A 72,089-nucleotide genomic window follows, 5' to 3' on the forward strand; every position below is an offset into this window, starting at 1 on the left:
GATTGTACGCACTTATTATTTTTAATTGCTTTGGTTAAAGTCGGTTTAATAAAGGGATATTTTTTTAAATCCCCAATTTAAATTCAGTCATTACTTAGCTTTGATTATTGCTGTTTGTAAGGAGAGTTTTAAGCCTTTGTAACCTCCAATTTAGTGACTGAATTAGGAGGCTTTAGAGCTTGTAACTGCCAGTTTTGAAGGCTCTTAATTAGCCGTTTAAAGCTCTTGTAGCTGTTGGTTTTTGGCTATTTATAGCCAGCTTCTTGATTGGAATAAACAACCAACTGAATGATTAAAACACTTGTTTGTTACATTTCGAATTATAGTTTATAATTCAGCCTTTTTCTTTGTTTTGGACGCGTTTCCTATTCAAAGAACTGATTGTGAGTCAATAGGTCTTGTCTTGCATTCACGATCAACGAGTTAAAGGTCTAGCTTGTTAATCAACTATTCTTGTTTATACAACGAGTTTTTAAACTCGTATCATTAGTGGTATCAGAGCTGCTGTTTGTGTGATCCGCCCAAAAAAAAAAAAAAGGAAAAAAAAAAAAAAAGAGCTGCTGTTCGTAATTCTTACAAACTGAAATATGGATTTTGATGATCCTGACTTTCTACAACATCTCCAAGAAGCCTTGAAGAACGTTAGAGATGGGGGGTATCGTAGGCCTCCTAGGCGTGATCTACGGGCTATGGATGAATTCAAAGTCACCGAACTTCCTGAATTTGTTGGTGGAACAGATCCGGAAGCCTATTTGGAGTGGGAGCGCAAAATAGAGAGAATGTTCGATTTCAAGGACATTGATGATGAGAAGCATTGCAAATATGCCATATTGAAGCTAGGACGAGGGGCTTCATTGTGGTTCGAGGGACTGAAATCCAAGAGAATACGTGAAGGGAAGGAGAAAATTACCTCTTGGGAGTCTTTGAAACGTAAGCTACGTAAAAGGTATGTGCCAACAACTCATAGAATAACAACTTATCGTAAAATTGCCGAATTGAGGCAAGGAAAAATGAGTGTGGCTGAATATATTGATGAGTTTGAAAAGTTGTCCTTAATGGGAGAAATTGAGGAAATTGAGGAACATAAACTGTCCAGAATTTTAAGGGGTCTAAATTATAATATTGCCAATACCGTAGACCTTTATCCATATTCTGATTTTGACACTCTTTGTGGACTTTGTTTAAAATTGGAAAATGCAAAATATGGGGGAGGGTCTAGTATGGATGGTAAAGCCAAGTCTTGGGCTAAATCCGAACCTAGCTTGAAACCAAACACATCACCTAGTACCGTAGATTCAAGTAATTCTACAGCTGCCCCTAAACTATCTAACCCAGCCAAAGAAACAAGTCTGTCCAAGGTGCGTTGTTTTAAGTGTCAAGGGTTTGGGCATTATCAAAACGCGTGTCCAAATAAACGAGTAGTGACCTTGAGAAAAGCTGTTGAATGTTGTGAGGAGTTGTTTGAAGAGGAAAAGAGGTTGGGGGACGTATTTGTGTTTGATGAGAGTGGTGATGAGGAGGAAGAGGAAGGGTATGAGGCTCCAATTTATGACACAAATCTGGTTCTTAGAGCGCTATAAACTCAAATTTCACCTACTGATCTAGACCAACGAGATCAGTTGTTTCATACTAAATGTCTAGTGAAAGATAAGTGGTGTAGTGTAATTGTTGATGGGGGGAGTTGTACCAATGCTGCTTCTAGTGAAATGGTGTCAAAATTAGGCTTAATCACTACTGCCCATCCTAGGCCATACGCACTCCATTGGCTTGATGATGGTAATAGTGTAAAAGTGTCGAAGCAAGTAAGGGTTGGTTTGACTATGGGTTCGTATGTGGATGAAGTTCTTTGTGATGTTATTCCTATGGATGCTTGTCATATTTTGTTGGGTCATCCTTGGCAGTTTGATAGGGACGTGATTCATAAAGGGAGAAGCAATGAGTATGAATTGAGAGACAAAGGCAAGAAAATTGTGCTAAAGCCTATGTCATCTCAAGCGGTTCGATCCATGAGTGTGAAACAAAAGAAAAAGCCGAATCTCACCATGTTGGCTAGTGAACGAGAAATTGAGCAAGCTCTTGATCATGGAGAGTTGGTGTATTTGCTCGTGGCTAAGGAGAGTCCAAGTGAAGGCCAAAATTGGAAAGAAGGCAGTCCCATTGCCGAATTGCTGTTTGAGTTCAAGGATGATTTCCGGATGAATTACCACCAGGTTTGCCCCCTATTCGTGGTATTGAACATCAAATTGATCTTATTCCAGGAACTTCTTTGCCTAATAAGGCTGCCTATCGTTACAATCCGGAAAAAACAAAGGAATTACAAAAGCAAATTGATGAACTTGTGAATCGAGGCTATGTTAGAGAAAGCTTGAGTCCATGTGCTGTTCCGGTGTTGCTTGTGCCTAAGAAAGATGGAACATGGCGAATGTGTGTTGATAGTAGGGCTATGAATAACATTACCATCAAGTATCGTTTTCCAATTCCGAGACTTGATGATATGTTAGATGAGCTCCATGGTTCGAAGTTGTTCTCAAAAATTGATTTGCGAAGTGGTTATCATCAGATTAGGATGCGTGAAGGAGATGAGTGGAAAACGGCTTTCAAGACAAAACATGGTTTGTATGAGTGGACCGTCATGCCATTTGATCTCACTAATGCTCCTAGTACGTTTATGAGGCTAATGAACGAAGTGCTTAAATCATTTTTGGGCAGATTCGTTGTGGTATATCTTGATGACATCTTGGTGTATAGTAGGAACGAAGAGGAGCATCTGATTCATTTGAGGGATGTTTTTGAAACACTTAGAGCTCAAAGACTCTATGGGAAGCTAGAGAAGTGTTCATTCCTTGTTGACAATGTTGTATTCTTGGGCTATGTGGTTTCGAAAGATGGAGTGTCCGTGGATCAGTCCAAGATCGAGGCTATCAAATCGTGGCCTAATCCTAAAACTATAAGTGAGGTGCGTTCATTTCATGGTCTTGCTTCATTTTATAGACGTTTCATTCGTGATTTCAGTACTATTACTAGTCCTATCACTAGTTGCTTGAAGAAAGGTGCTTTTGTATGGGGAGAGGACGCTCAAAAGGCGTTTGATGTGATTAAAGAGCGTTTGTGTGCTGCTCCTATTTTGGCGCTGCCAGATTTCTCTCAACCTTTTGAGGTCGAGTGTGATGCTAGTGGAGTGGGGATTGGTGCTGTTTTGATCCAAGGTAAGCGTCCCATAGCTTATTTTTCGGAAAAGTTAGGGGGTGCTCGTTTGAATTATTGCACTTATGATAAAGAGTTCTATGCCATTGTTAGAGCTTTGGATCATTGGAGTCATTATTTGGGTTCTAGCCACTTTGTTCTGCATTCTGATCATGAATCTTTGAAGTATATTAATGGGCAACAAAAATTGAGCCCAAGGCATGCTAAATGGGTTGAGTTCTTGCAATCCTTTCATTTTTCTTCGAAATACAAAGATGGTAAAAGCAATGTGGTGGCTGATGCATTATCACGAAGGTACACTTTGCTTGCTACACTTGATGTTCGTTTGTTGGGGTTTGAAACCTTAAAAGATTATTATCATGATGATGGTGATTTTGGAGTTGCATTCGAGAAATGTGCAGTTGGTGCTTATGGGGAGTACATGTTGCAAGATGGGTTTCTTTTCAAAGGTAATCGCCTTTGTATTCCTAAACATTCAATTCGTGAGTTACTAGTGCGTGAGGCTCATGGTGGAGGATTGGCTGGTCACTTTGGCATAGCCAAGACCTTGGAAATCTTGAGAGAACATTTCTTTTGGCCTAAAATGTTAGGTGATGTAACGAACATTGTGAATAAATGTGTGACTTGTCATATGGCCAAGAGTTCTTTCAAACCCGGTTTATACTCACCTTTGCCGGTTCCAGTTCGCCCTTGGGAAGATGTATCCATGGATTTTATAGTGGCTTTGCCTCGTACTCAAAGAGGTAAGGATGCTATTATGGTCGTGGTGGATTGATTTTCAAAAATGGCTCACTTCGTTGCTTGTCACAAAACGGATGATGCTTGTAATGTGGCTGATTTGTATTATAAGGAGATTGTTCGTTTGCATTGAATTCCAAAGACTATTGTTTCTGATCGAGATTCCAAGTTCTTGAGTTACTTTTGGAATACATTGTGGAGAAAGGTGGGAACCAAGTTGTTGTTTAGCACTTCACATCATCCTCAAACTGATGGGCAAACAGAGGTGACAAATCGAACCTTGGGAACGCTATTGAGAGGGTTGGTAAGTAAAACGCAAAAGGATTGGGATGTCAAGCTTGCTCACGCTGAATTTGCTTATAATCGGTCTCCTACTTATGCTACTGGTCATTCTCCATTTGAGGTAGTATATGGGATTAATCCATACTTGCCCTTGGATTTAATTCCATTACCAAAAGATGAGTTGGTTCACAAGGATGCCGATGCTAAGTTAAAGTCTATGATGAAACTGCACCAACAAGTTCGTGAGCGAATTGAAGCTATTAATGCCTCTTATAAACAGAAATCAAATAAGAATCGCAAACCGAGGTTGTTTGAAGAAGGTGATTTGGTTTGGGTTTATTTAAGGAAAGAGCGTTTTCCAAGCAAACGCAAGAACAAGCTTATGCCTAGGGCTGAAGGTCCTTACAAGCTGGTTGCACGTGTGAATGATAATGCTTACAAGATTGAGCTTCCGGGAGACTATGGTGTCCATGCTACTTTCAATGTAGGTGATCTTTCACCTTATCTTGATGATGATGGCCTTGCTGAATTGAGGTCAATTCCTTTTAAAGGGGGAGGGGATGATACGGTTATGGATGAAAGTGATAGTCTTATGCTAGCAATTGGAACAAAAACTGATTTGGGATCAATGGCTCATTTTGTGTGCATGGTGACTTGGATTGAGTGAGCTCGGTATATGGTCCTTATTATCAAGGTGGTACGTTAATCAAACCGGTCCATTTAATCACATTGGTCCGCTTGTTTAAACAGATTGTACGCACTTATTATTTTTAATTGCTTTGGTTAAAGTCGGTTTGATAAAGGGATATTTGTTTAAATCCCCAATTTAAATTCAGTCATTACTTAGCTTTGATTATTGCTGTTTGTAAGGAGAGTTTTAAGCCTTTGTAACCTCCAATTTAGTGACTGAATTAGGAGGCTTTAGAGCTTGTAACTGCCAGTTTTGAAGGCTCTTAAATGGCTCTTAATTAGCCGTTTAAAGCTCTTGTAGCTGTTGGTTTATGGCTATTTATAGTCAGCTTCTTGATTGGAATAAACAACCAACTGAATGATTAAAACACTTGTTTGTTACATTTCGAATTATAGTTTATAATTCAGCCTTTTTCTTTGTTTTGGACGCGTTTCCTATTCAAAGAACTGATTGTGAGTCAATAGGTCTTGCATTCACGATCAACGAGTTAAAGGTATAGCTTGTTAATCAACTATCCTTGTTTATACAACGAGTTTTTAAACTCGTATCAGAAACTTTGCATAACGAGGTACTTGTTTAATTGCATCAAGAAGGGGATATTGACTTCAATTTTCCTAAAAGTTTCTAGCATTTCATTGTCAAGACTCTCTTTCTTAGCTTTGGAAAATCGAGAAGGGAAAGGAGGCAATTCTTTAAAACGAGAAACAACAGAATCAGATTCAGTTTTACTCTTCCCTTCATTTTCTTTTTCATTGTCCTTCACAATACCCTCAGTTTCCACTCTTTCCCCTGATCCAACTTCAGGATTGACTTCTATCTCTTTTTCAACTTCACGACTTTTCATTTTAGGTTCAGTTAACACTTTACCACTCCTAAGTGTGATAGCTTTAACATGACCATTGGGATTAGGGATTGTTTGTGATGGAAGTTTACCTGATAATTGAGTTTCAAGATTACATAAAGAAGTGCAAATCTGACCTATTTGAGTGTCTATGTGATGAAGGCGCGTGTCAGTTTTCTTTTGATACTCAATACGCTGATTATGGACTTGCCCTATTTGATTAGTTAGTTGCTTAACTAAGTCTTCTAGTGAAGGATCAGATTGGGATGGGTGATTTGGTTGACCATATTGCCTTGGTTGATTAGATTGTGGAAGTTGTGGTCTATTTCCATACCTTATATTAGGGTGGTCTTTCCAACCTTCATTATAAGTTTGTGAGTAAGGATCATATTTTCTTTGACCAGAATAACCATCTATAGCATTCACATCTTCAGATTGCAAGTCAGGACATTTATCAGTAGGATGAGACTCATTATAGCAAATTCCACAAACTCTAGCTTTAGACTCGTTACTAGCAACAATTTTAGACACGAGAGTAGTTAAGGTAGAAATTTGTTGAGCATTTTCTTGTAATTGATTCTGAATACCACTTAAATCAACTCCATTTACTCTTTTAACATCATTTCTAGTACCATGTTGTTGGGTGTTTTGAGCCATATTAGAAATTAAAGCCCTAGCTTGGGTTGGTGTTTTGTCTAGTAATGCCCCCCCACTCGAAGCATCTATCATACCCCTATCATTAGGCAATAGGTCTTCATAAAAGTACTGAATTAATAGTTGGTCACTAATCTGATGTTGGGGACATGAGGAACACAATCTCTTAAAACGTTCCTTATACTCATACAAGGACTCATTATCATGCTTCCTAATGCCACATATCTCCGTCCTGATGGATCCAATTAGACTTGCTGGAAAGTACTGTCCTAGAAAAGTTGATGCCATAACATTCCAAGTCGTAATTGATCCAGCAGGAAGATCATACAACCAATCTTTAGCCAAATCTTGCAAAGAAAAAGGAAAAGCATGCAATCTAATATGATCCTGTTCGACTCCTTCAAGATTCATAGAAGAACAAACAACCTTAAACTCTTTTAAATGTCGATGAGGATTCTCACCTGATTTCCCATAATATTTGGGAAGAAGATTAAGGAAACCTGAATTCAGTTTGAGGGGTTTGTCCAGCTCTGGAAACACAATGTACAGAGGATCATCTCTCGTATTTGGGGCTGCCATCTCCTTCAAGGTTCTTTCACCCATTTTTTGCTCCTTTTAGACTATCTTCTGTTGGTTTAACTTCCTCTGGTTTTATCTCTTCTGGTTGATCTATTTGAAACGCGTAGATTAATCTCTCTTGACTTATGCTGTTCACAAAATCGATATACTTTCTGATTCGCTTGAGTTTAGGATTAGGTGTGCCACCACTCATTCACCTGAAAAGTAAAAACTTAAAAAGTTAGTCACTATTCTCAAGAATGAATTGAATCCCTTTTACCTAGGGATCTATCCACGCTTGAGTTAGTCACTATCCACGCTTGAGTTTAGGATTAGGTGGGAATGAATTGAATCCCTTTTGCCTAGGGATCTGCACTATTTATAGTGCTAGGGTTTCTCGGGAACTGGTCCTGCATGATTGGGTGTTATGCTATGCAAGATCAAGACACGTGTCCTGCTACGTTTTTGGAGGCTTGGTTTGGACCAAGTGGGCCTCTTAATCATTTGGGCCTTGGCCCTGTGAAGTTGAGAAAAGCCCGCAGGCAAGCTTTTGGGTCTTTTTTCTGGGCTTTGATAGTACAGTCAGGTGGCATTCTTTTAGGCCACATCACTCGCCCCTCAAGGAGGATGCCCCTTGTCCCTATGGGGTAGGCTGCTTGATCGGAGGGAGCGCCACGTGTGAGGGCTTTTCAGAGCTTAGATTTTCCTTTAAAAGCTTCAGTTCCTCTTTCGTTTTTCTTTTGTTACTTCAGAGCAATTTTTTTAGAGAGAGAAAGCAAATTTCGTCCTGCCAATGATCTGCTTGTGCTTGTGCTTGCGCTTGAGTGTTCTTGGATTCGTTGTCCAGTGTTCTTGAGGGTTAAGAGGATTTGTCAAGACTTCTCATTGGTTTGATCATTTTCTGGTAAGTTCTCTATCAAAACTTTGTTTTTTGTATGCTTGTGGGACCTCTCTTGTTTATTGTTTATAGTGTTCTGTGGAGGCGTCTTGGGGGTTATGACGCCCATCTCTTTCATTCTTTTGCTAAAGTCAGACGTCCTGTCCCTTATGCAGGACGGCATGGCTCGAATTAGACAAACAGCCAACGTGCGTGCATGGGCTGCACCGCGAGAGGGGGATGATAGGGTTCCTTTTTCGAACCGTCCCAAGGAAGTAGGAGTGGAGTCCGTTCCTCCCGTAATACAGGAGACGGGGCCATAAGAACGGCACATTCTCCTAGAAGAAGGAAGAATGTGGCTTGCCGTCCCCGCGTTCCACGCGAGGATTTTGAAGATGACTCCTCTAGCTCTTCAGACGAGGAGTTTGCAAAAAACCTTCCTCCTATGGTCCGGGGGAAGGAGGACGTCAATCTATTTCCGTCAAATATCTTTCCCAGCATGAAATGGCTGAGGTACTTGAGGGAGCAGGGACGTGACTTTGAGCGTTTTCTGCTTCTGCCCCCAAGTTTTTGTAACACCCCCAATTTCCATACCTATTTAAGACTTATAGCGGAAGCATAAAATAATGAATTAAGGGTATTACCGCCACATTTAGGCTACAACCCAAATGTAAGGCTATGTTATCTATCAATAATCCAACCTTTATAATTAAACCAACATTGTCACAATTAGATAACTTAAACCAACTACCCAAAAATGTCGTTACAAACTGAATTAAATAAAACCCAACTGATTGTCTTTAGTTGATCTACGTTACTAATAACTTGCTACTAATGTGGTGAAACGGTCGCTCATGATGTGCCATGCATACCTGTAAATTGAAAATAACATATACAGAAAAGAAACCACAAATCAGTGGAAATTGAGTAAGTACTACTTCACCCTGTAAAACAATTTTCGAAAACCTTTTTCTTACTTTGGAAAACATTTTATCTTAAAACATTTCATGCACAACTAGCACGTAACAAGCACACGCACTCAGTCCATAATTAACAGTTAATTAATTACTTAGAGGTAAGAGAACAAGATAATTCCACCATAATTGTAGTTCGAGACTACCACCCTAATGGGTGTAACCACCAAAATAGGTCTTAGTCCTTAAGTGTGCACACCCCCCGGTGAGTGTTTTTAACTCAAAGGAGTAGAATAAGCCTAGGTCGTGCTAGTTAGCTCCGACTAAAATATTAAGACACGTTGTGTCGTACCACCAATATGTTCATCACCTTAGGAGATCCTGCCTAAGATGTCTTACCAACCAAGTGTATTCCACTTTACGTAGTTACTTTTTAATTAGTCCCGGCGTGATCAGACACCCATACACACATACCCATATCATATATATATGTATATATATATATATAAGCAGCTCATTTACGTATTTATTTCGACATTTATGCGAAACTATTTTCATCAGACTTCCCTTACATTATTAGAGCCAAAGGAATTTTGCTATTAACCAACTGTCAACTCCACCAACTATCTCATCATCATGATTTATATCGAATAAGCCCATAAACACGAGTAAACCATATATACTAGTTATCTTGGTTACTTCCATTGTTTATCCAACTAAAACCAACAAAATTAAACATGGCTATGATTCATGGAAGGACATATATACGAAGTGTAAAGAATCTAAATAAGGCATGGTCAAAGTTACTTTCCAAAACATGTCGTACAATCATAACACACGTAAGGCACATCAAAACCATATTTTCTTACACGGTTTAACGAAACGGTGAACATAGTAACTTACCTTATTAAGCTTAGCTTCACAAATCAAACACACGAACACTATTAGAGATCTTCCCGCTCTACGGACTCTACAAACATGTATACATCGTATATTAGTAACTATCTATCTAGGATTTCTAGTGCACTAAACTTTCGTATATTATCAATATTAGCGTCACATACCGTATAGTATGTATCTGCTAACATAATAATTCATACTGTGTATATTATAGTAATTGTTCTCTAGGTTTAAAGAGGATTTTTAAGAAGAAAACGACACAAGCAATAGTGTCAATACTAATACTCATATTTATTTTAAGAGATATGTTTACCAAAATATTAGTGCTTTTAAAAGAACAATAATAGGATAAGAGAGATCATTGTATTTTGTTTCCCATATATACACGTGGAATTTGTTCATGGCTAAGAAAATGGTAATGCCGCCAAATTATAAACATCTAGTTAAGTCAGACTATGAAATGCGACATACATATATATATATATGAACGATAGGTCAACTTTGGTTGATTACCGTACCTCTGTTTATCAACGGTTATTAGAGGGGAAAGGCCGGTTACGAAGAGAGTCGTGGGGACTATGAACCGGTGTTTTTCGTGGTGGTTTTTGATATAGTTTGATGGTGATTCGGTTGTGCCGAAAGTTGATGAGAGTTACTTCGACGTTCGACTCTTGGTTTTGTTTTCTTTGTACGGTGGTCTCAAATGGAACTTGAATAAGTATTTAGGGTTGCAAAGCTTGTAGGTGGGAAATAGAGGGTGTATTTATAAGTAGTGAAATCCAAGGGTTTACAAAGGATGAGCTGCTATTATTTAGCTTGAAATTTATGAAGTGATAACCCTTATCTTTTATTGGTTTGAATAAGTCTGCAATGGAAAATGATAAGGTGAGTTTAGTTTGATACGATTCTTTTGGTTGAGGGTAGAGGTGATAAGATCATAAGAAGCTGATCGTATTTGATTGTGCAATCTTGAGGGTTAGTTATGTAAACAACACAAGATAAGGGTGGGATAAGCTTGAGCCTAGATCAACTATAATTAGTTGGAGATTTTTCCGTAATAAGCTAGATAGTGGGGTAAGGATATTTCCAATCTAATTTAAATCCTCATAAGTTTATCAAATAGTTTATCAAAATAACCAAATCATAACTACTTATTATTATCTTTAGTAAAACACGTTTTATAAATATTAAAATAATCAAATGATAACTACTTATTGTTATCTATAGTAAAACACATTTTATAAATATTTTAGTTGACAAAGTAGGATATTATTGTAAGGTACTACTTAGTGGTAATGATAATAAATACGGGTTATTACAATCTACCCTCCTTAAGGAAAGATTCGTCCTCGAATCTTGAATCTTATTGAACTTAAACTAATATCATTATATGCCAGATAAAATAGTGCATTATTTATTTAAAAGGGTGAGAAACTAGAGTATTAAAATCCACTCTCCTTAAAGGAAGTTACGTCCCCGTAACTCTAATAAATACCTGGTCAAACAATTCAGGGTATTTCTGTCTCATGGTATCTTCTGCTTCTCAAGTAGCTTCTTCGGTTTGATGGTTCGACCATAAGACCTTTACTATTTTCACCTCCTTGTTTCTTGTTTTTCTCACTTTCTCATCTAATATTTTTATGGGTTTCTCCTCATAAGTCAAAGTCTCGTCCAATTCTACTATTTCTGGCTCAATCACATGCGACGGGTCATGGATATACTTTTTGAGTTGTGAAATGTGAAAAACGTCATGCACCTTAGACAACTCGATTGGCATGACGAGTCTATAAGCAACTTCTCCAACTCTTTCTAACACTTCATAGGGGCCAATATACCTCGGGCTAAGTTTTCCCTTTTTACCAAATCTCATAACACCTTTGGTTGGTGAAACTTTCAACAACACCTTTTCTCCTACTTCAAAGACAGCTTGGCGACGATCCTGATCAGCATATGATTTCTGTCTATCTTGTGCCGCTTTCATCCTCTCTTGAATAATTCGTACTTTCTCAACTGTGTCATGCAAATACTCAGGGCCTAGCACCACTTGGTCAGTCATATCACTCCAACATAACGGGCTTTTACATTTTCTTCCATAGAGAGCTTCATAAGGAGCCATTCCTATACTTGCATGGTGGCTATTATTATAGGAAAATTCTACTAAGTCCAATTGCTCTTCCCACGAACCTTTAAAATCGATGGCGCAGGCTCTAAGCATGTCTTCTAAGGTCTGAATGGTTCTCTCAGTCTGACCGTCTGTTGCTGGGTGAAATGCAGTACTATACTTCAATTGCGTTCCAAATGCCAAATGTACTTTCTCCCAAAAATTCGAAAGAAATCTTGCATCTCTATCAGAAACAATGCTTTCAGGTACACCATGGTGCTTCACAATATTCTTTACATACGCAGCTGCCATTTGCTCCATCGACCATGTATCTTTCATTGGAATGAACCTAGCAGTCTTGGTCAAACGATCTACTACGACCCAAATAGTGTTCTTTCCGGTTTTAGTCAGAGGTAAGGCAGTCACAAAATCCATAGATATCGAATCCCACTTCCATTTTGGAACATCTAATGGCTGAAGTAATCCCTTAGGTTTGCTTCTCTCAGCTTTTACCTTCTGGCATGTCATACATCTAGAGACAAATTCAGCGACTTCCCTCTTCATTCCAGGCCACCAGAAGTGTTGCTTGAGATCCTTATAAAGCTTGTCGCCTCCGGGGTGTACCGAATAGGGCGTGAAGTGTCCTTCTTTCATCAACTGGTTCTTTATTTCGTCACACTTCATTGGAACACACCACCGACCCTCATAGCGAATGCTACCATCATCATGCATCTTAAAAGGTCCTATTTCACCGTTCTCCATTTTAGATATCACCCTTTTTAGCTTGACATCATCAGGTTGACCACTTCTAATCTTCTCAAATATGGTAGGGGTAATAGTCATAGAATAAAGTTTTATTTCAGATTCCACCTCTCCATACTCCTTAACCTCCAAGTTCAACCTCTAGAATTCTTCACACAACTTATCCGGGAGTACCCACATAGAATTGAATGAATGACTGGATTTCCTGCTCAACGCATCCGCCACTACATTGGCTTTTCCCTCATGGTATTGTATCTCAAGGTCATAATCTTTGATAAGTTCTAGCCATCTCCTTTGCCTCATATTCAGCTCCTTCTGTGTGAAAATATACTTAAGGCTTTTATGGTCTGTGAATATCTTGCAGGTTACCCCATACAAATAGTGTCTCCATATCTTGAGTGCAAAAACGACTGCAGCTAACTCCAGGTCATGAGTAGGGTAATTTTCCTCAAACGGTTTCAATTGTCTAGAAGCATAAGCCACAACTTTACCATTTTGCATAAGAACACACCCTAAACCTTTCTTTGAAGCATCACTATAAACATCAAATCCTTCATCTCCAGATGGCAATGTCAGCACCGGGGCTGTGGTTAACCTTGTTTTCAACTCTTGAAAAGATTCTTCACATTTATCATCCCATTGAAACTTCACAGTTTTCTTCATAAGGTTGGTAAGGGGTCTCGCAATTCTCGAAAAGTCTTTCACAAACCTACGGTAATAACCAGCTAAACCCAAAAAGCTACGAATCTCAGTCACATTGGTAGGTTTAGGCCAACTCATTACAGCTTGAACCTTTGAGGGGTCTACAGAAACTCCTTCTTTTGATATGATATGACCTAAGAAAGCTACTTCCTTCTTCCAGAATTCACACTTAGATAGTTTTCCGTACAATCTTCTCTCTCTCAAAGTCTCCAAAATCACACGCAGGTGTTGTTCATGATCCTCAGGGGTCTTAGAGTATATCAAAATATCATCAATGAATACTACCACAAATTGATCAAGGTAGGGTCTAAATACACGATTCATGAGGTCCATAAAAACGGCTGGGGCATTGGTTAACCCAAATGGCATAACTGTGAACTCGTAATGGCCATACCTTGTTCTAAAAGCAGTCTTTGCTACGTCTTTTTCCGCAATTTTTAACTGATGGTATCCAGATCTCAAGTCAATCTTAGAGAAGGTTCCAGCACCCTTCAACTGGTCAAAAAGGTCATCTATACGAGGCAATGGATACTTGTTTTTGATTGTGACTTGATTTAGCTCCCTATAATCTATACATAACCTCAGGCTTCCATCCTTCTTCTTCACGAAGAGCACAGGGGCTCCCCATGGTGACACGCTTGGCCTAATATATCCCTTATTCAATAAATCTTCTATCTGATCCTTCAATTCCTTCATCTCAGCAGGGGCCATACGATAAGGTGCTTTAGAAATTGGTGCAGTTCCTGGAATCAACTCTATGGTGAACTCAACCTCTCTATCCGGGGGCATATCTGGGATATCTTCAGGAAATACATCAGGAAACTCCTTAACAACAAGAATATCACTTAATTCACTATCTTCTCTCCCCAAATCTTGAATCTGACACAGGTAGGCTTCTTGTCCTTTTCTAAGGTACTTATGCATAGCTAAGGCTGATATGATCTTCACCCCAGGTTTGGTTACAATGCCCTGGTAGGATATTCTATTCCCATTTGGACCTTTCAGAACAACCTTTTGATCATGACACTCTATCCGGGCCCTATATTTTCCCAACCAATCCATTCCCAATATGACATCCAAATCATCAAGATTGAACTCTATAAGGTCTCCTGGTAGTATAGTCCCGCTAATGTTTATTGAAACATCCTTGTAAAGTTTTCTACATGACACTACCTCCCCAGTTGGAATAGAAATTTGAGCAGAAATATGAGAAGAAGGTTCTAGACCTAACTTCTTAACTAGGGAAGATGATATGAATGAATGTGAAGCTCCAGAATCAAAAAGTACATATGCAGGAATAGAGTTTATAAGAAAAGTACCAGTCACCACATTAGCCTCTCCATTAGCCTGAGTTTGGTTCATCACAAATATCCTCCCCTTGTTACCACCATTCACATTCCCATTGCTGCTATTCGGGGTAGACAAGGTCTTGTTAGGGCCATTTTGAGCAGATTGGCTCCCTGAAGGGTTCCCTTGGTTGTTGTTGTTCCTGAAATTGTTCTGCCTCCCTTGTTGGTGCTGACCACCATTTTGCTTAGCATAACACTCGAACTCACGATGTCCCATCTTCTTGCAACCAAAGCACTGCACAGCATTTCCCTTACAATCAACTCCTGGGTGGTCCTTACTACACTGCTTGCAATAGTAGTGTCTCTCATTTCTTTTTCCGTTCCCATTCCCATACTTCTGGTTCTGCCCTTGGTTTTGGGGTTTCCCTCCATTGTTTCCTCGATAATTGTTGTTATTTCCATGGTATCCTCTACCCGAACCCTGATCACCATTGTTATACCTAGCCCTTTTATCCCCATAGCCTCCAGAATTTCCCCCATTCTGATTGTTGTTCCTCGAATCTCCCTCCTTTCTCTTACCCCTAGACTTGATTTCCTCCTCTAGCTTCTCAACTCTGTAGTGACTCGCTGCGCTAACATAAGCTTCTTGCAAGGTTTGGCATCTCAAAACAATCACAACCTTCTGGGTGTCAAAGTTCAAACCTCGAATGAATTTGTTTGCCTTAGCTCTCTCATCAGGGACCATGGTAGGTGCAAACCTAGCTAGCTCTAGGAACTTGGAATGATATTCCTGGACAGACATGTTTCTCTGCCTAAGGTTAGCAAACTCATCGAATTTCTGCATTTTGACATGTTCAGGGTAAAACCTATCCCTCATAGCATCCTTAAACGCCTCCCAGTTAAATCCATGTCCAGCAACTAGGTCATCTCGGGAGGTGGACCACCAAATATCAGCTTCTGCCTTAAGATAATAGGTTGCAGAAGGGATTCTCTCTTCCTCAGGGCACCCTATAGCCTCAAACAGTTTATCAAATTCACGGATCCAGTTTTCTAGGATACTAGGGTCCTCTTCACCTTGGAAGTAAGGTGGGTTTCTACTGGCAACTTTCTTAGCATAGTCAGGATTGTTGTTTCCATTGTTGTTGTTGTTGTTGTTCAACAAAGCAGCTCCTAAGGTTTGGGTCAGTTCTGTGAGTTGCTGAAGTCGTGCAGCCAACTCAGCATTAGTGGGAGGACAATTGTTTCTTCCTGACATGGTTATCTGCATCAAAGGATTGATGTATTCCTCAATTAATTACTTTTCTCTTCTAGTTTACGTGTACATTCAGACAATTTAATCACAGACAATTTCCACCAGACAAAATTTACAAAGATTTCCACCTCATGTAATTCAAGAAAATATCCAACACATAAAACTAATAATAATTCTCTTTATCATTTCAATAATATAATCAATTGACATTGAATATCCCAATAGGGTTTGTCCATTAATGAAAGAAAACTTAACTAAACAAGCAACAAAAAAAAAAAAAAAAAAAAAAAAAAAAAACTAATAAATTAAAATGTACCCTTGGTCAAAATAAACTATTCCTATGACTACTTCTATTCCATGAGTGGCCACATAGCCCCACTACTAAGTCTTTTCAAAATTTCACTCATCAAACTCTTCTTCGGGATCTTCTTCCTCGGGGTCTTCTTCTTCAGGGTCTTCTTCTTCAGGGTCTTCTTCTATTGGGTCTTCTTCTATTGGGAGGTTCACTCGCATATCATCTTCCACTTCATCTCTCTCACCTCCCATTCCTTCATTCTCTAACGCGAGTGGTTCCGCATCGATTACCTCCCCCATCTCATCTTCAGGTTCCCATTTTGACCAAGCCTCCATCAACCTCGTTGAGACATACTCAATGGTAAGGAACCATTGACCCTCATATCTGTATTTGGTTGGGTGAATCTCCCCTTCTTCTGTGAGAACATCATCATACATTTCCATAATTGGGATCCAAGGCTCATAACGTGGTATGGTTTTGAGTAGGACGTCTATTATTCTAGCGTGTGTGTCATAGTTGTTCAGGTCTCCTAGGAGATCTCCCCATTCTTCACAACATTCTTTTACTCTTTCTACATAGGGAGGTATGTCCTCATGTTGTCCCATCCTTAGGTTGTAGGGGTACATTGGGTGGTCCTCCATCTATCACAATAAAATAAAAACTAATCACTTACCCCCTTTATCCCATTATTAGAATTCTAAACATATAATAATCAATTATAAATCAAAATAGAAAAATTCATACAGATGTATCCAAATTTATCATCAGTAACAACCATCATTTGAAATTTTATTTTCGAGTAGGTATATGTTCAACACTCCAAACTATAATTCGACTCATGGTTATTTAACATAACTCAAAATAATTCCTAAACAAAAATTCATTTAACTTCATCTCCAAAAATAGGGCATTTACTGAGGACTTCCGTATTGTCGCTCCACATAATATCAATCTTTTCCCCGGAACAGAAAGCGCAAAAACATCCAGTTATGCTAGACAGATCTGGTAGTGGCATATCCTTTATCCCTAAGTCCTCTTCTTGGTTTCTTGTAGATGCAGAAGGGGACATAGGCTCTATTTTAATTCCTTCATATACCTCGTGTTTAACAAGTGTAACACCATATAAATCTTCTATGTATTTTACCCATACATCTTCTCCTTGTACCCAAGCATCAAACTCTTCGAGTATGTTCTCGTAATTAGGCAAAAAGGTAAGACTCATCTACAGCACAAAATACTAACGTGTAAACACATACTAAAATATAAAAATAGATAGCACATAAAAGCATGATAAACGTCGCTCAACCTCACTAACGGCTTTTTCAAGTTTTAATTCCTAATTAATTCATTTGAAGATCCTAATATTTATTTAACATTAACCAATTTAGTCCTAAAACCTATTGCTCTGCATACCAATTTGTAACACCCCCAATTTCCATACCTGTTTAAGACTTATAGCGGAAGCATAAAATAATGAATTAAGGGTATTACCGCCACATTTAGGCTACAACCCAAATGTAAGGCTATGTTATCTATCAATAATCCAACCTTTATAATTAAACCAACATTGTCACAATTAGATAACTTAAACCAACTACCCAAAAATGTCGTTAGAAACTGAATTAAATAAAACCCAACTGATTGTCTTTAGTTGATCTACGTTACTAATAACTTGCTACTAATGTGGTGAAACGGTCGCTCATGATGTGCCATGCATACCTGTAAATTGAAAATAACATATACAGAAAAGAAACCACAAATCAGTGGAAATTGAGTAAGTACTACTTCACCCTGTAAAACAATTTTCGAAAACCTTTTTCTTACTTTGGAAAACATTTTATCTTAAAACATTTCATGCACAACTAGCACGTAACAAGCACACGCACTCAGTCCATAATTAACAGTTAATTAATTACTTAGAGGTAAGAGAACAAGATAATTCCACCATAATTGTAGTTCGAGACTACCACCCTAATGGGTGTAACCACCAAAATAGGTCTTAGTCCTTAAGTGTGCACACCCCCCAGTGAGTGTTTTTAACTCAAAGGAGTAGAATAAGCCTAGGTCGTGCTAGTTAGCTCCGACTAAAATATTAAGACACGTTGTGTCGTACCACCAATATGTTCATCACCTTAGGAGATCCTGCCTAAGATGTCTTACCAACCAAGTGTATTCCACTTTACGTAGTTACTTTTTAATTAGTCCCGGCGTGATCAGACACCCATACACACATACCCATATCATATATATATGTATATATATATATATAAGCAGCTCATTTACGTATTTATTTCGACATTTATGCGAAACTATTTTCATCAGACTTCCCTTACATTATTAGAGCCAAAGGAATTTTGCTATTAACCAACTGTCAACTCCACCAACTATCTCATCATCATGATTTATATCGAATAAGCCCATAAACACGAGTAAACCATATATACTAGTTATCTTGGTTACTTCCATTGTTTATCCAACTAAAACCAACAAAATTAAACATGGCTATGATTCATGGAAGGACATATATACGAAGTGTAAAGAATCTAAATAAGGCATGGTCAAAGTTACTTTCCAAAACATGTCGTACAATCATAACACACGTAAGGCACATCAAAACCATATTTTCTTACACGGTTTAACGAAACGGTGAACATAGTAACTTACCTTATTAAGCTTAGCTTCACAAATCAAACACACGAACACTATTAGAGATCTTCCCGCTCTACGGACTCTACAAACATGTATACATCGTATATTAGTAACTATCTATCTAGGATTTCTAGTGCACTAAACTTTCGTATATTATCAATATTAGCGTCACATACCGTATAGTATGTATCTGCTAACATAATAATTCATACTGTGTATATTATAGTAATTGTTCTCTAGGTTTAAAGAGGATTTTTAAGAAGAAAACGACACAAGCAATAGTGTCAATACTAATACTCATATTTATTTTAAGAGATATGTTTACCAAAATATTAGTGCTTTTAAAAGAACAATAATAGGATAAGAGAGATCATTGTATTTTGTTTCCCATATATACACGTGGAATTTGTTCATGGCTAAGAAAATGGTAATGCCGCCAAATTATAAACATCTAGTTAAGTCAGACTATGAAATGCGACATACATATATATATATATATGAACGATAGGTCAACTTTGGTTGATTACCGTACCTCTGTTTATCAACGGTTATTAGAGGGGAAAGGCCGGTTACGAAGAGAGTCGTGGGGACTATGAACCGGTGTTTTTCGTGGTGGTTTTTGATATAGTTTGATGGTGATTCGGTTGTGCCGAAAGTTGATGAGAGTTACTTCGACGTTCGACTCTTGGTTTTGTTTTCTTTGTACGGTGGTCTCAAATGGAACTTGAATAAGTATTTAGGGTTGCAAAGCTTGTAGGTGGGAAATAGAGGGTGTATTTATAAGTAGTGAAATCCAAGGGTTTACAAAGGATGAGCTGCTATTATTTAGCTTGAAATTTATGAAGTGATAACCCTTATCTTTTATTGGTTTGAATAAGTCTGCAATGGAAAATGATAAGGTGAGTTTAGTTTGATACGATTCTTTTGGTTGAGGGTAGAGGTGATAAGATCATAAGAAGCTGATCGTATTTGATTGTGCAATCTTGAGGGTTAGTTATGTAAACAACACAAGATAAGGGTGGGATAAGCTTGAGCCTAGATCAACTATAATTAGTTGGAGATTTTGCCGTAATAAGCTAGATAGTGGGGTAAGGATATTTCCAATCTAATTTAAATCCTCATAAGTTTATCAAATAGTTTATCAAAATAACCAAATCATAACTACTTATTATTATCTTTAGTAAAACACGTTTTATAAATATTAAAATAATCAAATGATAACTACTTATTGTTATCTATAGAAAAACACATTTTATAAATATTTTAGTTGACAAAGTAGGATATTATTGTAAGGTACTACTTAGTGGTAATGATAATAAATACGGGTTATTACAGTTTTAGTCTTAGGATCCCTCGACCCCATGACTCCGTGGACTAACTCTCCCAGGGAGAGGTAGCTGTTTATACTGCTGCCTTTAGGTTGGGTCTTAGATTTCCTTTGCACCCCTTTGTGATGGGCGTTTTGGAGGGGTATGACACTGGCCTTGCTCAATTGACGCCTAACTCCTGAGCAAACGTTTTTGGTTTTATTGCCAAGTGTGCTTTGAGCGGCGTAACCCCTTCCTTTCCTGCTTTCCTTCGTCTCGTAGTCATTGCCCCTTCTTCTCGTTCTCCCCAGTGGTGGTTCACCCTTTACAGCCGTCGGGGATATAAGACGGTGGTGGGTAAGAGTTCTAGTTGGGTTTGGTGGAGGAAGAAGTGGTCTATTGTTCGAATGGAAGACCTCTCTCTTTCTAGACGTCTTTCTAGGTAGAACCGTCGGCCCCGCTATTTGTCTAAAGCTAACGCCTACCCTCGCCTCTCGTCCAGAGAGTGGGGACTAGTGAAGCCCTTGTTCCAGGCTGAGATGTATCGGTTGTCGTCAAAGAGCCATGCCTGGGTGCCTAATGCTTGGCTTCCCCATATCGGCCAGTTCACCAATCTTCGACGGAGGCTCCTAAGCCAAAACGGCCCTTCTTTAAGAAGATGGGTACGGCCGATGCTGCCACAAAGCCGTCGGTACCAAAACCGTCCGTTCCCCTAGCTGAGGGGGAGGTTCTTCCTACCCAGACGTTCATTCCTCCTCCTGAGCAAAAGGAGGTTCCTTCCCAGGTGGACACCGAAAGGGATTGTGCTGCCGGAGCAGCTGCTGACGAAGTAGCAGTCGAACAGACTGAGGCAGCTGACGCCAACACCTCGTCCAAGGAGGAAAAGGGTAAAGGCAAGGAAGCTAAGGCTCCTTTTACTGATAATGCCTCTACTTCTCCTACAGCGTCGCCAATTGGTTAGTGTTTCTGTACTTTAAATCTGTCGTGTCAAGTTGGGATTTGCACGATGTTTGATAATCTTGGCGTTTGGTTCAGTTGAGATGTTCAAGCGGATGCGGCGGGCCGAGGTAGCGAGCATCCCCCCTTCTGCCGGTTTTAGCTCAGAGGCAAAGGATAAGATCCTTGCGGACGTGTATGCGGCCATCCTTGAGGAATATGTGAGTTCACTCCCCGGGATTGACTTGGGATTCTTTGGGTCCATTCAGTCCTTCGTCCTTGATGTGAGACACTTACTCCTGGATCTCTGCAGTTATGATTATATATGTACGTTATTTTTAATTCTATGTTGTCTTTGGCAGCTTTTCATTCCTTGTGCCGAGAGTAGGAACTATCGCTTTGATATGCATAATGAGATGCTCAAGCACAAGGACCAGATCGAGAATCATGAGCAATATGCTGAGAAGACTGCCAGATTGATCAACTTGGACGCGGACAAGAAGATCAAATCCAAGACGGAAGCTCTGAAGAAGGCTGAGGAGGACGCCGAGAAGTATGAAGAGAAGTTGCTGGAGCATGAGGGGCGGCTTGTCGTGCTGAAAAAGGAGTACTCTTCCGTCTCGGAGCGGGTGACTAATTTCTCTTCCAAGGTGAACGTTCTTGAAGGTCAGCTCAAGGCCATGCAGGGAAAGATTGAGGCCGTGCGCAAGGAGGCTGCAAGCTCTTTCAAGTTGGGCAAGGAGTCCATCTTGGAGAGTGCCCAAAAGGCGTGGGATCAGTCTATGGACGGGAAGGTCTTTTCCTGGTTCAAACGTCGTATCTCCCACCAGATAGCCGTCTCAGCGGCTAGACGCCTAGGCTTAGATCCCCCTGAGTTCGTCAATGACGGGGAGGAGGACGTAGAGGAAGACGAGGTGAACTCCCCTGAAGGCCAAGACGTCCAGGACGGGAGTTCTATTGCCCCTCATCCTTGAGCGGCTTTTCTCGTAGTTGGTTTGAATGACGCCGTGGGCGTTTATAATAACTTTGGTGCCTTTTGGCATTTATTTGATTTGGTTTGTTTGCGCCTTGGGCGCTATGTATAAACAATTCATGCCGTTGTGCACTTTATTTTATTTTAATTCCACCAATTCGTTACTGATTTCTTGGGAATTCTTTCTTTGGGTCCATTTGTTGGACGAAAACCTCAGTGTTTTAGGTGATCAGCCTAATTTGAGGCGCTAATCTAGGCCACTTCTCAGGCCGTCAAACGATTAGTCTTTTTAGACGCCATCCAATGAGGAGGTCTTATGTCTGAATGTTTGCTCTTGTTTGAGTCTTTTCTTTTTTGGGCGCCTTTCGAAGAAAAGGCGTCATGTTGGATGTCTAAACCCTTTGTGTTTATTAGCACTGGGTATGTCCAAACCCTTCGTGTTTATTAGCACTGGGTATTGTTTATTTAGCAGATATTGACGCCACTATTTTAGGGATTGTTTTCTGGTGAGTTTCTTCACCCCTTAGTGTTCCTTTTTAAAGGTTCAACTGAGACTTGTATTCGTCAGATAAGTGTTCATTTACTAAATTGCTTGCTACATTCACCGCGTCTTAGGCGGGCATTTACAGGCCGTTTTGTGGGCTCTTGTACAATAGCTAGGCCGTTTTGTAGGCTCTGAGTACAATAGTTACCCTAATGATGTTCTACTTTCAGCCACTTTCTTCAATTTTGACCGCTTCTATTTGGACGGGTCTAGTTTCTTTGGCGACTTGAGGTTCATCTTCATGCTTTCATTTTCCTCTGACTTCGGCAGAATCTTGCTTCCATGCTGACGGGTTGAGGGTCGTCAGGTAACAGTCCCTAGCCTGTTGTTGATCTCCATGTATGGTGCCTATAACTCCATCATCGCACACAAACTTCAGAAGCATCAGATGGGTGACGACTACAGCCTTAATCTTGTGTAAGGTGGGTCGTCCCAAGATGACATTGTATGCAGTCAGGTCTTTAACAATTAGGAAGTCCACCTCCATCTTTTGCCCATTCTTCCTATCCCCAATTCGAACCGGCAGAGTGATGACGCCAACAGGGTGAATGATACTCCCTCCAAAACCAATGATGGGATAGTGAATTCTTTCGATGGTTTTAGGATCGTGCGCTAGGCGATTGAGGCATTCTAGACTCATTATGTCGGACGAGCTTCCCGTGTCTATTAGTATGCGTTTAACTCTCATGTTAGATATCTTGAATTCAACCACAAGGGGATCATCATGCGGCGTGGCTATCCGTCCGCCATCTGACTCACATATTTCTATCTTTGGGAATGGATCCATGGGCGCTTTGGCTGACAGCAGCACTTGTCCTAAGCGGCGAGCATAATCTTTATGTCCTCTCATGGTGGGTCCTCCAGCGGCCGGTCCTCCAGATATGACGGCTACAAATCCTCCTCGCTGTGTTGTCCCTTAGTCGGTGAGGCAGGTGACTTGTTCTTTTTGTATTGGTTTTTTCCAAAGCCATGAGCATTCTTCTGTAAGTAGTTCTTGAGGTGTCCTTTGGAGGCTAGGCCATCTAAAGCCCTCTTCAAGCTTCTACAATTCTTGATTTCATGTCCTATATCTTCATGGAACTGGCAATATAATTTGGGATCTCGAGTCTCAGCAGGAGACTTCATGGGGAAAGGTCGATCAAGGTCGTACGTTGTCCCCACGTCTTTTAGTATGGTGAGAAGATCTGTGTTGTACTCAAAATATTCCCTTTCTTGCGGTCGTTCTCTCTTGTGCCCAGGAAAGTTGGTATCATGCTCTTTTGAGAGAGCCCATGTGCCATTCACTCGTGGGGATTTTCGGTCCACTTTATCTTTCTTCCCGGAGGAGTCTGTTGTTTCTCCAATCCTTCCTTCCTTTGACGCGTTGCATATTTCTGTTGCATGGATACATGCTTCAGCCTCGTCCAGGACCTCGGCCATAGTCCTTACACTCTTCTTAACCAGGTCAAACTTGAAGGATCCCTTCTTCAATCCTCTGTTAAAATTATCAAAAGAGACGCCATCAGGCAAGTCTGGGATCTGTCCAGCCTCTAGATTGAAACGCTTCACGTAGCTTCTTAGAGACTCGTCTTTCCCTTGTTGGATCCGTCCCAAATGCATGCTTGTTTTCCTTTCTTCCTTGTGTGCCATGAACCTCGTAGAGAACAAAGTTTGTAGTTCGTTAAAAGAGGCTATTGATCCTGGGGGCAGCCGTTCAAACCATTTAGACGCTACTCCTTTGAGCGTGGCTGGGAAGTATTTGCACCAAGTGGCTTCATTGGTTCCCTGAACGTACATGTGATGGCGGTATGCGACAAGGTGCATATCGGGATCGGTGGTCCCGTCATAAGCTTCAATTGTAGGAGTTTTTACCTTGGGTTCCTTCGGGGTGTTCATGATCTCGTCAGAGAAAGGGGTACTCATGTGCCTTAACGTCAGGTTGTTGAGCCCTTGCTGAATATGATAGGTTGGTTCACGGCGGTTGGATAGCAGGCGGGGGCGCATGCTTACCCTATGGGGCGTCATCTGGGTCGGTCCACGTGTAGTGGGATAAAATGGCGGATCTTCCATCATAGGAGTGGACCCGGTGTCTGATAGTTCAGATTCAGCCTCATAATGTTCTTGATGCCTTGAGGCTGGCCGTAAGACGGCTGGTGGGCTTCCCTTAGACGATGGTCGTATGACAGGGTCCCTTTGAGGTAAGAAGGTGGGGGGGTCACGGTCGTTTCCCGAGTGCTCAGGTACAGGGATGACTCCCCTGCTTGCTTGTGGACGAGAACCTTCTCCAGCCCTCCAAACTTTGGATTTGAGCGGCATTCTGCTTATCCGATTGACGCCTAGACTGAGAGGCCTCTGCTTATCCCATTTAGCATGCCTTGGACTCAATTTTTGTTTGCAAGATGGGTTGAGTTCTTGCAATCCTTTCATTTTTCTTCGAAGTACAAAGATGGTAAGAGCAATGTGGTGGCTGATGCATTATCACGGAGATATACTTTGCTTGCTGCACTTGAAGTTCGTCTATATATTGGGCTTTGAGACCTTGAAAGACTGATGGTGACTTTGGAGTTGCATGTGAAAAATGTGCAGTTGGTGCCTATGGAGAGTACATGTTGCAAGATGGGTTTCTTTTCAAAGGCAACCGTCTTTGTATTCCCAAGCACTCAATTCGTGAGCTACTAGTCCGTGAGGCTCATGGTGGAGGGTTGGCTGGTCATTTTGGCATAGCTAAGACCTTGGAGATATTGAGGGAGCATTTCTTTTGGCCTAAAATATTGGGCGACGTAACGAACATTGTGGGTAAGTGCATGACTTGTCATATGGCCAAGAGTTCTTTCAAGCCCGGTTTGTACTCACCATTACCAGTTCTAGTTCGTCCTTGGGAAGATGTCTGCATAAAGGTTCACTGGTGAAGGAAGTCTCGCTGAGAAAGAAGAGAACAATTGAGAAGAGCGTGATTCGGCAAACGACGATGAAGCATCAACTTCGAAACCAAGGAAAAAGGTGAAGAAACAAAAGAAATATAAAGGAAAGGGGAAAATGAAATTCGGCTTCAGTGACAGTGACTGTGGTGAGGACTATATGTCGAGTGAAGGGCAAGGGTCTGAAGATGATGATGGTGCATCTCGCCACGAGCAGACTTCAAAGACCATATGAGTATCCTAGCTTGGAACTGCAGAGGTGCTACTGAGGGTGCCTCTCCTATTATTAGTTTTATTAGTAGTTTATCTTAGGCTAGTAGTGTAGACTTTATCTTCTTGCAAGAAACTAAAAGTAGTGTTAGTTCCCTAAAACGATTCTTTTCCCGTAAAGGTTATGCGGAATGTACGGGTAGTGATAGTTCGATCGATGCTATGCGAATGATGAGTGGAGATGCGTGTACCCGGATGCGACAGTTTGTAATCATCTGATCTTTCTATCGGATCATAGTCCCGTAATCTTGGAGCTTTCAAAAAAACCCTCAACCCGAAATACACCATACAAATTAGAAGCATGGTGCTTGGAGAAGGAGGAGATAAAGATGATCATATCGCAATGCTTCTAACCCCATTTTCTAATGCTGAAATAAAGAAGGCGGCTTTTAGTTCCAAGCCGCTAAAGTCTCCTGGCTCGGATGGTGTACCACCGGCTCTTATTCAACAATATTGGACCCTCGTGGGGCCGGATATCTATCAAACCTTCATAACTCTTATTCGTAAGGAGGCGAGACCGGAAGAGGTGAGCAAGTTCAGGCCAATAAGCCTGGGTAATTCGACATACAAGTTCATTTCGAAATGAATGGTGAACAGGTTGAAGGTGATAATGCCTGATATTGTTGATGACTATCAAAATGCCTTCATCCCAGGCAGATTTATGGTGGATTATTGCTTTATGGCGTCAGAGTTAATGAGTTATGTCCGTAGAAAGAAAAAGGGGAAGCAGTTTGCAGCAATCTTGAAAGTCGACCTAAGCAAGGCATACGATAGAGTTCGTTGGGATTTTGTGGAAAGTGTTTTGGTGGCTTTGAAGTTTCCGTAAGTATTGATTTACCGAATTATGCAATGTGTTTCAACTATGTCTTATTCAGTCCTTGTGAATGGGGAACCTTCAGATTCTTATGTCCCTATTTCAGGACTACGCCAGGGCGACCCTCTTTCACCTTATCTGTTTATTCTTTGTATGAAAGTATTATCAAAGAGGTTAAGAAAACTTCAAAGGTTGAAGAAAATCTCAGGTTTGAAGATTGGACATTATTCGCCAGCGTTATTGATGTGGGCCTAATTGCTTCCACCACAAGGCCCAAAGAGGTCCTAATATCCAATCAAGTCAGCTTAACTGACCCATGGCTCAAGCCCGGGAAGTAGGCTTGGACCTTGGTGTTCAAGCAACATAAAGGCACGACCCTAATTGGGAAAGCCCATGATCTCTGGCCCAGTTTATAAAAGGCCCAAGATTGACGGCCAAAAGACACGTGTCCCAAATCCCCAGGGGGGGCACGCATCCCACAGATATGGTTGAGGGATCATTTCCCGAGAAACCCTAGCCCTATAAAAGGCTCAGATCCCAAGGTAAGGGGCAATGAATTCATTCCCACCAACTTCAAACTATTTTTACTCTGCCTTCTCTCTACAAATTACTTCTCTCTCTAGCTTATACTTACTTAAGCATCGGAGGGAATATTCCTACGGGAATATTCTTGTTTTGCAGGTTGCCAGAAGTTCGTGCCAGCTCATACATGATACCTCCGAGGAATGCGTGACACGTCATTACCGTAAAAGATCCCAGAACATTTGGCGCCGTCTGTGGGCTGGTACAGTGTCATGGCTGAACTGCAATCTGGGCGCGAAAAGCACAAAGACGGATCAGGGGAAAGAGCCGGATTTCCTACCAATGAAGGGATGCTTAAAAATAAGACCAACAATCACCGTGACGTAGCACCTAGCCGGCCTGCCTCTGCAAGGTCCCTGCAGTACTTGTTGAATGATCTCCATCAGAATATTTCGGACGAATGACAAGAAAGGTCTCAGCACGTCCTCCAAAAAGAAATCACCAGGTCTCCCCACAAATCCAACCCTGAGTAGGATAACGGCAGAATGATGGAACCCTTATCAGATGATCTGGATCCACCCCTGGAAGGACGCACCCTGGAAAAAGAAAGTCAGCATGTAAGACAAGGGCGTCCGGGGAGGCGGACGAGTCTAGCCTCACGGCAGAAAAATTATGAATCTCAAGGTCATCACTCTCTCAGGATTTCTGGAAGGCGGCATGAGAACATCACTATGAGAAAAAGTGGTCGCGGCACTAAAGTAAAAAAGAAAACAAAGGAAGTCAACGGCAGGAAGCTCCCTTATGTTTAACACGACTCTTGAAGACATTCTCTTGGCAGAGGGACATAACCTAGGAATAGAGCAACAATCCCCCCGACGACCGGCTACCTCAAACCAACAGGCCCCATTCTGTGCTTTTCACAAAGAAGAGGGGCACGACACTCAAAATTGTCGGATGTTAAGGAAGATACTGAGCGACCACGCGGCTAAAGGACGCCTACGACAGTACATCCGTTCAACAGGCGCAGGCGAAGATGCGAGTCACCCCACCAATAGCAAAAACTATTCAGACAAGGGAGTCGTTACGGTGATATCAGGGGGGATAGCTGCGGGAGAACCATGTAAGGAAGGACGGCAAACAGGTCCATCTTATCGCTGGCACGCACAAATGAATTTACCTTCCGTAGAAATTTCCAAAGACGATTATAGAAAGACGGCAGCACCATATGATGATGACCCTTTGGTCTTAGAAATTAAGGTGGCTAACCTCAGGATGAAGAGAGTACTGGTGGACACGGGGAGTTCGTCCGACATAATCAGTCTCCACTACCTGCAAAAATTGAAGCATGATGGCGGAGCCATCGAGAAAGTATTTAGGCCATTAGTAGGATTTGGAGGAGGCATCGTCCGCTCAATTGGCTCCATCTTGCTCCCAGTCTCCATTGGTGATCCTCCGGTGACCAAGGAAGGTGTCATCCGATTTACAATTGTAGCAAGCCTCACCGCATTCAATATCATACTTGGCCGTCCAGCACTCAATGATCTAAAAGTAGTGATTGTTCCCCATTTAGTACTGGTTAAGTTCGTAGGAAGCAATGGACGCATCGGGTCCCTGTATGGAAACCAACAGCTGGCCAGAGATTGTTACCTATCAACGCTGGAACCTCCGGCATGGGGAGCCTCTCCAAAGAAAAACGAACAAGCTAAATCACTGACAAACCAGCGTAAACTACGAGAGATACCAACGGCACATAATGCAGATAGACGCCCTGAGCCAGTGGGAGCACATTATGCTATAATTCTGGACCTAGCGGATCCATCTCGAACAGCCCCCATTGGAGTCCCTCCTGACGACCCAATGGCATCGGCATTGGTGCAACTGCTTCGAGAATACAAAGAAATATTTGCTTTCACGGTAGAGGAGATGTCAGGCATTGATCCGGCAGTAGCCGTGCACAAGCTGAATGTAGATAGTGCCATGAAACCAGTACGTCAGAAGAAAAGGAATCATGGGGAAGCAAGAAAGTTAGCCGCCGCGGCTGAAGTTCAGAAACTAATGGACGCAAAGTTCATACGTCCATGTCAGTACCCAGACTGGGTAGCCAATGTAGTACTAGTACCTAAGCCCAATGGGACGTGGAGGATGTGTGTCGATTACACTGATCTAAATAAAGCCTGCCCCAAGGACAGTTTCCCGCTGCCAAAGATAGATCGACTCGTCGACTCAACGGTAGGGCATGCCATGATGAGCTTCATGGACGCTTACTCCGGATTTCATCAGATCCCTTTGTGGCCTGAAGACCAGGAGAAGACCTCATTTGTCACAGAACAAGGATTGTACTGCTATAAAGTAATGTCGTTCGGCCTAAAAAATGCCCCAGCCACTTTCCAACGATTGGTGAACACGGTTTTTGCAAAGCAACCAGGGAGGAATATAGAAGCCTATATTGATGATATGATTGTAAAAAGCAAGCAGAAAATGGATCAGATCGACGACTTGCGAGAGACCTTTGAGACCCTTAGGACTTACCAAATGAGACTCAATCCAAAGAAATGCATTTTCGGAGTGACTTCCAGCAGGTGTTCCTTGGTTTTTTTATCGATGAGAGGGGCATTGAGGCTAATCCAGACAAGGTACAGGCCGTCATTACAATGACGTCGCCAAAGACGGTCAAAGATGTGCAACGCTTAACTGGTTGTCTTGCCGCCTTGGGACGATTTTTGTCTAGAGCTGGAGATAAGTTTCATTACTTTTTCAGTACCATTAAAAAAGGGCACCCAGTTTGAATGGACGGCGCAGGCAGAGGCCGCCTTCCTTCGTTTGAAAGAACATCTGCACACTCTGCCACGGCTCGTCAGCCCCCTCTCAGGAGAGGTTCTGTGTCTCTACCTTGCCATCTCAGACTACGCTCTAAGCGCCGTCCTACTTACAGAAAGGGATGGGTTGCAACTACCTGTCTACTTCGCCAGGCACATGTTGCAGTATGCAGAACTCAATACCCAACTAGTGAAAAATTCGGCTTCGCACTGTTCTTGGCTAGCAAAAAGCTTCGTCCATACTTCCTGGCCCATCGGCTAATAGTATACACGGATCAACCTCTGAAACGACCATTTACCAATCTGGAAGCGTTCGGGAGAATGCTCAACTGGGCAATTGAGCTTAATGCATTTGATATTTCGTATGAGCCACGGAAGGCTACAAAGGGACAGACTTTTGCCGACTTTATTGCAGAAATGACTAGGCCACCCTATTTGAAAAATGAAAAAGCTTAGTGGGTGGTAAACGTGGATGGCTCTGCCACCCAAAACGGTTGTGGAGCCGGCATAATCTGCGAATCCCCAGAAGGGGATATCTATGAATATGCAATGCGCTTTAACTTTCAGGCGTCCAACAATGAAGCTGAATATGAAGCCTTGATATGCGGAATTCAAATGAGCAAAGCAGTAGGGGCGGCAGAGGTCCTGATTTTATCCGACTCACAGCTAATTGTCAGTCAGGTAAAAGGAGAATATGAAGCCAAGGATGACGCCATGATAAAATATTTGGAAAACGTCCACCAAGAAGTCCAGCAGCTGACTAACTTTGAAATACAACACATACGTCGGTCTGAAAACAACAAAGCAGACGCTTTATCCAAGCTGGCAAGCTCAGCATCCTGCGACACACCACGTCATGTATTTTGGGAGGTAAAACAGTCCAAGAGCATTGACGTCTTAAGAACAGACGTCTTGGACCGAACGGCCACCTGGATGGATGATATCGTCAATTTCAAAATGAATGGAGTACTCCCTGATAATCCCAAGCAGGCAGAAAGGTTACAAAAGAAATGCACCTGGTTCGAAATATGGAACGGGACTCTATACAAAAAGGCTTTCTCACGGCCTCTTCTTCGCTGCGTAACCCTAGAGAAAGGGCATGAAGTATTGGAAGATCTCCATCAGGGATTATGCAGCTCGCACATAGGGGGGAGGGCCCTGGCAGAAAAGGCTCTAAGAACTGGATAGTATTGGCCCACTCTCAAGGAGGACGCTCTAGACTTGGTTAAGGGGTGTGATAAGTGTCAACGGTTTGCTCATCTAATTCGACGCCCAACATAGAGACTGACTCCAATCACCATCCCAATACCATTTGCCAAATGGGGGATGGACCTATTAGGCCCTTATACGACGACACCAGGAGGACTGCGATATGTGATAGTTGCCGTCGACTATTTCACCAAATGGGTAGAAGCTGAAGCTCTGAAAAACACTAAGGCCCAAGATGTGAGAGCATTCATCTGGAAAAACAACATCACAAGATTCGGCGTGCCTCAGTCCATTGTCAAAGACAATGGACCGCAATTCAAGACACCCAAATTGGAGGGTTGGTTGGCTGACCATGGCATCACAACATGTTTTGCATCAGTAGGTCGTCCCCAAGCTAACGGACAGGTAGAAGCATTCAACAAAATCATCTCTGAGGGGATGAAAAAGAAACTTGATGAAACAAAAGGTTTATGGGCCGACGAGTTACCCAATGTCTTATGGTCTATACGGACCACGGCAAAGAACTCCACAGGAGAAACACCATTCTTATTAGCCTATGGAGCTGAGGTCGTCCTACCCATTGAAATGTGTGAACCAACCCTGCGCGTCATGTTATTTGACGAAGACGCCAATTGGGAAATGATGAAAGCGGCCTTGGATTTCTTGCCAGAAACTAGAGGGAACGCGGCTTTGCGCCAGCAACTACACAAACTCCGGATGACTAGGGAGTACAACAAAAGGGTCTCTAGAAGAATCTTAAAGGTTGGAGATTTTGTTCTTAAAAAGATGGAAGTCGTCGGACGCGCCAATGAACATGGGAAACTCACTCCGACTTGGGAAGGTCCATACGAGATTTACGAGGAAGTCCGAGACGGAACCTACCGGATCCAAGACATGCAGGGACGTCCAATTTCGCGTACTTGGAATGCAGACAACCAGAAGAAGTACTTTTTCTAAATTAACATCTATGTTATCTTGATTAAATGTTTTGTAAAGACGTCCAAACTATAGACGCATCATGTAGCATGGCTCAATGAACTTTTAAATGAAAAACTTTCCTGCAAGCCGGCCTTGCTGGGAAACCTTTATGACAAATATGTTATCAAATCTCCTGGAGAAGTGCCAACTGACATTCTCTTAAGAATTAAAGACTAATCGTTTTAAGGCCTAAGAAGTGGCCCAGATTAGCACCCTCAATAGGCTGATCACCTAGAACACAGGGGACGCATTTTTCAGCAGCTAAATAAAGTAGCTAAAGACCTTGGCAAAAAGACCAAGGCAAATATTTGCCGTCTCTATTTAGGGGCGTCAGCCATAAACGATGAATTAATCGAAAATAAACAGAAACGACAAAAGCTAGGAACAAAAACGTTCAAAAGACGCCTAGTCATTCCAATAAGTTAGTCATAATTACAAATTATGCACATAGTGCCACTAAGCAGGGCGTCACAAAAACAAACCCAAAATAAATACAAGGCACCTAGAATGCCTCATTCATCATCATCGCTGGAAACAAACTCAGGAGGAGCGCGTCCTTCTTTCTGGGCCTTCTCCACCTCAACCTGATAATTGAGGAACTTCTCAAACCAGCTGAAGGGGCGTTGACTGCCGAACTCGGCATTCCAGGCAAGCTCCATGCCCCCTCGGATCGACTTCTCACCCAGCACGGCTGACTGGTTAAGCACACCCTTTGACGTGGCCACCTCCTTGCGAGCCGCCTCCAACTGTGCTTCCAACTCCTCAAACCGAGTCTCAAGACGAGAAAACTCAGTCTCTTTCTCCTTAATCTTCCCAGAAAGATCTTCAATCTGAGAGAAGTTCTGATCAATCTGTTCAAGACGGTGCTTATTCTCAGCAAGTTGGGAGGACAAGGACTTGGTCACAACATCGATTTCCCCCTGCCTGTTGAGACGAAGCTCTTCCAGCTCGGCAAAATGCTGATCGCCGCACTGACTAGCAAGAAGACGGTGTCTAGCCTCTTCATGCACTAGAGCAGTAAGCCACTTCTTTAGCGAATCCAGCAGAATAAACATCTGCGCAAAACAGCAAGAGTAATTATCAAAGATAGAACGTAAAAAGAAGAATAATAAAAAAACAAGACTTACATCCAGTGCAGAGGACTGCATGGCGGCAAGTTGATTCTCGGCCGCCTCGGGGAGGGTCTCAGCGTACTTTGGAGGAATAGCATTGCGCATCAGACCCATTATCCGCCTCCGATCCTTAGAAGTAAACCCACCTGAAGAAGCGATCTGATCCAATTCAGCATCAATGGCTTTTTGAGGGTCGGGTATTTCTATTGGAAAAACAACGGCCTTAGAATCTCTAGGAGAGACTATAGAACTGCTAGACGAGGAACGGCAAGTGGTTACAATGTTGGAGTAAAACTTACCCCCAGAACTCCTAGCCCTCTCCGCCGTCCTCAGAGGAATGTTTCGGCGGACGGCTTCAGGAATCCCTGCAAGAGGATCGACCGCCGCCTCAGCTTTTTGAGAACAAGGAGAAGCGGATGCCGTCTGATGCGCACTGGACACCTTGGACGTCTTCGAGGCTGTTGACTTGAAAACAGGTTTCCCTGTGCCACCAGCCCTACGCTTGGAAGAAGGTGCAGCGTCCGAGGCAACCTTCCTCGAACTCGGAAGAAACAAGGCCACGTCAGTTGCAAACATCGAAGGAAATCACATGTTTTGGAGGGCTCACAATACCTTCTTCTCCTCTACGGGAGGGGTGGGATGATGAACCGCCTGCTTAGGGGCAGCTTGCTTAGCCGCCTTCTGACGCTGTAATGCCTCAAAAGTGCTGGCATCAAGCACCTTTGCCAGCCAAGACGGCATGTCTACTCGGCCTTTGGCTGCGTCATCCAGCTTCTCCATAGCCTCGTCTGAAAATCAAGGAAGATGTTAGTATGAAGCAAGGCAATAATAAAACAACGAAAAAATCTAAAGTACAATATAATACCTCTCGGCATATACGGACACAAGCCCACAGCCGAGAGGAAAACAGGATCGCCCAGCTAATCCAAATGAGGTAATCTAATACCATGGGAGTTTATTTGCTAAGTCGTTTCTCTTTAACATAAACTTCAAGGTAGAAATTGAATCTTGAATTCATTTCTTTTGTTTCCCTTTCCTATCCTTTCTAGCACGTTTTCTTATAGTCTTAAATATTTTACTCTTTGCTTGATCTTCTTACTTTGTTATGCTTACAAAGTCCCTTTCTTTTGTTCACTTTGAATGACAGCATCCAAAGAGTCTAATTCATTATCGAATCAAAAGAAAATTGGTTGTTAACCATTGGTTATACATGAGTCTTTAACTCAATACTTCATTATTTCAAAACTATCCACTATTATGAATATATGAGATCCAATTGGTCTACCATTCAAATTTTAGTTTGAAACCAACCATGAAGATCACTATAAGAAAATAGCATTCAAGATACGCTCTCACTCTCCTTTTCTTTGAGAATCGCTCTCAAAATTAGTTACCAATCGATCGAGGAAATATTGCAGTTCTATTATCCGAGTGCAATAAAGTTGAAGATTTACGATTCTACAGAATGAACTAGCAAAGAAAACATTTATCATACTTTAATAACTTGAAATAAAAGCATTCACGCAACATTAAAGCTATTAAACATTTCATTCATGCAAAAGCAAAAACATGGTCCAAAAATGAATGAAACGATTCCAAGACCCTAAAAGTCCTAAATCCTTAAGCAGCTTTGGCATGTCTTAAGTAGTTTAAGATTCTAGGTAAGCAAAACCTATTGCTAGTAATCTCCAAATTACTCTTGGTTAATAAATTAATACCATATTTATCCCATTGCCACAACATAATGCCATTGTTGTTTGAGTTGAAACCACAATCAACGTGCTCCTTTGGGACGCCTTACCACCTAAGTCAACTAAAATAGCACCTCGCTTTGGCGGAAACCTACTACCTAGTTGAATAGATCCTTAGATTTTTGTAAGTGCTTGATTTGGAAGGCAATTTTTTTTAAACTCAATATTACTTTGGACCTAGTTGTTTCTATGTTGGTTCGATTATTTAGTGAACTTAATCTAATCGAGTCATACGAAACATCCTATTCATGCAAAGTATACATACATACATTCAAGCACAATATATACCAAATGCATAAATAAATGGTGAACTAGTATGGCCCAAAACATCTTGTCTTGAAGCATCCAATCTTCATCACAATCTTGTTAGCTTGGCATCGTCTTGAATCTTCGTTCAAATGCTAACTTAAAGTTCCAAACTTAGAAATACTTGAAAATATTAAAATTACATACAAATTTCCATGGTACGCAGACCATATTTAAAACTTTACATTCAAAGATAGAACGGTTCGCAGACCGTATTTAACTATCCTAAATGGCCATACTAGTCACTTGGAGTACCTGCATTACATAAAATATACATTCTATGCATTCACCCATTCGTATGCTAAAACGAATGGCCCATATAATTATGCAAGTATTTACGTGAATTAATTAAAATTCACGTTCACATAAACGCGTCCTAAAAGATTAATCAATTTCCAAATTATTAATCCTTAGACTTTATTCTAATTAAAATTGAATTTAATTAAAATATTGCGACCTACGAAAGTAATTGAAATTAATTATTTCATTTTAATTTCATTTAGTGGCTCCCACTCAAACCAATAATTATTCCAGATAATTAATTATTAAATATTAAATTAAAACTCGCGGCCCGGCCCAAGTAAATAAAATATTAAATTAAATATACCGTTAGCCCAAATTAATGCAAACATGTCAAGCCCAACGAAATAATCAAATTTAAGGAAAAATGTTCAAGTGCATGCTTGGGCTAGGCTTGCGCCCAGTCCATCGCAGCATTGTGTGGCCTACGAGGCACACGAGCAAGCTCGCACACCTCGCAGCCAGGCGCGCGCGCGTACCCACAGCATCGTGCTGCCCTGCGCGCATCGTCGTGCTCGTCACTGCGCTGCGCGTCGCAAGGCTCGTGCCTCGCTTCGCTCGCAACACCCGCAAGCCAAGGTGCCAGCCTTGCTTGCCCTTTCCTCGCCCAGCGCGCGCGCGGCACGCAGCTCGCTTGCTGCTGCCCGCGTCGCTGCGGCTCGGCATAGGCACGGCAGCCCGCATGGCTCGTCGAGCCATACGTCCACCCTACCCTTGTGTTCGTGCCTTTGGTTCGTACTACGGACCAACTTAATTAAAAAAAATATAATTTCACGAACTTTGCATTAATGTTATTTTTCATAAAAAGTTACGATTTTTATTTTCGAAAAACAACGGTTTTTACGATTTAATAAAATTTAACGACAATCCAATTTCATAAATTATTAAATCAAGGCTAACATTATTTAAATTTTAAGAAAGAACGAATCAACTAAAAATTTGAACTTTTAAATAATAAAATCCAAAACTTTAAATCGTTCTTTAACATTTAAATTTCAGATTTTAATAATTAGGTTTAAGTGCGATTAAAATTAACGAAACCATTCGAAATTTTAATGCAATAATTTTTAAAATTAGCCACTGACCCATGAAATTATATTCCCTTTCTCAATTAACCGAATTATTAGACCTAAATTATTTAAAAAATCAATTAAGGATCTAAATTTTACGAATTGGCGAAAAACAAAATTAGGGTTTATACTTATCGGAAAAATCTGAAATTTTTACCATAGATCAAGAATATACCCAGTGACATAGTGTCAAAATTTCAAGCAATTCCGAGTAGTTTAGGTTGACATTTTAATTGAATTAGTTTCCGACACTTTTAATTTTTATTAAAAAATTAACAAAAACGCCCAAAAAACAACACTTCGAGGCCTGTTTTTGCAATTCCGTTCTCATGAATTGATCTTAGAGAACCTTTTTCTATCAGATTAGGGTTTGAAAAGTCGAAAAAACGAATCTTTTTGATTTCGGAACAGCTTATGCGATTAATCCAATAAAAAATCCGAAAAAATCACCAAAAATTCCAAAATTTCGACAGCAGCAAAAACAAATAAAACATGCTAAAATATTCTTTGAATACATAAGGCTCATGATACCACTGTAGGGGAATACAGTTAAACATAATAACATGTGTGGAAACAATCTCCAAAGCCAGGAAGCATGTATAAAGCACAGATTAAGCATAATTACGTTTGAAGCGTGTTTTCCACAACAATCTGTCAACGAACACGAACTTAGAACTCCACTTGTCGTTCCTCTACTTGGTTCACCGACACGATCAGATCCGTCTTGATAATCGTAGCTTAGACAATCGATCAAGAGTGTTTGTGCTTTTGGGAAGAATACATCCATGCAGGCTGAGAGAGGATTAGGGTTTCTCTCTCCTCCTTAGGGTTTGATGTGTGTAATCTGATTTGTTGCATTAGCCTTAGGAAAAACACACACACGAGCACGCAGCCTGCTGGGCCGTGGGCCGCGCACAGCTGCTGCTGTGTTGTTGCCTTGGCCCGCGCGCGCACACGCAGTTGCTCGTCCATGGGCCAGCGCTGTTGTGCTGTTGCCTTGCGTGCCGAGCGCCCATGGGCCTTGAGTGCCTCGCGCATTCATCTCGTGGGCTGCTCTCCGTATTCCTGACTTAATATCGTTCCGGATATTATTTATCGTTTCGTATACGACGAATCACCGCTGTACGATACGATTTATTCGTTTCGCCTAGCTTACGAATATTCGCGATACAATATACGATTCCGATGCAAGGTTGTATCGTATAATACGTTTTCCAAAACTAATTCCCGAAAAGCTATTAAATGAATTTCCGATTCATTTAATCCGGTGATCTGTTACGTGTCATTGGTGTGACCTTGTAGGTTCAGTCAAGAGTAAGCAGTGAGCTTAATATTCATTAGAACTCACTGATCGGAAGCATTGCTCCAGCTAGCTGTTCCGATCACTTGATCTCGCTGAATTAATTGTTCGCAATTAATCTGAACCTTGGTATTAGACTTAATGCACCTTGGGTGAAGGACATATTTCCTTCACAATTTGTTTTTGCAACTCCTTTGTTTCCTCCGGATTGCAATGATAAGCAGCCTTATTAGGCAAAGAAGTTCCTGGAACAAGATCAATTTGATGTTCAATACCACAAATAGGAGGCAAACCTGGTGGTAATTCGTCGGGAAATACATCCATGAACTCAAAAATCAACTCGGCAATGGGACTGCCTTCTTTCCAATTTTGGCCTTCGATCGAACTTTCCTTAGCCACGAGCAAATACACCAACTCTCCATGATCTAGAGCTTGCTCAATCTCTCGTTCACAAGCCAACATGGTGAGATTCGGCTTCTTTTTTTGCTGCACACTCATGGATCGAACCGCTTGTGATAACATAGGCTTTAGCACAATCTTCTTGCCTTTGTCTCTCAATTCATACTCGTTGCTTCTCCCCGTGTAAACGACGTCCCTACCAAACTGCCAAGGACGACCCAACAAAATATGACAAGCATCCATAGGAATAACATCACAAAGAATCTCATCCACATACGAACCCATAGTCAAACCAACCCTTACTTGTTTCGACACCTTCACACTATTACCATCATCGAGTCAATGGAGTGCGTATGGCCTAGGATGGGCTGTAGTGATTAAGCCTAATTTTGAAACCATCTCACTAGAAGCAACATTGGTGCAACTCCCCCCATCAACAATCACACTACACCACTTATCTTTCACTAGACATTTAGTATGAAACAAATGATCTTGTTGGTCCGAATCAGTAGATGCAATTTGGGTTTGTAGAGCTCTAAGAACCAGATTTGTGTCATAAACTGGAGCCTCATACCCCTCCTCCTCCTCTTCATCGCCACTCTCATCAAACACAAATACATCCCCCAACCTCTTCTCCTCTTCAAACAACTCCTCACGTCATTCTACAGCTTCTCTCAAGGTCACTACCCGTTTATTTGAACACGCATTTTGATAATGCCCAAACCCTTGACACTTAAAACAACGCACCTTGGACAGACTTGTTTCTTTGGTTGAGTTAACTAATTTTGGGGCAGCCGTAGAATTACTTGAACCTACGGTACTAGGTGATGTGTTTAGTTTCAAGATAGGTTCGGATTTAGACCAAGAGTTGGCCTTACCATCCATATTTGACCCTCCCCCATATTTTGCTTTCCCTTGATTTTCCAATTTTAAACAAAGTCCACAAAGAGTATCAAACTCAGAATATGGAAAAAGGTTTACGGTATTGGCAATATTGTAGTTTAAACCCCTTAAAAATCTAGACAATTTTTGTTCCTCATTCTCCTCAATTTCCCCCACTAAGGACAACTTTTCAAATTCATCAATATATTCAGCCACACTTATTTTCCCTTGCCTCAATTCAGCAATTTTACGATAAGTCGTTATTTTATGAGTTGTTGGCACATACCTTTTACGTAGCCTACGTTTCAAAGACTCCCAAGAGGTGATTTTCTCCTTCCCATCACGAATTCTCTTGGATTTCAGTCCTTCGAACCACAATGAAGCTCCTCGTCCTAGCTTCAATATGGCATACTTACAACGCTTCTCATCATCAATGTCCTTGAAATCGAGCATTCGCTCTATCTTGCGCTCCCATTCCAAATAAGCTTCTGTATCTGTTCCACCAACAAATTCAAGAAGTTCCGTGACTTTGAATTCATCCACAACCCGCAGTGGATCATGTCTAGGATGCCTTCAAAATCACCCATCTCGTACGTTCTTTAAGGCTTCTTGGAGATGTTGTAGAAAGTCAGGATCGTCAAAATCCATTTCAGCTCGTAAGAATCACGAACAGCAGCTCTGATACCACAAATGATACGAGTTTAAAAACTCGTTGTATGAGTAAGGATAGTTGATTAACAAGCTAGACCTATAGCTCGTCAAACGTGATTGAAAGGCAAGACCTATTGACTCACAATCGGCTCTTTTAGTAGAAAACACGTCCAAAACAAAGAAACGGTTGAATTATAATCAATTATTCAAAGTAAACTGAAAAAAAGTGTTTATTCTTCAAAATTGGTTGGTTTATTCCATTCAACAAGCTGGCTATAAATAGCCTAAACAATAAGCTAAAAACCGGTGGTTACAAGAGCTTTAAACAGCTATTTAAAAGCCATTTAAGAGCCTTTAAAACCGGTGGTTACAAAGCTCTAAAAGCCTCCTAATTCAGTCACCAATTTGGAGGTTTCAAAGGCTTAAAACCCTCCTCGCAAACAGCAATATTTAAAGCTAAGTACAAGACTGAATTGTCCAAACAAAAGGTTTTAGCGCAATTTTGGTCCCAAACACCTGTTCTGTCACCAACTGAATTGTTAGTAGGTTCCTCACCTCCAACCACCTATCCTTGATTTCTTTAGTCAAGTCTTTCACCCTTGCTAAAGAGCAACTAGTGTTTCTGAACACCACTTCATTTCTATGAAGCAAAATGGCCCACACCGTAGATATAAACCGTACTACCCTCACATCATCTATGCTATCCTCCTTGAAGAGGAAAAGCAAATTACTCATTATCCATTTGATGATATCAACACCTCGCGAGACATTGCCTCTCATTGCCATGGATCTCCAAATGTGATCGGACATAGATAAATCTCGAAACAAATGATCGTCAGACTCCTCCTGCAAACCGCACATCGAACACAAACCATCCACAAGAATACCTCTTTTCCTCAGATTGGATTTTTCGGTATTTCCCCATTTAGAATTTTCCAACATAAACTTTCCATTTTGGGGGTATGCTACGCTTCCACAAAGCTTTCCAGAACAGATGAACCGGGGGGTTATGCTGTGAACTTATCAGGAACCAATATCCAGACTTCATCGACATTTCTCCATTCTTCGAGTAGGCCTAGGAACGGCTATCCGGCATACCCTCAACTGGTACCTTCGACGCAAAGATCTCTATTGGTGTGTCCTCTGTGAACTCGGCCCATACCAAAGAATGATTCCACTGTATCGAGCTAGTTGTAAGATCAGAAACCCATTTCACAAGCAGTGCACACTGCCTGCTAGGATTGCGCATAACTTTTCCCGAGCTTAGCCAAATATCACCGAGAATATCCGTTGACTTCTCATTTCCAACTCGTCTTCTAGTTCCCCCTTACAAACTCGCAATACTTCTAATCATGCTTCGTGCAGCCCATGAGGCATTAGAGATTGACTTACCTTTCAGCCTAACTCAACTGGATCCATGCAATACTTTGATAAGAACAATTTACTCGCGAGTAGTTTCCTATTTGTGGCTAATCTCCAAGCTTGTTTTCCCAATATGGCCACATTTACCGCACCCAAACTTCTAATCCCCAAACCTCCTTCGTCCTCCAATATATGGGTCTTCTATCCATCAAAGAGCTCCACCAGAACCTCATAATTGTGGAGGTAATTCTCTTTGTTAAACCCGCAGGTATCAAATATAGCGAGAGAATATTTGCCGAGAGAGCCACAAGAATTCCATTTATCAAGACAATCTTCCCAGCTTGTGAAAGATGTATAAATTTCCAAGAGCTCGGCTTCTGGAGGAGTTTGTCATGAATAAGAGATAGTTGCGACGTTGATCTTCCATCCACATCCATTGGACACCCCAAGTAGGTTCCCAAGCGAGTATCACTTTTAACACCCAACGGTCTTTTGAGAAGTCTAATGAACAAGGAGGGCGTGTTGGGGCTAAAGGATCACACAAGACTTATCAAAGTTTATCATTTCCCCTTACATGTCACAGAACTCGTCAATGCACGCTCTCATGGTTCGGCAAGAAGATGGATTTTCCTTAAAGGAAAATAGAGCATCATCTTTAAAAAGTAGATGGGATAACGCTGGCGAATAACGTCCAATCTTCAAACCGGAGATTTTCTTCAACCTTTGAAGTTTTCTTAACCTCTTTGATAATACTTTCATACAAAGAATAAACAGATAAGGTGAAAGAGGGTCGCCCTGGCGTAGTCCTGAAGTAGGGACATAAGAATCTGAAGGTTCCCCATTCACAAGGACTGAATAAGACATAGTTGAAACACATTGCACAATTCGGTGAATCAATACTTACGGAAACTTCAAAGCCACCAAAACACTTTCCACAAAATCCCAACGAACTCTATCGTATGCCTTCCTTAGGTCAACTTTCAAGATTGCTGCAAACTGCTTCCCCTTTTTCTTTCTACGGACATAACTCATTAACTCTGACGCCATAAAGCAATTACCCACCATGAATCTGCCTGGGATGAAGGCATTCTGATAGTCATCAACAATTTCAGGCATTATCACCTTCAACCTGTTCACCATTCATTACGAAATGAACTTGTACGTAGAATTACCCAGGCTTATTGGCCTGAACTTGCTCACCTCTTCCGGTCTCGCCTCCATTAGAATAAGAGTTATGAAGGTTTGATTAACCTCTTTCAATAAGTTCCCCAAAGAGAAAGAAAGAATGCACCGCATCGTAGATATCCGGTCCCACGAGGGTCCAATATTGTTGAATAAGAGCCGGTGGTACACCATCCGGGCCAGGAGACTTTAGCAGCTTGGAACTAAAAACCGCCTTCTTTATTTCAGCATTAGAAAATGGGGTTAGAAGCATTGCGATATGATCTTCTGAGATTGAGGGCAAGTCTTGTAACCACTCTCCGGCAGGTGGTCGGATTACCGCCAGCGACCCTTGAAGGATGCCTTGAAAATGGGCCTTAAAAGCTTCCTGAATTTGCACTGGTACCGTGAGAATATCTCCATTAGTGGACTTATTCTCCTAATTTCATTTCTTTGCGCTCTACCTTTCACACTTTTGTAGAACAAATTTGAAGATTTGATCCCCATAAGCGTCCCATTTGCATTTTTCCCTTTGCTTCCAATACCACCATTGCTCCTCTACATGAGAAGACATAGCCTTTTGTTGTGCTACCATAATCGAACCATCTGCTATGTCAGTAATAGATGATTGAAGTTTTTTTAGCTCACTTTTGAATAAACGCTAGTTCAAGCCCAAGGTCTTTTCGAAATTTAAGCACCACTTTCTTGCTTTCCGCACAATCAGCCGTAGCTTTTTCTGAATTGTGAACATTTGAGAGCCCTGGATACTTCCCTCCCATACTTGGCACACCATCATCTTTATCTCCTCCTTCTCCAAGCACCATGCTTCTAATTTGTACGGTGTATTTCGGGTTGAGGGTTTTTTCGAAAGCTCCAAGATTATGGGACTATGATCCGATAGAAAGATCGGATGATTACAAACCGTCGCATCCGGGTACATGCATCTCCAATCATCATTCGCATAGCATCGATCGAGCCTTTGTAAAATGAGTTCCTGCCCATCCCTATTATTACTCGACGTATACTCGACCCCGAAAAAAGGAACCTCCGAGACTTGGCAGTTAAATTTCCAATCTGAAAATGCGGCTCTTCCCCTAATGTATGCGGTACCACCTAGTTTTTGGCTTGCAATTTCAACTTGGTTGAAATTTCCAATGACTACTACCCCCTTCGCTTGCACTATGATTATCAGATTTTGAAGAGCATTCCACACCCTCTGCGTATCTTCTAAATAAGGTGAATTGTACACAAAAGCTATATAGTATTCATTACCGAAAGCGGCTTTAGCCTTACAGAATATTAAATTCGCCGAAGTAGAAACAATGGACACTTCTACTCTAGGGGACCAACAAAGGAACAAACCCCCACTACTATTCAAACTATCACTACCCGTACATTCCGCATAACCTTTACGGGAAAATAATCGTTTTAGGGAACTAACACTACTTTTAGTTTCTTGCAAGAAGATAAAGTCTACACTACTAGCCTAAGATAAACTACTAATAAAACTAATAATAGGAGAGGCACCCTCAGTAGCACCTCTGCAATTCCAAGCTAGGATACTCATAGGTCTTTGTGTTAGGTTATGATACATATGAATAAACATAAATCATGCGGAAAAACCATAAAGCCAGGAAACATATTATTTACACATAATCATTTAGCATAATTCAGATGCATACACTTTGTAGCGTGCCCTCCCTAGCTGCGCCCAAACCGAACAAGAACAAGTCTTTATGACTCCAAGTGTCGTCCCTCCGTAGATAGTCCACAGCACGTCCGGATCCGCCTTAAGCTTGACCAACTAGAAACGCCCTTAAGGTTACTAGGATTTTCGGTTATTTGGGTTGCAAGTTTTTGGCTGATTTTTGCTTAAAAATCTTACCTTTGAATACTTCAAAATCATCTATCAAATATGTGACCCTAGGCCCTTATTTATAGAGTTTATGGAAAGAAATTATAATCCTACTAGGATATGGATTTATTAATTAGAATCCTAATAGAACTCTAAATAATAAATTTAATCTTTTAGGATTAGGATTTAATCAATGCACGAATTCCGATAGGATTAGGATTCGTTACGAACACGAGCACACGCACACGCATGCACGCCCGTACGCAGGCCTTGCGGCCCACGCCGAGCGCACAGGACATGCGGCCTCGCAGCCCATCAGCGTCGTGCGCGCCTGCCAATGCTTGGCTGGGCCTGGCCTTGCGCTGGGCCTGGTCGAGCACTTGGCGTGTGGCTTGCTAGGCGTTGGCCTAGCCTCGTGCTGGGCCTTTGTGATACGGTTATGGATGAAAGTGATAGTCTTATGCTAGCAATTGGAACCAAAACTGATTTGGGTTCAATGGCTCATTTTGTGTGCATGGTGACTTGGATTGAGTGAGCTCGTTATATGGTCCTTATTATCAAGGTGGTACGTTAATCAAACTGGTCCGTTTAATCACATTGGTCCGCTTGTTTAAACAGATTGTACGCACTTATTAGTTTAATTGCTTTGGTTAAAGTCGGTTTAATAAAGGGATATTTGTTTAAATCCCCAATTTAAATTCAGTCATTACTTAGCTTTGATTATTGCTGTTTGTAAGGAGAGTTTTAAGCCTTTGTAACCTCCAATTTAGTGACTGAATTAGGAGGCTTTAGCGCTTGTAACTGCCAGTTTAAAAGGCTCTTAAATGGCTCTTAATTAGCCGTTTAAAGCTCTTGTAGCTGTTGGTTTTTGGCTATTTATAGTCAGCTTCTTGATTGGAATAAACAACCAACTGGATGATTAAAACACTTGTTTGTTACATTTCGAATTATAGTTTACAATTCAGCCTTTTTCTTTGTTTTGGACGCGTTTCCTATTCAAAGAACTGATTGTGAGTCAATAGGTCTTGTCTTGCATTCACGATCAACGAGTTAAAGGTCTAGCTTGTTAATCAACTATCCTTGTTTATATAACGAGTTTTTAAACTCGTATCATTAGTGGTATCAGAGCTGCTGTTCGTGTGATCCGCCCAAAAAAAAAAAAGAAAAAAAAAAAAACAAAAAAAAAAAAGAAAAAAAATAAAGGAGCTGCTGTTCGTAATTCTTACAAACTGAAATATGGATTTTGATGATCCTGACTTTCTACAACATCTCCAAGAAGCCTTGAAGAACGTTAGAGATGGGGGGTATCGTAGGCCTCCTAGGCGTGATCTACGGGCTATGGATGAATTCAAAGTCATCGAACTTCCTGAATTTGTTGGTGGAACAGATCCGGAAGCCTATTTGGAGTGGGAGCGCAAAATAGAGAGAATGTTCGATTTCAAGGACATTGATGATGAGAAGCGTTGCAAATATGCCATATTGAAGCTAGGACGAGGGGCTTCATTGTGGTTCGAGGGACTGAAATCCAAGAGAATACGTGAAGGGAAGGAGAAAATTACCTCTTGGGAGTCTTTGAAACGTAAGCTACGTAAAAGGTATGTGCCAACAACTCATAGAATAACAACTTATCGTAAAATTGCCGAATTGAGGCAAGGAAAAATGAGTGTGGCTGAATATATTGATGAGTTTGAAAGTTGTCCTTAATGGGAGAAATTGAGTAAATTGAGGAACAAAAACTGTCCAGATTTTTAAGGGGTCTAAATTATAATATTGCCAATACCGTAGACCTTTATCCATATTCTGATTTTGACACTCTTTGTGGACTTTGTTTAAAATTGTTAAATGCAAAATATGGGGGAGGGTCTAGTATGGATGGTAAAGCCAAGTCTTGGGCTAAATCCGAACCTAGCTTGAAACCAAACACATCACCTAGTACCGTAGGTTCAAGTAATTCTACGGCTGCCCCTAAACTATCTAACCCAACCAAAGAAACAAGTCTGTCCAAGGTGCGTTGTTTTAAGTGTCAAGGGTTTGGGCATTATCAGAATGCGTGTCCAAATAAACGAGTAGTGACCTTGAGAGAAGCTGTTGAATGTCGTGAGGAGTTGTTTGAAGAGGAAAAGAGGTTGGGGGACGTATTTGTGTTTGATGAGAGTGGTGATGAGGAGGAAGAGGAAGGGTATGAGGCTCCAATTTATGACACAAATCTGGTTCTTAGAGCGCTACAAACTGAAATTTCACCTACTGATCTAGACCAACGAGATCAGTTGTTTCATACTAAATGTCTAGTGAAAGATAAGTGGTGTAGTGTAATTGTTGATGGGGGGAGTTGTACCAATGCTGCTTCTAGTGAAATGGTGTCAAAATTAGGCTTAATCACTACTGCCCATCCTAGGCCATACGCACTCCATTGGCTTGATGATGGTAATAGTGTAAAAGTGTCGAAGCAAGTAAGGGTTGGTTTGACTATGGGTTCGTATGTGGATGAAGTTCTTTGTGATGTTATTCCTATGGATGCTTGTCATATTTTGTTGGGTCATCCTTGGCAGTTTGATAGGGACGTGATTCATAAAGGGAGAAGCAATGAGTATGAATTGAGAGACAAAGGCAAGAAAATTGTGCTAAAGCCTATGTCATCTCAAGCGGTTCGATCCATGAGTGTGAAACAAAAGAAAAAGCCGAATCTCACCATGTTGGCTAGTGAACGAGAAATTGAGCAAGCTCTTGATCATGGAGAGTTGGTGTATTTGCTCGTGGCTAAGGAGAGTCCAATTGAAGGCCAAAATTGGAAAGAAGGCAGTCCCATTGCCGAATTGCTGTTTGAGTTCAAGGATGTATTTCCGGATGAATTACCACCAGGTTTGCCCCCTATTCGTGGTATTGAACATCAAATTGATCTTATTCCAGGAACTTCTTTGCCTAATAAGGCTGCCTATCGTTGCAATCCGGAGGAAACAAAGGAATTACAAAAGCAAATTGATGAACTTGTGAATCGAGGCTATGTTAGAGAAAGCTTGAGTCCATGTGCTGTTCCGGTGTTGCTTGTGCCTAAGAAAGATGGAACATGGCGAATGTGTGTTGATAGTAGGGCTGTGAATAACATTACCATCAAGTATCGTTTTCCAATTCCGAGACTTGATGATATGTTAGATGAGCTCCATGGTTCGAAGTTGTTCTCAAAAATTGATTTGCGAAGTGGTTATCATCAGATTCGGATGCGTGAAGGAGATGAGTGGAAAACGGCTTTCAAGACAAAACATGGTTTGTATGAGTGGACCGTCATGCCATTTGGTCTCACTAATGCTCCTAGTACGTTTATGAGGCTAATGAACGAAGTGCTTAAATCATTTCTGGGCAGATTCGTTGTGGTATATCTTGATGACATCTTGGTGTATAGTAGGAACGAAGAGGAGCATCTGATTCATTTGAGGGATGTTTTTGAAACACTTAGAGCTCAAAGACTCTATGGGAAGCTAGAGAAGTGTTCATTCCTTGTTGACAATGTTGTATTCTTGGGCTATGTGGTTTCGAAAGATGGAGTGTCCGTGGATCAGTCCAAGATCGAGGCTATCAAATCGTGGCCTAATCCTAAAACTATAAGTGAGGTGCGTTCATTTCATGGTCTTGCTTTATTTTATAGACGTTTCATTCGTGATTTCAGTACTATTACTAGTCCTATCACTAGTTGCTTGAAGAAAGGTGCTTTTGTATGGGGAGAGGACGCTCAAAAGGCGTTTGATGTGATTAAAGAGCGTTTGTGTGCTGCTCCTATTTTGGCGCTGCCAGATTTTCTCAACCTTTTGAGGTCGAGTGTGATGCTAGTGGAGTGGGGATTGGTGCTGTTTTGATCCAAGGTAAGCGTCCCATGGCTTATTTTTCGGAAAAGTTAGGGGGTGCTCGTTTGAATTATTGCACTTATGATAAAGAGTTCTATGCCATTGTTAGAGCTTTGGATCATTGGAGTCATTATTTGCGTTCTAGCCACTTTGTTTTGCATTCTGATCATGAATCTTTGAAGTATATTAATGGGCAACAAAAATTGAGCCCAAGGCATGCTAAATGGGTTGAGTTCTTGCAATCCTTTCATTTTTCTTCGAAATACATAGATGGTAAAAGCAAGGTGGTGGCTGATGCATTATCACGAAGGTACACTTTGCTTGCTACACTTGATGTTCGTTTGTTGGGGTTTGAGACCTTAAAAGATTATTATCATGATAATGGTGATTTTGGAGTTGCATTCGAGAAATGTGCAGTTGGTGCTTATGGGGAGTACATGTTGCAAGATGGGTTGCTTTTCAAAGGTAATCGCCTTTGTATTCCTAAGCATTCAATTAGTGAGTTACTAGTGCGTGAGGCTCATGGTGGAGGATTGGCTGGTCACTTTGGCATAGCCAAGACCTTGGAAATCTTGAGAGAACATTTTCTTTTGGCCTAAAATGTTAGGTGATGTAACGAACATTGTGAATAAATGTGTGACTTGTCATATGGCCAAGAGTTCTTTCAAACCCGGTTTATACTCACCTTTGCCGGTTCCAGTTCGCCCTTGGGAAGATGTATCCATGGATTTTATAGTGGCTTTGCCTCGTACTCAAAGAGGTAAGGATGCTATTATGGTCGTGGTGGATAGATTTTCAAAAATGGCTCACTTCGTTGCTTGTCACAAAACGGATGATGATTGTAATGTGGCTGATTTGTATTATAAGGAGATTGTTCGTTTGCATGGAATTCCAAAGACTATTGTTTCTGATCGAGATTCCAAGTTCTTGAGTTACTTTTGGAATACATTGTGGAGAAAGGTGGGAACCAAGTTGTTGTTTAGCACTTCACATCACCCTCAAACTGATGGGCAAACAGAGGTGACAAATCGAACCTTGGGAACGCTATTGAGAGGGTTGGTAAGTAAAACGCAAAAGGATTGGGATGTCAAGCTTGCTCACGCTGAATTTGCTTATAATCGGTCTCCTACTTATGCTACTGGTCATTCTCCATTTGAGGTAGTATATGGGATTAATCCATACTTGCCCTTGGATTTAATTCCATTACCAAAAGATGAGTTGGTTCACAAGGATGCCGATGCTAAGTTAAAGTCTATGATGAAACTACACCAACAAGTTCGTGAGCGAATTGAAGCTATTAATGCCTCTTATAAACAGAAATCAAATAAGAATCGCAAACCGAGGTTGTTTGAAGAAGGTGATTTGGTTTGGGTTCATTTAAGGAAAGAGCGTTTTCCAAGCAAACGCAAGAACAAGCTTATGCCTAGGGCTGAAGGTCCTTACAAGGTGGTTGCACGTGTGAATGATAATGCTTACAAGATTGAGCTTCCGGGAGACTATGGTGTCCATGCTACTTTCAATGTAGGTGATCTTTCACCTTATCTTGATGATGATGGCCTTGCTGAATTGAGGTCAATTCCTTTTAAAGGGGGAGGGGATGATACGGTTATGGATGAAAGTGATAGTCTTATGCTAGCAATTGGAACCAAAACTGATTTGGGTTCAATGGCTCATTTTGTGTGCATGGTGACTTGGATTGAGTGAGCTCGTTATATGGTCCTTATTATCAAGGTGGTACGTTAATCAAACTGGTCCGTTTAATCACATTGGTCCGCTTGTTTAAACAGATTGTACGCACTTATTAGTTTAATTGCTTTGGTTAAAGTCGGTTTAATAAAGGGATATTTGTTTAAATCCCCAATTTAAATTCAGTCATTACTTAGCTTTGATTATTGCTGTTTGTAAGGAGAGTTTTAAGCCTTTGTAACCTCCAATTTAGTGACTGAATTAGGAGGCTTTAGAGCTTGTAACTGCCAGTTTTAAAGGCTCTTAAATGGCTCTTAATTAGCCGTTTAAAGCTCTTGTAGCTGTTGGTTTTTGGCTATTTATAGTCAGCTTCTTGATTGGAATAAACAACCAACTGGATGATTAAAACACTTGTTTGTTACATTTTGAATTATAGTTTATAATTCAGTTTTTTTTCTTTGTTTTGGACGCGTTTCCTATTCAAAGAACTGATTGTGAGTCAATAGGTCTTGTCTTGCATTCACGATCAACGAGTTAAAGGTCTAGCTTGTTAATCAACTATCCTTGTTTATACAACGAGTTTTTAAACTCGTATCAGTTAGAAGATGTGGCTTCTCTCAACTCCTTCAAATATTCAACTTCCGTTGGATATATGCTGGTCTCCAAAATATACTGCTCATCATTCATATTAATAGAACATTTTGTTATTAATACTAGGATAAATATACTTAATAATATTAAAAGTACTTAAAAAACCAAATAATAAATAAAAGATGACTATATAGCTAAAATAAGGGAATAAATATACGGTAAATATTGCACTTATCAAATTCCCCCACACTTAGCTTTTGGTCGTCCTCGATCAAAATAAACAACACTAAGGTGTACTATGCTAATAAGGAAATAAAACCAAGTTATTTTGGACAGTCCAAACCAATGAGATAAGTGAATATTTTCATAAAAACCAAATTACATTTTATATCACTACCAACAAGCATGGATCATTGAACAATACGAAACAAGAGTTTAGCACCCTAGTTGACCAACCAATCTTACCGCTTCCTTTCCCCTAAGTTTGATTCTTCCCTCATAGATGCGCAATAAGCTCATGCCTCACTTAATTTGATGACCCTCGTCAGGACTTGCACAAAATCTTACCCTTCACCGTTTAGGGACCAAAGGTGTACTTAGGAGATCAAATAGGACTTTTATATGGTTGTAACGGGGCTAGGGTTAAGGGTAGGATATTCATTTAGAAATGTGGTGGTATAAATAGTCAAGCTAAGTGGAGAAAAAATACATGACATATAACATTCGGGTCACAAGAAACTCCAATTATACAAGAAACTCCAAAAATACCCAACCTACTTTGTTTAACCGTATCCTCCACCTTTTTCCATATGAACCTTATTCAATGCAATAATAAGATTTCCTTGAATATTAGTACTTCATAATATTGCTGCTTGTTTTGATTTTTTTGTACTTTTTCTCTTTTTTTTTTTTTTTTTTTTGATATAATCATATATAACCCTCTTCTGTAACACAATACTTGCAATTCTAACAATAATAATGACTCCACTTAGCAAGACTTAAGGTAAAATCTGTTGGAGGCCACAGGCTTGTAACAGCAGCTCTGATACCACTATTGATACGAGTTTAAAAACTCGTTGTATAAACAAGGATAGTTGATTAACAAGCTAGACCTTTAACTCGTTGATCGTGAATGCAAGACAAGACCTATTGACTCACAATCAGTTCTTTGAATAGGAAACGCGTCCAAAACAAAGAAAAAAAAAACTGAATTATAAACTATAATTCGAAATGTAACAAACAAGTGTTTTAATCATCCAGTTGGTTGTTTATTCCAATCAAGAAGCTGACTATAAATAGCCAAAAACCAACAGCTACAAGAGCTTTAAACGGCTAATTAAGAGCCATTTAAGAGCCTTTAAAACTGGCAGTTACAAGCTCTAAAGCCTCCTAATTCAGTCACTAAATTGGAGGTTACAAAGGCTTAAAACTCTCCTTACAAACAGCAATAATCAAAGCTAAGTAATGACTGAATTTAAATTGGGGATTTAAACAAATATCCCTTTATTAAACCGACTTTAACCAAAGCAAAAAATAATAAGTGCGTACAATCTGTTTAAACAAGCGGACCAATGTGATTAAACGGACCAGTTTGATTAACGTACCACCTTGATAATAAGGACCATATAATGAGCTCACTCAATCCAAGTCACCAAGCACACAAAATGAGCCATTGAACCCAAATCAGTTTTGGTTCCAATTGCTAGCATAAGACTATCACTTTCATCCACAACCGTATCAATTTCCTTATTAGCATAGTACACCTTAGTGTTGTTTATTTTGATCGAGGACAACCAAAAGCTAAGTGTGGGGGAATTTGATAAGTGCAATATTTACCGTATATTTATTCCCTTATTTTAGCTATATAGTCATCTTTTATTTATTATTTGGTTTTTTAGTACTTTTAATATTGTTAAGTATATTTATCCTAGTATTAATAACAAAATGTTCTATTAATATGAATGATGAGCAGTATATTTTGGAGACCAGCATATATCCAACGGAAGCTGAATATTTGAAGGAATTGAGAGAATTCACATCTTCTAACAATACTACGTGAAGCCCATCCCATTTCTATTGCAAACAAGACAAATGAAAACCAAGGAAAATGAGTTAGAAAAGTCAAAGTTATTGAATTGGAGCACACTAACACGTGATATTCAAGAGGAAATTTTCCACCTTCCTCTTTGAGCCTCACATTCTGCAAGTCAAGAAGGAAAGCGCTAGAAATCAACAACCAATTCAAACTCCTTCTCTAAAGATCTATTTAGCGTGTCTGCTGCAAATTCGGAGCAAGGTTATCAGTTATTCAATCATCACATGGATGATTTTCTGGTTCCGAGATCTCCGCTCAAATTAGGGTTTGTCATATATAAATTTTCATCTCAACCCTATACGGGAACACACAAAAAAAATATACACAGAGAAAGAGACGACACACACAAGAGTTAGAAAATCACCAGTTGAAGATTGTTAATTACGTTTGAGTTGGGGCAATTGAGAAGAGAAGATAACCATTGGAGGGGAGCTTAGCCTCAATCCAAGGCCGAACAAGAACAACGGAGGAGTACGGGGTCGAAGCCGGGTTCGTTTGGTGTTCTTGCGCACAAAATTAATGAGTTCTTCCTCTCAATTTGTCAAATTCATACGTGTTTAATATCTTCATGATCTGCTCATTCACTTTGTTAATTATCAAATTTCTATTTTCAATATTATGAATTGATTTTGGATACTATTATCTCCTTGAGTGATTTTGCCAGTTAATTATTATTTGAAGTTGCTTTTGAATCATTGCCTAAACTACTACTATACGTATTACTAGTGTATGTATGGTGCTAATTATTGTTAGCTATATTGTCTAGCTTAGTTTAGATTATATAGTAAAGTGACCCCTAATTTACAGGCATAACATTAATGGAGGCTCCTAAATCTAGCATACACCTTTCAAACTTAGAATCACCAATTTTGCAAGGAATACAAAACACACCAGGATCCTTACACTTAGGGGGAAGCTTCTTTTGGATAATAGCTGAAATATTTTCCCCCATACTTACCTTTTCAGAAGGACGAAAATGCCTTTTGTTAGTACAAAGTTCCTTAAGAAACTTTGCATAACGAGGTACCTGTTTAATAGCATCAAGAAGGGGAATATTGACTTCAATTTTCCTAAAAGTTTCTAGAATTTCATTGTCAAGACTCTCTTTCTTAGCTTTAGCAAATCGAGAAGGGAAAGGAGGCAAATCTTTAAAACGAGAAACAACAGAATCAGATTCAGTTTTACTCTCCCCTTCATTTTCTTTTTCACTCTCCTTCACAGTACCCTCACTTTCCACTCTTTCCCTTGATCCAACTTTAGGATTGACTTCTATCTCTTTTACAACTTCACGGCTTTTCATTTTAGGTTCAGTTAGCACTTTACCACTCCTAAGTGTGACAACTTTAACATGACCATTGGGATTAGGGATTGTTTGTGATGGAAGTTTACCTGAAAGTTGAGTTTCAAGATTACTTAGAGAAGTGCAAATCTGACCTATTTGAGTGTCTATATGATGAAGGCGCGTGTCAGTTTTCTTTTGATACTCAACACCCTGGTTATGGACTTGTCCTATTTGATTTGTTAGTTGTTTAACTAAATCTTCTAGTGAAGGACCAGATTGGGATGGTGGATTTGGTTGACCGTATTGCCTTGGTTGATTAGATTGTGGAAGTTGTGGTCTATTTCCATACCTTAGATTAGGGTGGCCTTTCCAACCTTCATTATAAGTGTGTGAGTAAGGATCATATTTTCTTTGGCCAGAATAACCACCTATAGCATTCACATCTTCAGATTGCAAGTCAGGACATTTATCAGTAGGATGAGACTCATTATAGCAAATTCCACAAACTCTAGCTTTTGACTCATTACTAGCAACAATTTTAGACACAAGAGTAGTTAAAGTAGCAATTTGTTGAGCATTTTCTTGTAATTGATTCTGAATACCACTTAAATCAACTCCATTTACTCTTTTAACATCATCTCTAGAACCATGTTGTTGGGTGTTTTAAGCCAAATTAGAAATTAAAGCCCTAGCTTGGGTTGGTGTTTTGTCCACTAATGCCCCCCCAATCGAAGCATCTATCATACCCCTATCAGTAGGCAATAGGCCTTCATAAAAGTACTGAATTAATAGTTGGTCACTAATCTGATGTTGGGGACATGAGGAACACAGTCTCTTAAAACGTTCCCAATATTCATACAAGGACTCATTATCATTCTGCCAAATTCCACATATCTCCTTCCTGATGGATCCAATTAGACTTGCTGGAAAGTACTTTCCTAGAAAAGTTGATGCCATAACATTCCAAGTCGTAATTGATCCCGCAGGAAGATCATACAACCAATCTTTAGCCAAATCTTGCAAAGAAAAAGGAAAAGCATGCAATCTAATATGATCCTGTTCAACTCCTTCAAGATTCATAGAAGAACAAACAACCTTAAACTCTTTTAAATGTCGATGAGGATTCTCACCTGACTTCCCATAGTATTTGGGAAGAAGATTAAGGAAACCTGAATTCAGTTTGAGGGGTTTGTCCAGCTCTGGGAACACAATGCAGAGAGGATCATCTCCCGTATTTGGGGCTGCCATCTCCTTCAAAGTTCGTTCACCCATCTTCGCTCCTTTTAGACTATCTTTTGTTGGTTTAACTTCCTCTGGTTTCACTTCTTCTGGTTGATCGGTTTGAAACGAATAGACTAATCTCTCTTGTTCTATATACTTCCTGATTCGTTTGAGTTTAGAATTAGGTGTGCTGCCGCTCATGCACCTGAAAAGTAAAAACCTAAAGAGTTAGTTATGTTAAGCAGATTTAAACGAATGCATACAAAGTAATCTGAACATTCTAAAGCTTTGTTTGTTGTTACACTTTTATCTTTTAGGATGTGGCATGAGAATAGAATGATTTAATGGTAAGCAGGTGCTGCATCTAATTACATGAATTCAACACCAAATGAATCTGGAAGAATGAAAACATAAGCATCATGTTCAATTCCTAAGATAAGATTTAAACTCTGTTCAGAAATGAATTTTTGAATGACATGATTTCTCAAAATGAACATCCGATTTGATTTCCCAAACAATGATTTGTTTAAAGTATAACTACAAGGATCATGAATTCATTTCAAGCAACAATAATCAGTTAGCAAGAGAAACTAACACCTGAAAACACTATACATTTCTAATGAACAATATGCTTTTATTATAACAGCTACTGCAAATGCATTCAGTAGCCACTGTAAAATAGAATTCAGTAGAATGCATTCAGAAAACCGAAACTCATCACATGCATGCCCCTAGTTACATTTAAAATTTAATCACCTAGACATGGTTGTGCATAGTCTTAGTAATTGCTCTTTGAACCAGAATTTATATATACAAATATCCTCATTAACACCTCACTGAGAGTGACAATAAAGGGTGATTATGAGGTTTAATCAAATAGCATCACAGAGACTAATCAGAATACTTTCAGCAACTTTTAAACCAGATTTTCAGACATCCTTAAAGTTCACATAGAATCAAGCAATAATTCAATGAACTCTAGTTAGACAACTCCATGTAATTTGAGATCTGACCTTAATATAGAACAATATGTAGACAAATTTCAGATAATAGACTTGGGTGATTACTCAAAATGACAATTTCAGCAAGGTAAAATTAAGTTCAGGTTACATTAACATCACCAGATTAACCCTTTTCACTTAATAAAAATATTATCAAGTTATTAAATTCTCATTCCACTCCAAGAAAACGATTTGATAGCTTGATTACACACCCTAATATAAACAAGCATGGGGGTATAACAGGTAATAGCAAGCAGCAGCATTGTAATTCAGAAATCTACAGCTATTAAAACACCATGAAAACAATGATCCAGTAGGGGTAATACACATGTAATCTATCAATTTTTTATTATTATTTTCCTTTGAACTCAAGCTTTCCATTGCTTTGCACTCTAGTTTCTGCGTCTAACAGTTGAACTTCAATAGTCAAAATGCATAAGATAGCATATAAATGCAGAAATTTCAGATTTGGCAGAACATAACCAATGAAATCTACTAATAGGGAATTCACTAAACATTTTTAGGAACGAAACCAATGAAATCTACTACTTAGAATTGTAGAAAATTGTCCCTACCACCTTGAGTAAGCCAAATAACAATCAACAAGAAAGAAAAAAAATAGCTAAGCACATAGTATGCAAAAAAGGCAAAAAGAAAAAAAATAAATTTAAGAAACATACTCTAAGCTTAGAAATTTCAACCTAACCAAAGTTTATTTAGACAACCCAATATCACAAGGACTATATTTTTTTTATATATATATTATCAACTAAATTCCAAAAGAAAAGTTAGTATCTTAGTTAAACTTTGAGTAAAGAAAGAATATAAATCTCCCCGGCAACGGCGCCAAAATTTGATACGTGTCGTTTACCGTATTAAATTAAAAACCTATCTTAGACCTTCAAAAATATTAACAAGTAGTAAAAAGGGTAAGAAAGGGTCGATCCACAGGGAGTCTACTGCCTAAATTCATTGTTTAACTAAAAACATTTTCAGTCACATAATTAAGTTGGACTACACAATTATTTACACTATTTAAAGAGATTGGGGGGGTTTGGAGATAATATTAACCCAGAGAATTAGATAACAGAAAAACTAATCTACTCTTTACATGTGATGACACTACTAACCATTTCAATCCCATAAACCTTACTGGATTTAGTTAATTAACCGTAGCACACAATTGATCTTGAGGATTTACCAATTCTAACTATTAGACTAATTGTAGAGTCTTAAATAACAAAGACTCCCTGTACTCCCTTATTCATAACCAATTATGAACTAAGCCAAATTGATTCTAAACCAGCCCAACTCACACAAATCTGATCGCAACGTGTATAAATTAGACTTGGTAGCATTAAGAACTAGGAGACATCATTAGTCCTAATTATTCTAACCAATTAAATGGTTAGACTAATTATTAAACTTACTCTCTAATTTAAATTAAACCATGATTGCAGATTTAATGTAAATTAGGGGTCACTTTACTATATAATCTAAACTAAGCTAGACAATATAGCTAACAATAATTAGCACCATACATACACTAGTAATACGTATAGTAGTAGTTTAGGCAATGATTCAAAAGCAACTTCAAATAATAATTAACTGGCAAAATCACTCAAGGAGATAATAGTATCCAAAATCAATTAATAATATTGAAAATAGAAATTTGATAATTAACAAAGTGAATGAGCAGATCATGAAGATATTAAACACGTATGAATTTGACAAATTGAGAGGAAGAACTCATTAATTTTGTGCGCAAGAACACCAAAAGAACCCGGCTTCGACCCCGTACTCCTCCGTTGTTCTTGTTCGGCCTTGGATTGGGCTAAGCTCCCCTCCAATGGTTATCTTCTCTTCTCAATTGCCCCAACTCAAACGTAATTAACAATCTTCAACTGGTGATTTTCTAACTCTTGTGTGTGTCGTCTCTTTCTCTGTGTATATTTTTTTGTGTGTTCCCGTATAGGGTTGAGATGAAAATTTATATATGACAAACCCTAATTTGAGCGGAGATATCAGAACCAGAAAATCATCCATGTGATGATTGAATAACTGATAACCGTGCTCTGAATTTGCAGCAGATACGTTAAATAGATCTTTAGAGAAGGAGTTTGAATTGGTTGCTGATTTCTAGCGCTTTCCTTCTTGACTTGCAGAATGTGAGGCTCAAAGAGGAAGGTGGAAAATTTCCTCTTGAATATCACGTGTTAGTGTGCTCCAATTCAATAACTTTGACTTTTCTAACTCATTTTCCTTGGTTTTCATTTGTCTTGTTTGCAATGAAAATGGGCTGGGCTTCACGTAGTATGGTTAGATGATGTGGCTTCTCTCAACTCCTTCAAATATTCAGCTTCCGTTGGACATATGCTGGTCTCCAAAATATACTGCTCATCATTCATATTAATAGAACATTTTGTTATTAATACTAGGATAAATATACTTAACAATATTAAAAGTACTAAAAAAACCAAATAATAAATAAAAGATGACTATGTAGCTAAAATAAGGGAATAAATATACGGTAAATATTGCACTTATCAACCCCTTAAAAATCTAGGCAGTTTTTGTTCCTCAATCTCCTCAATTTCCCCCACTAAGGACAACTTTTCAAACTCATCAATATATTCAACCACACTCATTTTCCCTTACCTCAATTCAGCAATTTTACGATAAGTCGTTATTCTATGAGTCGTTGGCACATACCTTTTACGTAGCTTACTTTTCAAAGACTTACAAGAGGTGATTTTCTCCTTCCCATCACGAATTCTCTTGGATTTCAGTCCTTCGAACCACAATGAAGCTCCTCGTCCTAGCTTCAATATGGCATACTTACAACGCTTCTCATCATCAATGTCCTTGAAATCCAACATTCGCTCTATCTTGCGCTCCCATTCCAAATAAGCTTCCGGATCTGTTCCACCAACAAATTCAGGAAGTTCCGTGACTCTGAATTCATCCACAACCCGTAGTGGATCACGTCTAGGATGCCTTCAAAATCCCCCATCTCGAACGTTCTTTAAGGCTTCTTGGAGATGTTGTAGAAAGTCAGGATCGTCAAAATCCATTTTAGCTCGTAAGAATCACGAACAGCAGCTCTGATACCACAAATGATACAAGTTTAAAAACTCGTTGTATGAGTAAGGATAGTTGATTAACAAGCTAGACCTATAGCTCGTCAAACGTGATTGAAAGGCAAGATCTATTGACTCACAATCGGCTCTTTGAGTATGAAACACGTCCAAAACAAAGAAAAGGTTGAATTATAATCAATAATTCAAAGTAAACTGAAAACAAGTGTTTATTCTTCAAAATTGGTTGTTTCATTCCATTCAACAAGCTGGCTATAAATAGCCTAAACAATAAGCTAAAAACCGGTGGTTACAAGAGCTTCAAACAGCCATTTAAAAGCCATTTAAGAGCCTTTAAAACCGGTGGTTACAAAGCTCTAAAAGCCGCCTAATTCAGTCACCAATTTGGAGGTTACAAAGGCTTAAACCCTCCTTACAAACATCAATATTTAAAGCTAAGTACAAGAATGAATTTAAATGGGATTAAAACAATTGTCCCCTTATTAAACTGAATTAAACGAAAACAAATAAAGATAAGCTTAAACGGACCATCAAACGCACATGATTAAACGGACCATCAAACACACTTGATTAAACGGACCATCAAACGACTCACTCAATCCAAGTCACCATGCACACAAAATGAGCCATCGAACCTAAATCAGCTTTGGTTCCAATTGTTAGCATAAGACCGTCACCTTGACCATCACCTTCATCCATGACGGTATCATCCCCTCCCCCTTTAAAAGGAATTGACCTCAATTCAGCAAAGCCATCATCATCAAGATAGGGTGAGAGGTCACCTACATTGAAAGTAGCATGACCACCATAATCTCCCGGAAGCTCGATCTTGTAAGCATTATCATTCACACGTGCAACCACCTTGTAAGAACCTTCAACCCTAGGCATTAGCTTGTTCTTGCGTTTGCTTGGAAAACGCTCTTTCCTCAAATGAACCCAAACCAAATCACCTTCGACAAAAACCCGAGGCTTGCGATTGTTATTTGATTTCTGTTTATAAGAGGCATTGATAGTTTCAATACAGTCACGAACTTGTTGGTGCAATTTCATCATAGATTTCAACTTGGCATCGGCATCTTTGTGAATCAACTCATGTTTCGGCAATGGAATCAGATCCAATAGAAAATATGGATTAATCCCATATACCACTTCAAATGGAGAATGACCAGTAGCATAAGTAGGAGAACGATTATAAGAAAATTCAGCGTGAGCAAGCTTGACATCCCAATCCTTTTGCTCATACTTACCAACCCTCGTAGCAACGTTCCCAAGGTTCGATTTGTAACCTCCGTTTTCCCATCAGTTTGAGGGTGATGTGAAGTGCTAAACAACAATTTGGTTCCCATCTTTCTCCATAATGTATACCAAAAGTAACTCAAAAACTTGGAATGACGACCCGAAACAATAGTCTTGGGAATTCCATGCAAACGAACAATCTCTTTATAATACAAATCAGCCACATTACAAGCATCATCCGTTTTGTGACAAGCAACAATGTGAGCCATCTTGGAAAATCTATCAACAACGACCATGATAGCATCCTTACCTACCATCATCTAGCCATTTGAGTGCGTATGGCCTAGGATGGGCTGTAGTGATTAAGCCTAATTTCCCTCCTCTTCATCGCCACTCTCATGAAACACAAATACGTCCCCCAACCTCTTCTCCTCTTCAAACAACTCCTCACGGCATTCAACAGCTTCTCTCAAGGTCACTACCCGTTTATTTGGACACGCATTTTGATAATGCCCAAACCTTTGACACTTAAAACAACGCACCTTGCACAAACTTGTTTCTTTGGTTGAGTTAACTAATTTTTGGGCAGCCGTAGAATTACTTGAACCTACGGTACTAGGTGATGTGTTTGGTTTCAAGATAGGTTCGGATTTAGACCAAGACTTGGCCTTACCATCCATACTTGACCCTCCTTTGTTTTCCAATTTTAAAAAAAGTCCACAAAAAGTATCAAAATCAGAATATGGATTGAAGGAAATATGTCCTTCAACCAAGGTGCATTTAGTCTAATACCAAGGTTCAGATTAATTGCGAACAATTAATTCAGTGAGATCAAGTGATCGGAACAGCTAGCTGGAGCAATGCTTCCATCAGTGAGTTCTAATGAATATTAAGCTCACAACTTACTCTTGACTGAACCTACAAGGTCACACCAATGACACGTAACAGATCACCGGATTAAATGAATCGAAAATTCATTTAATAGCTTTTCGGGAATTAGTTTGGAAAACATAAATATACGATATGACTTTGGATCGGAATCGTATATCGTATTGCGTATATTCGTAAGCTAGGCGAAACGAATAATCATATAGTTCGACATTGGATCGTCAAGTACTATACGATAAAGAATTGCCGTAAGGCATTGGACGCAAATACGAGAAGGCAACGCTGCCAGCCCAACGAGCCAAGGCGCGCAAGCGCGCAAGGCCCACTAGGCGCAGCAGCGATCCAGCGCGCACAAGGCCCATGCCTCGGCTGGGCGCGCGCGCATGTGAGGAGCAGCAGTAACAGCGCACACAACGCGGCCCAAGGCCAAGCGCCTATGTGTTGCGCGCGTATGGGCTTGCGTGTGTTGTCTGGTTCTTGCCCTTGTGGCTTGGCCGGATAGTATTATAACCTAAGGGGTTATAATATTATTCTACACAAGTTTTCCTAACCTAATACACAATTCAGTCGACACACATCAAACCCTAAGGATGAGAGAGAAACCCTAATTCTCTCTCAGCCTGCATGGATGTGTTCTTCCGAAAAGCACAAACTCTTGAATGATTGTCTAAGCTACGATTATCCAGACGGGTCTGATCGTGTTGGTGAACCAAGTAGAGGAACGACAAGTGGAGTTCTTTGTTCGTGTTCGTTGACAGATTACTTGGGAAAATACGCTTCGAATGTAAGTTTGCTTAATCTGTGCTTTATACATGTTTCCTGGCTTTGGGATTGTTTCCGCACATGTTATTATGTTTAACTGTATTCCCCTACAGTGGTATCATGAGCCTTATGTATTCAAAGCATATTTTAGCATGTTCTATTTGTTTTTGCTGCTGTCGAAATTTTGGAATTTTTGGAGATTTTTTCGGATTTTTTATTGGATTATTGGATTAATCGCATAAGCTGTTCCGAAATCAAAAAGATTCGTTTTTTCGACTTTTCAAACCCTAATCGGATTGAAAACAATTTTCTAAGATCAACTCATGTGAAAGGAATTGCAAAAACAGGCCTCGAAGTGTCGTTTTTTGGGCGTTTTTGTTAATTTTTAATAAAAATTAAAAGTGTCGGAAAGTAATTCAATTAAAAGGTCAACCTAAACTACTCGGAATTGCTTGAAACTTTGACACGATGTCACTGGGTACATTCTTGATCTATGGTACAAAATTCAGATTTTTCCGATAAGTATAAAACCTAATTTTGCTTTCCCCAAATTTGTAAAATTTAGATCCTTAATTGATTTTTTAAATAATTTAGATCTAATAATTCGGTTAATTGGGAAAGGGAATATAATTTCATGGGTCAGTGGCTAATTTTAAAAATTATTGGATTAAAATAAATGGTTTCGTTAATTTTAATCGCACTTAAACCTAATTATTAAAATCTGAAATTTAAATGTTTAAAGAACGATTTAAAGTTTTGGATTTTATAATTTAAAAGTTCAAATTTTTGGTTGAGTCGTTAGTTCATAAAATTTGAATATTGTTAGCCTTGATTTACTCCCTCCGTATTTATTTAAGGGATACACTTGCCTTTTCCGGCCGTATTTATTTAAGAGATACACTTGCCATTTTTAGTAACTTATCAACCCCACCATCTAATTAAATAATATATCTACATCCCACCCCCACCCCCCACTCCCTAAAATGACATGGTCCCCACTTGTTTTTCTTATTAGAATATCTATTCAACCCCACTTGTTTTATTACTTTATTTCATTCAATTCTTTTTCTTAATACTCGTGCCTGGCCAAGTGTATCTCTTAAATAAATACGGAGGGAGTAATATTTTACGAAATTGGATTGTCGTTATTTTATTCAATCGTAAAAACCGTTGTTTTTCGCAAAAAAAAATCATAACTTTTTATGAAAAATAACATTAATGCAAAGTTCGTGAAATTAATATTTTTTTTTAAATTAAGTTGGTCCATAGGCACGAACCAAAGGCACGAACACAAGGGTGGGGTGGACGTATGGCTCGACGAGCCATGCGGGCTGCCATGCCTGTGCCGAGCCGCAGCGACGCGGGCAGCAGCAAGCGAGCTGCGTGCCGCGCGCGCGCTGGGCTAGGAAGGGGCAAGAAAGGCAGTGCCTTGCTTGCGAGTGCTGCAACGAAGCAAGGCACGAGGCCTGCGGGACGTGCAGCGGTGCGATGAGCACGACGAGCGCGCAGGGCATCGACGAGTTGGGGTATGCGAGCTTGCTCGTGTGCCTCGTAGGCCACACAAGGGCGCAATGGGCTGGGCGCAAGCCTAGCCCAACCATGCACTTGGACTTTTTTCCTTGAAAATTGTTTATTTCGTTGGGCTTAACATGTTTGCATTAATTTCGGCTAACGGGATATTTAATTTAATATTTTATTTGCTTGGGCCGGGCCGCGAGTTTTAATTTAATATTTTATAATTAATTATCCGGAATAATTATTGGTTTGAGTGGGAGCCACTAAATGAAATTAAAATGATATAATTATTTTTTAATTATTTTCGTAGGTCACGTTATTTTAATTAAATTCAATTTTAATTAGAATAAAGTATAAGGATTAATAATTTGGAAATTGATTAATCTTTTAGGACGCGTTTATGTGAACGTGAATTTTAATTAATTCACGTAAATACTTGCATAATTATATGGGTCATTCGTTTTAGCATACAAATGGGAGAATGCATAGAATGTATATTTTATGTAATGCAGGTACCCAAGTGACTAGTATGGCCAATTTAGGATAGTTAAATACGGTCTGCGAACCGTTCTATCTTTGAATGTAAAGTTTTAAATATGGTCTGCGTACCATGGAAATTTTGATGTAATTTACTACTTTCAAGTATTTCTAAGTTTAGAACGTTAAGTTAGCAATTGAATGAAGATTCAAGACGATGCCAAGCTAACAAGAAGGTGATGAAGATTGGATGCTTCAAGACAAGATGTTTTGGGCCATACTAGTTCACCATTTATTTATGCATTTTGATATATATTATGCTTGAATGAATGCATGTATACTTTGCATGAATAGGTTGTCTCGTATGACTTGATTAGATGAAGTTCACTGAATAATCAAACCAACATAGAAACAACTAGGTCCAAACTAATATTGAGTTTAAAAGTTGCCTTCTAAATCAAGCACTTACAAAAATCTAGGGATCTAAGATAGTAGGTTTCCGCCAAAGCGAGGTGCTATTTTAGTAGACTTAGATGGTAAGGCGTCCCAAAGGAGCACGTTGATTGTGGTTTCAACTCAAACAACAATAGCATTATGTTGTGGCAATGGGATAAATTATGGTATAAAATTATTAACCAAGAGTAATTTGGAGATTACTAGCAATAGGTTTTGCTTACCTAGAATCTTAAACTACTTAAGACATGCCAAAGCTGCTTAAGGATTTAGGACTTTTAGGGTCTTGGAATCGTTTCATTCATTATGGACCATGTTTTACTTTTTGCATGAATGAAATGTTTAATAGCTTTGATGATTGCATGAATGCTTCTATTCAAGTTTTTAGAGTATGATAAATGTTTTCTTTGCTAGTTTATTCTGTAGAATAGTACATCTTCAACCTTATTGCGTTTGGACAATACAACTGCGATATTTCCTATATCGATTGGTAACTAATTTTGAGAGAGATTCTCAAAGAAAAGGAGAGTGAGAGCGTATCTTGAATGCTATTTTCTTATAGTGATCTTCATGGTTGTTTTCAAACTAAAATTTGAATGGTAGACCAATTGGACCTCATATATTCAGAATACTGGGTAGTTTTGGAATAATGAAGTATTGAGTTAAAGACTCATGTATAACCAATGGTTAACAACCAATTTTCTTTTGATTCGATAATGAACTAGACTCATTGGATGCGGTCATTCAAAGTGAATAAAAGAAAGGGACTTTGTAAGCATAACAAAGTAAGAAGATCGAGCAAAGAGTAAATTCTTTAGGACTATAAGAAAACGTGCTAGAAAGGATAGGAAAAGGAACAAAAGAAATGAATTCAAGATTCAATTTCTACCTTGAAGTTTATGTTAAAGAGAAACGACTTAGCAAATAAACTCCTATGGTATTAGATTACTGCTTGAGGTTCTAACTCCAGTTAAGAACTCAAATTCCGGGGCTAAGTCTGGTTGTTGACCTACAAGTGGGAAATGAAGCAAAGTTGTGCTACGTTAATTGTAGTGTCATCATGTTTGTTTTGAAGTCCTTCTAAAGGCTGGAACCTAATGGCATTATGTTCCATTAATCATCATAATCAGTTTCTGTTTGGACAACGGAAAAACTCACATTCAAAGTAAACACAAACATTTGTTGAGTGTTTATTTGAATGAAATGGTCATTTAAGGGTTGAGTCATATGATTGATTAATAAACAAACGAATCTCTTCACACTCAAACTTCAGAAGGTACAAATCAAACATTTTGATTTGTGTTCCACATATCTTTGGCAATGTCATACGACCATATCAACAAGACAACATTCTAAGATTCCATGGCATGGATTTCTGAAAGTTGGTTAATTTAAGACACGTGGGTCTTGCTTGTTGAACATGACATAGAAATGGACTATTGTTAGAAGTTTCTAGACAATAAAGTTCATGGGCCAAAGATGGATTTTATGACTTACCTATTTCACAAAAATTTGAGAAAATATGGCTATATTTACTCAACGTGAAATATGTGAAATGCTTCAATGCTGATGTGGGCTTGAATATCTCTACCATAAGGCCCAAAGAAGCTATAATGACCAATACAGGCCAGCTGGGCCCAAGCCTAGGAAGTAGGCCCAAACCTTGGTACCTAAACGAAATAAGAGCACAACCTCATTATGGAAAGCCCATCTTCTCTGAGAAGCCAGGTCCAATTTGTAAAAGGCTCATCACTGTTGGCCAAATGACACGTGTCCTAAATCCCCAAGGGGCACGCACCCCACAGCTAGGGTTGAGGGATCAGTTCCCAAGAAACCCTAACACTATAAATAGCTCAGATCCCAAGGTAAAGGCGATCAATTCATTCCCACCAACCTAAAACTATCTTTGCTCTGCCTTCTCTCTACAAATTACTTATCTCTCTAGCTTATACTTACTTAAGCATCGGAGGGAATATTCCTACGGGAATATTCTTGTTTTGCAGGTTGCCAGAAGTTCGTGCCAGGTCATACTTGATACCTCCGAGGAACGCGTGCCACGTCAACACCGTAAAAGACCCCACAATATTTGGCGCCGTCTGTGGGGAGGTACAGTGTCATGGCCGAACTACACTCTGACAGAGAGTACACTGGTGAAGGAGAAGAGAGTCGGCATGTAAAAGAGGAACGTCTAGGAAGATGGACGAGACAAACTTTACAGAAGAAAAATGAGGCCCAGGCCATCACTCTCTAGAGGCTCCTGGAAGACAGCATGAGAGCGTCATCCGGAGAAAGAATGGCCGCGGCTCTGAGGAGAAAAGAAGGCGAAGGAGGTCGTCCTCTAGGGGCTCCTTTATATTCAACAGGGCTCTTGAAAACATCCTCCTTGCTGAGGGACCGAGTCTGGGAATAGAACCGTCCCCCCGACGACTGACCACCTCCAGCCAACAGGCCCCTTTCTGTGCTTTCCACAACGACGAAGGACATGACACCCAAAATTGTCGGATGTTGAGGAAGATATTAAGTGATCACGCGGCAGAAGGACACCTCCGCCAGTACATCCATTTAAAGGATTGCGGACAAAGAAATAAGCCCCACCTTTAAGAAGTATTCAGACGAAAGAGTTATGGTAATATCAGGGGGAATAGCTGCAGGAGAACCATGTAAGGAAGGACGGCAAAAAGTTCCATCTTATCTTCGCCCAGCACAGATGAATCTACCCTCTGTAGAAATTTCCAAAGACGATTACAGAAGGGCGGCAGCGCCATATGATGATGACCCTCTGGTTATAGAGATTAAGGTGGCTAGCCTCAAGGTGAAGAGAGTACTGGTGGACACGGGGAGCTCGTCCGACATAATCAGTCTGCAATGTCTGCGGAAATTAAGACACGATCCTGAAGCCATAGAAAAAGTGTACGGGCCCTTGGTAGGATTCGGAGGGAGCATCGTTCGTCCAATCGGCTTCATCTTACTCCCGACCTCTATTGGAGTTCCCCCAGTGACCAAAGAAGGTGTCATCAGGTTTATAATTGTAGCAAACCTCACCACATTCAACATCATACTCGACCGTCCAACACTCAACGACCTAAAAGCTGTGATCGTTCCTCATTTACTACTGGTCAAATTTGTTGGAAGTAACGGACGCGTTGGGTCTCTCTATGGAAATCAACAGTTGGCCAGGGATTGTTACTTATCGACATTGGAACCAACGGCTTGGGGAGCCTCTCCAAAGGGAAAAGAGCAAGCTAAACCTCTGGTAAGCCGTCGTAAAACCCGGGAGACACCAACGGAGCACAATGCAGAAAGACGACCTGAGCCAGTGGGAGCACACTACGCTATAATTCTGGACTTAGCAGACCCGTCTCGAACGGTCCCCATTGGGATTCACCCTGACGACCCCATGTCAGCAGCATTAGTGCAACTGCTCCGAGAATACAAGGAAATATTTGCCTTCACGGTAGAGGAGATGCCAGGCATTGACCCGACGGTAGCCGTGCATAAGCTAAATGTGAATAGCACCATAAAACCAGTGCGCCAGAAGAAGAGGAATCATGGAGAAGCAAGAAATTTGGCCGCCGCTGCCGAGGTTAAAAAACTAATGGATGCAGGCTTCATACGTCCGTGTCAGTACCCAGATTGGGTAGCTAACGTAGTACTGGTACCCAAGCCCAATGGGACATGGAGGATGTGTGTTGAGTACACCGATCTCAACAAAGATTGCCCCAAGGACAGTTTCCCACTGCCAAAGATAGACCGACTCGTCGACTCAACGGCCGGACATGCCATGATGAACTTCATGGACGCCTACTCCGGATTTCACCAGATCCCATTGTGGCTCGAGGATCAAGAGAAGACGTCATTTGTCACGGAACAAGGATTGTACTACTACAAAGTAATGCCGTTCGGTTTAAAAAATGCCCCAGCCACCTTCCAACGGTTGGTGAACACGGTTTTCGCGAAGCAGCTGGGGAGGAATATAGAAGCCTATATCGACGATATGATTGTAAAAAGAAAACAAAAATTGGATCACCTCGACGATTTGAGAGAAACCTTTGAGACCCTCAGGACATACCAAATGAGACTCAATCCCAAGAAGTGCATATTCGGGGTATCCTCTGCCAAGTTCCTTGGCTTCTTGATTGACGAAAGGGGCATTGAAGCAAATCCGGACAAAGTGTAGGCGGTCATCAATATGACATCGCCAATGACGGTCAAAGATGTGCAACGCCTAACTGGATGTCTTGCCGCCTTGGGGCGATTTTTATCTAGTGTTGGAGATAAGTGTCATTACTTTTTCAGTACCATCAAAAAGGGAATCCAGTTTGAGTGGACGTCGCAGGCAGAGGCCGCCTTCCTTCGTCTAAAAGAACACCTACATACTTTGCCACGACTGGTCAACCCTCTCTCAGGAGAAGTCTTGTATCTGTACCTTGCCATCTCAGAGTACGCACTAAGTGCCGTCTTGCTTACAGAAAGGGATGGGACACAACTACCTGTCTACTTTGTCAGCCACATGCTGCAGAATGCTGAACTCAAATATCCAACAGTTGAAAAGTTTGGTTTCGCTCTGTTCTTGGCTAGTAAGAAGCTTCGTCCATATTTCCTGGCTCATCGACTGGTAGTATACACGGATCAACCGCTAAAGCGGTCGTTCACCAATCTAGAAGCGTCCGGAAAAATGCTCAACTGGGCAATTGATCTTAACGCGTTTGATATTTCGTATGAGCCGCGGAAGGCAATAAAGGGACATGCATTTGCTGACTTCATTGCGGAACTGACCAAGCCACCCTATTTGAAGAATGAGAAAACCCAGTGGATAGTTCATGTGGACGGCTCTGCCACCCAGAATGGGTCGGGAGCCGGCATTATCTGCGAATCACCAGAAGGGGATATCTATGAATATGCAATGCGTTTTAACTTTCAGGCGTCAAACAACGAAGCTGAATATGAAGCCCTGATATGTGGAATTCAGATGAGCAAAGCCGCGGGGGCGGCAGACGTCCTGGTTTTATCTGACTCGCAGTGAATCGTCAGTCAAGTAAAAGGAGAATATGAGGCCAAGGATGACGCCATGATAAAATATCTGGAAAAAGTCCGTCAAGAAGTTCAGCAGCTGTCTAACTTTGAAATACAACATATACCCCGGTCTGAAAATAACAAGGCAGACGCTTTATCCAAGCTGGCAAGCTCAGCATCCTGCGACACGCCACGTCATGTATTTTGGGAGGTAAAACAGTTCAAAAGCGTTGACGCCTCGAGAACAGACATCTTAGACCGAGCAGCCACCTGGATGGATGATATTGTCAACTTCAAAATGAATGGAATACTCCCTGATGATCCCAAGCAGGCAGAAAGATTACAAAAGAAATGCACCTGGTTCGAGATATGGAACGGGACTCTATACAAAAAGGCCTTCTCACGGCCTCTTCTTCGCTGCGTAACCCCCGAGAAGGGGCATGAAGTACTGGAAGATCTTCATCAGGGATTAGGCAGCTCTCACATAGGAGGGAGGGCCCTGGCAGAAAAAGCCCTATGAACCGGATACTATTGGCCCACTCTCAAAGAAGACGCTCTCAACTTGGTCAAGCGGTGTGATAAATGCCAACGATTTGCTCACCTAATTCGACGGCCGGCGCAGAAACTGACGCCAATCACCAGCCCTATACCATTTGCCAAATGGGGGATGGACTTATTAGGTCCCTATACGACGACACCAGGAGGATTGCGTTATGTAATAGTTGCCGTCGACTTCACTAAATGGGTGGAAGCTGAAGCTTTAAAAAACACTAAGGCACAAGATGTGAGAGCATTCATCTGGAAAAACATCATCACAAGATTTCGCGTGCCTCAGTCTACTGTCTTCGACAACGGGCCACAATTCAAGACGCCCAAATTAGAAGATTGGTTGGCTGACCATGGTATCACAGCATGTTTTGCATTAGTAGGACGCCCCCAAGCTAACGGACAAGTAGAAGCATTCAACAAAATCATCTCTGAAGGGATGAAGAAGAAGCTTGATGAGGCTAAGGGCTTATGGGCCAATGAGTTACCCAATGTTTTATGGTCTATACGGACCACGGAAAAAAATTCCACGGGAGAAACACCATTCTTGTTAGCTTATGGGGCTGAAGCCGTCCTACCCATTGATATGTGTGAACCAACTCTGCGCGTCATGTTGTTTAATGAAGATGCCAATTGGGAAATGATGAAGGCGGCCTTGGATTTCTTACCAGAAACAAGAGGAAACGCGGCTCTACGACAGCAGCTATACAAACTCCGAATGACGAGGGAGTACAACAAAAGGGTTTCTAGAAGAATACTAAAAGTCGGATATTTTGTACTTAGAAAAATGGAAGCCGTCGGACGCGCCAATGAACAAGGGAAACTCACTCCTACTTGGGAAGGCCCATATGAGATTTACGAGGAGGTTCGAGACGGAACATACCGGATCCAAGACATGCAGGGACGTCCGATCTTGCGTACATGGAATGCGGATAACCTCAAGAAGTACTTTTTCTAGTTTAACACTTATGTTATCTTGATTATATGTTTTGTAAAGACGTCCAGAACCTAGACGCACCATGTAGCATGCTTTAAACATTAAATGAAAAATTCCCTGCAAGCCGGCCTTGCTGGGAAAGCTTTATGACAAATATGTTATCAAATTCCTTGGAGAAATGCAAACTAACGTTCTCCCAAAAAAATAGAGACTAGTCGTTTAAAGGCCTAAGAAGTGGCCCAGATTAGCACCCTCACTAGGCTGATCACCTAGAACACAGGGGTCACACATTTCTAAACATAGCTATATAAAGTAGCTAAAGACCTCGGCAAAAAGACCAGGGCAGGCATCTGACGTCTCAATTCAGAGGCGTCAGACATAATCGTAGAATCAATCACAAAAACAGATGACAAAAGCTAAAAAGCAAATAGGACGTTCAAAAGACGCCATGTCATTCCAAAAAATTAGTCATAATTACAAAACAAGTTACCTAGACGCCATGTCACAGTGCCACTAAGCAAGGCGTCACGAAAACAAGTTCAAAATAAATAATACAAGACGCCTAGGAGCTCTCATTCCTCATCCTCGCTGGGAACAAACTCAGGAGGAGTGCGTCCTTCCTTCTGAGCCTTCTCCACCTCAATCTGATAGGTGAGGAACTTCTCGAACCAGCTGAAGGGACGTTCACTGGCAAATTCGGCATTCCATGCAAGCTCCATGCCCCTTCGGGTTGATTTCTCACCTAGCATGGCCGACTGGTCGAGAACACTCTTTGACGAAGCAACCTCCTTGCGAGCCGCCTCCAGCTGGACCTCCAACTCCTTAAACTGAGTCTCAAGACGAGAAAACTCAGCTTCCTTCTCCTTGATTTTCTTAGAGAGGTCCTCCATTTCAAAAAAGTTCTGATCAATTTGCAAGAGACGAGCCGCGTTCTCAGCATTTTGGGAAGCCAGGGCGGTGGTCACAGCGTCAATCTCCTCCCGCCTGTCAAAGCGAAGTTTCTCCAGCTCAGCAAAATGCTGATCGCCACACTGACTGGCCAGAAGACGGTGTCGAGCCTCCTCATGCACCAAAGCAGTGAGACACTTCTTCAGCGAGTCCAGCATAATGAACATCTGCACAAAAACAGCAAGAGTAAAACACAAGAGAAACAAGAATATGTAAATAATAAAGGCATAATGAAACTCACATCCAGTGCCGAGGACTGCATAGCGGCAAGCATATTCCCGGCCGCCTCGGGAAGAGTCTCAGCATACTTGGGAGGAATGACATTGCGCATCAACGTCATTATCCTCCTTCGGTCATGAGAGTTGAACCCGCCTGAAGAA

The 72,089-nt window shown here is 40.5% G+C and overlaps 3 protein-coding genes and 1 non-coding gene across 7 annotated transcripts; 1 reads left to right on the forward strand and 3 right to left on the reverse strand.

The window, feature by feature from the left end:
- Nucleotides 1–5,462: 5,462 nt before the first annotated feature.
- Nucleotides 5,463–7,013, reverse strand: LOC110778070 (uncharacterized). Its single transcript, XM_021982631.2, has one exon. The coding sequence runs from the start codon at nucleotides 7,011–7,013 to the stop codon at nucleotides 5,463–5,465; it is 1,551 nt and encodes a 516-aa protein (XP_021838323.1).
- Nucleotides 7,014–14,830: 7,817 nt separating this feature from the next.
- LOC130470004 (uncharacterized) lies at nucleotides 14,831–15,768 on the reverse strand. The gene is made up of 2 exons (XM_056839557.1): nucleotides 14,909–15,768; nucleotides 14,831–14,837 (listed from the first exon to the last, which is right to left on the reverse strand). The coding sequence occupies exons 1-2, from the start codon at nucleotides 15,766–15,768 to the stop codon at nucleotides 14,831–14,833; spliced, it is 867 nt and encodes a 288-aa protein (XP_056695535.1).
- Nucleotides 15,769–32,335: 16,567 nt separating this feature from the next.
- LOC130470482 (uncharacterized) lies at nucleotides 32,336–58,118 on the reverse strand. 4 transcript variants are annotated; one of them, XM_056840690.1, is made up of 5 exons: nucleotides 57,620–58,118; nucleotides 54,745–55,040; nucleotides 33,387–33,875; nucleotides 33,103–33,290; nucleotides 32,337–33,030 (listed from the first exon to the last, which is right to left on the reverse strand). In XM_056840690.1, exons 3-5 carry the CDS (start codon nucleotides 33,661–33,663, stop codon nucleotides 32,488–32,490), a joined length of 1,008 nt encoding a protein of 335 aa, XP_056696668.1. In that variant the 5' UTR covers nucleotides 33,664–33,875; nucleotides 54,745–55,040; nucleotides 57,620–58,118; the 3' UTR covers nucleotides 32,337–32,487. The 4 variants fall into 4 exon arrangements, with proteins under 4 accessions (XP_056696670.1, XP_056696668.1, XP_056696669.1 ...); XM_056840691.1 differs by having other exon boundaries at nucleotides 57,586–58,118; XM_056840692.1 differs by having other exon boundaries at nucleotides 32,336–33,030; nucleotides 33,103–33,233; nucleotides 54,745–58,118.
- On the forward strand, nucleotides 54,416–54,524 carry LOC130471123 (small nucleolar RNA R71). Its single transcript, XR_008931792.1, has one exon. It is a non-coding gene; the product is annotated as a small nucleolar RNA R71 (small nucleolar RNA).
- Nucleotides 58,119–72,089: the final 13,971 nt, after the last annotated feature.

This window comes from Spinacia oleracea, chromosome 3 (assembly GCF_020520425.1).
Source record: "Spinacia oleracea cultivar Varoflay chromosome 3, BTI_SOV_V1, whole genome shotgun sequence".
Taxonomy (NCBI): domain Eukaryota; kingdom Viridiplantae; phylum Streptophyta; class Magnoliopsida; order Caryophyllales; family Amaranthaceae; genus Spinacia; species Spinacia oleracea.

Bases quoted from the DNA above. Each gene is read 5' to 3' on its own strand.
- LOC130470004 (XM_056839557.1), bottom strand. From the start codon at position 15,768: ATGTCAGGAAGAAACAATTGTCCTCCCACTAATGCTGAGTTGGCTGCA.
- LOC130470482 (XM_056840690.1), bottom strand. From the start codon at position 33,663: ATGTTTGCAACTGACGTGGCCTTGTTTCTTCCGAGTTCGAGGAAGGTT. The intron at 33,291-33,386 runs GTAAGTTTTACT...TTTTTCCAATAG, and splicing joins GAGGGCTAGGAGTTCTGGGG to AAATACCCGACCCTCAAAAA. The intron at 33,031-33,102 runs GTAAGTCTTGTT...TGTTTTGCGCAG, and splicing joins TGCAGTCCTCTGCACTGGAT to ATGTTTATTCTGCTGGATTC.
- LOC110778070 (XM_021982631.2), bottom strand. From the start codon at position 7,013: ATGGGTGAAAGAACCTTGAAGGAGATGGCAGCCCCAAATACGAGAGAT.